Source organism: Lytechinus variegatus, chromosome 3 (assembly GCF_018143015.1).
Source record: "Lytechinus variegatus isolate NC3 chromosome 3, Lvar_3.0, whole genome shotgun sequence".
NCBI lineage: Eukaryota > Metazoa > Echinodermata > Echinoidea > Temnopleuroida > Toxopneustidae > Lytechinus > Lytechinus variegatus.
In genome coordinates, this window is record NC_054742.1 from 22848201 (window position 1) to 22920289 (window position 72089).

At 34.0% G+C, this 72089-nt stretch overlaps 3 protein-coding genes across 4 annotated transcripts; 2 read left to right on the forward strand and 1 right to left on the reverse strand.

Moving 5' to 3' along the window:
- The first annotated feature begins 4484 nt into the window (after positions 1–4484).
- On the forward strand, positions 4485–33211 carry LOC121410529 (transmembrane protein adipocyte-associated 1 homolog). The gene is made up of 10 exons (XM_041602682.1): positions 4485–4562; positions 12409–12629; positions 19527–19659; positions 21677–21766; positions 22940–23092; positions 24178–24291; positions 24965–25025; positions 25880–25982; positions 30757–30837; positions 31242–33211. Exons 1-10 carry the CDS (start codon positions 4560–4562, stop codon positions 31471–31473), a joined length of 1191 nt encoding a protein of 396 aa, XP_041458616.1. The 5' UTR covers positions 4485–4559; the 3' UTR covers positions 31474–33211.
- A 10289-nt stretch (positions 33212–43500) lies between these two features.
- On the forward strand, positions 43501–55439 carry LOC121410530. 2 transcript variants are annotated; one of them, XM_041602683.1, is made up of 6 exons: positions 43501–43643; positions 50396–50616; positions 53096–53124; positions 53807–53849; positions 54504–54624; positions 55004–55439. In XM_041602683.1, the coding sequence occupies exons 1-6, from the start codon at positions 43571–43573 to the stop codon at positions 55195–55197; spliced, it is 681 nt and encodes a 226-aa protein (XP_041458617.1). In that variant the 5' UTR covers positions 43501–43570; the 3' UTR covers positions 55198–55439. The 2 variants fall into 2 exon arrangements, with proteins under 2 accessions (XP_041458617.1, XP_041458618.1); XM_041602684.1 differs by lacking the exon at positions 43501–43643 and adding an exon at positions 44707–45095.
- A 3444-nt stretch (positions 55440–58883) lies between these two features.
- On the reverse strand, positions 58884–67999 carry LOC121410531. Its single transcript, XM_041602685.1, has 6 exons — positions 67795–67999; positions 64457–64662; positions 63726–63757; positions 63095–63134; positions 61864–61987; positions 58884–60949 (listed from the first exon to the last, which is right to left on the reverse strand). Exons 1-6 carry the CDS (start codon positions 67862–67864, stop codon positions 60750–60752), a joined length of 672 nt encoding a protein of 223 aa, XP_041458619.1. The 5' UTR covers positions 67865–67999; the 3' UTR covers positions 58884–60749.
- Positions 68000–72089: the final 4090 nt, after the last annotated feature.

Consider the following 72089-nt stretch of genomic DNA (forward strand, 5'->3'; position numbering starts at 1 on the left):
CTGTTTAATTTCTTGAAGAAGGTTTTAGGAATATCAATACATAAGACTGAAAATAAATACAAAAGTTGTGGTAGTATAAGTGACTTAATAACTGTTATTTTGCCCAATAAAGAAATACCTCTTTGTCGCCAACAATTAATGGTTTGTTCCATCTTTTTCAATCTTGGAGGAAAATTGAGTTCGTAAAGGGACTTAATTTGTAAAGAAAATGTAACCCCAAGAGCTTTGAATGTTCTAGAATTCCATTTTAATCCTTCCTCCTGGAAGGGGGTTAAACCACTATTCTTTAAACTGCCAACATGAATGGCTTCAGATTTTGCTACATTTATTCTGCATCCTGAGAAGGTAGAAAAATAATGTAAAGCTTCAAATAAATTGAGAAAAGAATCAATATCTCCATTCAAAAAGCATATAGTATCATCTGCAAACAAACTGACCTTTTTCTCCAGGTTCCCTATCTTAATACCATGTATATCATGATTATCTCTTAATGCTATTGCTAGAGTTTCTATGGCTAAGACAAACAGATAAGGAGAAATAGGGCAACCTTGAAAAATGCCTCTTGACATTGAAATGGGACGAGACAAAAATCCATTGTTAGTCACATAGCTAACTCTGTTATTATAAAATGTTTTCACCCAATTAGTGAAATTCCCTCCAAGATTAAAATACTCCAGCACCTTAAATAAAAATTCATGTTCTACACGATCAAAAGCTTTTTCAAAATCCAACAGCACTATCGAACCTGGAATATCTACAAAATCTGCATACTCAATAATATCAATAATAGTGCGAATATTAGCACTTATATTACGTCCTGCTAAAAAACCCTGTTGATCCGGATGGATAAGAGAATTCAGCACTTTTTTCAAGCGATTACTCATAATTTTAGCTATCAATTTATAGTCAACATTTAACAGAGATATAGGGCGATAGTTCTTAACATATAAAGGATCTTTACCCTCTTTGGGCAAAAGGGTTATTACTCCATCTCTTTGGGATTGAGAAAGCAAACCATTGGCAAAAGAGAATTCATATGATTTCATCAACATATCTACAATATCATTAAAGAACACAGTATAAAATTCTACAGGTAGGCCATCCAGGCCAGGGGTCTTGTTAACTGCCATAGACTTCAATGTTAACCATATTTCGGCCTTGGTTACTGGAGAATTTAAGCGGGACACATCATTCTGGGACAGTTGTGGAATATCAAGGCCAGAAAGAAATCGGGAAGCTGTTTCAGAATCATCTTTAGAGTAATTAGATGAATAGAGAGACTCAAAAAATAAATGTAATTCCTTAAGAATTTTATCAGTAGCCACCTTAATTTCTCCATTATCCAATTTAAGCTGCCGAATTGTTTTCTTTTCATTATTCCTTTTTTCCAAATTGCAAAAATATTTTGAGCTCTTTTCACCATGCTCTGCCCACTTTATTCTTGACCTCACAATTAAGCCTGCTGTTTCCTTATCAAGGATTTCATTCAAATCCTTTTCTAGACTGGCTAACTCTGCAAATAAATCCTGGTTTTTGTCATTTACATAGTTCTTATTTTGGCATTGTGGAAGTTTCTGTTTAAGTTCTGAGATCTGTGTTAACAAATTGTCTTTAGTTCTATTCCTTTCTTTCTGTTTTCTACTAGAGTATTCAATACAAAAACCACTTATATAACATTTAAATGCATCCCAGATAATATTGGGGTTCTGCTCTGACGACCTATGAATTTCTTTAAATTCTTTGATCCTTTCCTTAATGAAACTACAAAACTCAGCATCATGTCTCAAATAATTGCAATTACATTTCCAATATCCCCTTCCTCGAGGAGGGTGACCCAACAAAAGTGTCATAAAAACAATTGAATGGTCAGAGCATATACCCCCTCGTATATCAGATTCTTTAACCATACTAATCAAGTCACTTGATACAAAAATATAATCAATCCTTGAAAATACAGTAGGACTTTGTTGATGTCTAGTAAAGCCATATTCCCTTTCATGCTCCCTCCTCCAAACATCTACTAGATTAAAGTCTTCTGCATATAAATCAAACATTTCTTTAGCATGAACATTGCTATGATGCTTTTTTGAACCTTTATAATCCATTGGACCCAAAGCTATATTCAAATCCCCAGCAAATATAATATTAGAGCTACCTAGTTCACATAAGTTTTCAAATACTTCAATAAAAAAGTCTGGGCTATCTTCATTTGGGCCATATGCATTCACCAAAATAAATACTGATTTATCCATTTCAATTTGTAATATGATATATCTTCCATCCTCATCTGAAATACAAGATAAGATCTTCAAATTTAGGGAAGGCTTAAACAATATTGCTACTCCTCTACTTTGGGTAGAAAAACTACAAAAACAAGCTTGGCCCCCCCACTGGGTTTTCCAAAAAATTTCATCCCTGGGTTGGGAGTGGGTTTCCTGTAAGAATAAAATATCATACTTTTTCTCATGAAAAAAAGAAAATAACTTTTTCCTCTTGAAATTGTTTTGTAAACCCCTGCAGTTGAAGGTAATGATATCTAAAGCCATTTTACGTGGACTACCAAACACATTTTTTCTCTTACCACTGCACTCTTATCAGAAAACCCATAGTATTCACCTAAAATGCAATTTATCACCAATTCTGGTTGTTGTACATACATATATTCTTTAAGATACATGAGAGACAACATAAAGACATAACAAAAACATGACAGACAGACAACACATACATGAACATTTAACAATGAACACGTAACACCTAACAAAGATCTTGTATGAATGAACAACAAACAAAAACAATATAGTAGTAATCCACTACAAAAATACCCCTCCGACATTCTCATAGCTTTGTAATACCTCACAAATACTGACAAATATAACTTTCTCTTCACAGAGGTAAGCTACCAACTCCCTTAACTTCCCCTACTCTCCTCAAAAGTAAGGAGTGTTTACAAAATGCGTGTACTGAAAAACAAAAACGGTTAACCATAGTAATGTCACGACGACTATAATGTCATAATGTCTATGATGTCAAAATGTCTATGGAGTAAATAGCTTCAGGGAATTTCCCTCCACATACTTTATCTTGGCGGGATATACGAAGAAAGCCTTCTTTCCTTCTTCTCGCAACTTCTTCAGGTGGGGGAGCAATGCCTTCCTCTCAGCTTGGACTCGGTGGCTTAAGTCATTTCCAACAAAAAGACGTCTGCCTTCATAAGTGAAATCCTTCTTGAATACCCCTACGCAGGTCTTGAATACTTTCTCTTTCTCCTGATAGGAAGAGAAGCACACATGGATTGGTCTGTCCTTGACCTTTCCATCTGCACCTGACTGCTGTGGACGGGGTCCTGTTGGTGTACGGTGAGCCCTTTCAATGCCGACTCCAGCAAGACTTGGATCTACCTTGCTCAAAAAGCCAAGCAGGAACTTCTTGCACCCTCCATCACCCTCCTTGCCTTCTGGAATGTTGAAAAATACTACGTTATTACGCCTAGATCTGTTCTCTAGATCGTCAACTTTCTCCCAACATCTCGCCAGCTCCTTCTCTAGTGCTTTCACCTTCTCATCACAATCCGCTACATGAAATTCTAACTCTTCTCTCACCTCTGACATCTGCACCCGCAGCGAATCGAAGCGTTTCTCGAGCCTTAGTTCATAGGCTTGAAACCAGGCAGGCGCCCGGCTCTCCTCAGCACCGACGATTTCGGCGTGTAAGGTCGCCGCATTACCGCTGCAAACTTCGGCACTCATGGCATTCGAAACATGCATTGAATTCTCCTTAAACAACTTATTTTTGGAGTTACCTTGTGCCTTGGTTGGAGTGTCCTGACGTTTTTGTTTCTTTGACATTGTAGAGGCTTGAAAACCGAAGAGAAATGTAGATCAAATGACTTAATTTGTGAGGTACAAACTTAGCGTGGTGCTTACTACGTAGCCGCCATGACCGAGTTCACCCAATCCATGTAGGTTTTTAATGTGAATAGAAATATTCAGGAAAACTAACAAGTGTCTTGATATTAGCCCATTTTCATGTCGATTTTTCAAAAAATTTAGCTCGCGCTTGGCGCTATTGCATTATTGATTTAGTTCTGTAGAAATTAAGATAAAATAATTAAGCACGTGTATACTTCAATACCGGTCTTTAGCTCCCCAGCCCCGCCCCCCCCCCCCCCTTCAGCTACAGATATTGGACTTTGAGGGTCATGGACCCACAACAACAAAAAATGTGGAAAAAATAGAAAAGGAAAATAGATAAGGGTGAAATATGTTCTTAAATATGATGTCAAAATCGGCATACATACACATATATATATATATATAGATATACATAATTTATCTATGTATTATATATTCATTTTTTGTGTGTATAGAAGAGAACTATATCTTATGGGAGACTGGAGAACATTCGGAAAATTCCAAGAACTTTCAGAGTATTCCAGGAAGTGCATTTTGAAAAGTGGAAGCACCGATATCGATCATCCGTTCGAATCGCTAATCGTAACCTCACGATGTACGTGTACTACCAGACTGTTCCCAAGTGAGGCCGAGTGAGCTGAGTTCATGGTACATTTTTCTTTTTATTTGTTTTAGGCGTTTGTTTTTGATCCATTATGGCAATTATTTTGAATTTTCATTTATTTCCATAATGTGCTCTGAAATAGTATTGCGTTATTTCCACATTTAGATAACGAAAAACACCATCGGTAAGGAAGAAGCGTGTCATGTGCATAGACAGGCATGTGTGATTTCTCATGCCCGAAAATGAACGGGCGACATCACGTTTCTCTGTCTGAGTAATCGTAATTGCACATGAGTTGAATTACCCGCTAGGCCTACACCACAATGGTGAATATAATGAGGTGATCATAATTTAGGCATATCCTAGAACTATTTTAAAACTTATCACCAACCAAGTTGATATTCAATAGAAAATTTCTCACACTGTCACAGTTTATGCAAAATATAAAATCATGAGACATGAATAGATCTAGTACAGCCGCGGCTGGCAGCCATCTGTTTCGAGGAGAAAATGAATTATGAATATGAAAGGATCCGATAGGACTCCTGGATCTACTGGTATAGGCCTAGGCCTACCCAGTTGTTGTCAAAGTCAAAGTTATCAATATTTTGATATTCGAAAGACCCGTGGAGATCGCCATTTTTCTCATACTCTCTATATCTCTGTGGGGGGGTTGTGACATCAGCGACGAACAACTCAGTGTCCGACCTAGTCTTGAGGACGCAATGATGATGATTTTTATAAATATGTTATAACTTATATATTTCTTCATCATTGACGTCTTGACACTCTCTCCATAGTGCCTTCAGCGAACGACCAAAACAAAGATGGATTCCCCAAAAAAATCCATCCTTTTAAACCGAATTAAAGAGCATTCATTTAATTTTATTAATTCTTACACCTTCCTACGCCTAATGCGTAGGAAGGTTTTAAATATTACTATTTAAAAATGTAAAAAAATGAAGATTTCTTACCTAACTGATGCCGCGTAGACCCCTCGTTCCACATGTAAACAACGGAAATACAATAGCGTCGACCCTTGAACCGCTTATGTATGACGTACTTCCGGAAAGCAATGCCGTCTTAACGAACAATTTAGAGATAAAAAATCTTATTTAACAAATATTAAAATTTATTTTGTGATCATAAATAATTCATATCGATATGAATTATTTATGATCACAAAATAAATTTTAATATTTGTTAAATAAGATTTTTTATCTCTAAATTGTTCGTTAAGACGGCATTGCTTTCCGGAAGTACGTCATACATAAGCGGTTCAAGGGTCGACGCTATTGTATTTCCGTTGTTTACATGTGGAACGAGGGGTCTACGCGGCATCAGTTAGGTAAGAAATCTTCATTTTTTTACATTTTTAAATAGTAATATTTAAAACCTTCCTACGCATTAGGCGTAGGAAGGTGTAAGAATTAATAAAATTAAATGAATGCTCTTTAATTCGGTTTAAAAGGATGGATTTTTTGGGGGAATCCATCTTTGTTTTGGTCGTTCGCTGAAGGCACTATGGAGAGAGTGTCAAGACGTCAATGATGAAGAAATATATAACATATTTAAAAAATCATCATCATTGCGTCCTCAAGACTATGTCCGACCCTAGTCTTGAGGACTCCATGATGATGTTTTATTAATATAGATATCTACCTCTTCATCATGGAGTCTTGAACCCCCGGTTTTATATGTATGGTAGGGGTTCCTAAAGCTGCGCGGGTCCTAAAGCTACGCACCACTCATCGCGCATGCAGTTTTTATGGCAAATGCGATATGCGCACTCTGTGTGTGGAACTGTGACTGCAGAGTGACAAACGATTTCTATTCAATTTTTTTCTACAGAGGCTGCAGTAAATCTCTAAATGCAGAGAAAACCAACAACTGTAAGGAATTTTGGAGTTATATTCGCTTCAATTTCATTTTATCCTATAATGATTCTACATCGGGCGGCGAAATCAAGAGGTGTTCGGAAAACACGGCGGGATTTTCGTATTAGTGAGTTTTGTGATATTTTCTACTTGGTTAATGATTTTTAGAATGTTTGCCACAAATTAGTGAAATATAATTTGTTGAAATATTAAAATTGGGACAGTTTTTATTGTTTGAAAACAAAGTGCGTAGCTTTAGGTCCCCCCATCATATAAGAGACTGACCAAAACAAAGATGGATTTCCCTAGGAAATCCATCTTTTGATATAAAAATCACATAAATTGTGTTGATTTTATCAATTTCTACACCTTCCTACGCCTAATGCGTAGAAAGGTTTTTAAAAATGGTCAATAGAAATGTAAAAAAATGAAGGTTTCTTACCAGACTGATGTCGTGTAGATCCCTCGATCCACATGTACACAACGCAAATACAATAGGGTCGACCGTTGAACCGCTTTAAATGTATGACTTATATCCGGTTAGCGATGCCATATTGAAGAACAATTTATAGATAAAGATTATTATTCCACAAATACTAAAATTTAATTCGTGATTATAAATAATTAGTATAATACTGCTAATTATTTGTAATCACGTAAGAAAGGGGCACAAAATGCAGCTTTTACTGAATTCCCGATTGGCAGAAGAGGCCAGAAATCTCTAAAAAATGGGTGGCTGCACTAAAGGTGGAGAAATCAAGCCGTCTTCCAAATTCACGAGGAATGATGTTGTTCGTAGCGAGCATTTTACCGATTTCTTCAGCCGAGTATTGGGGCTCGAAGTCGTAGGCTCTCGGGCCTTCTAAGTTCTATTTCAATACAAACGTCCACGATAAGTTTTGATTTAAATACATAAAATCGACAGTAACAAATAATAAACAACGTTAGATATATTGAAATATAGCACGATTAAAAATTTCACGATATTCAAACTGGATATACAACCAAATTTCCAACATCAACACAAACACTTGGTTCCGGGGATGGCTGTACTGTCTGTACGTACAAATTTAGCTTTGTCAAATTTGCTAATTCGGATATCATTGAGATTGAAAAACCATGGTCTTTTCTGGCTGCTTCCCGGCTTGATCTGCATCAGTGTTGGTTAGGAACACGCACAGCCTCGATGTTGTTGAGATCATCAAGCCCAGGTTAATGCTCTATCCTGTGTCTTTCTAACATGTTCCCTAGCAGCTGCCCCCCACTTGGGATGGGCGGCGGTGGGTTGAGCGCTTTGGTCCCGGGAACCCTCCCTCTCCAGCTGCTGGAACTGTCAGGACATCTTGTTGTTTCAGTATGATTGGTCATGTCTGGTAAGGCTAGGTATCACCAGTGATATTAAATGCCACCAGCGTGCCAAGTCAATGCCTCTACTTTACCAGGCAGTCACCAAGACTGGTAACTGTAAGGTAGGATCTGCATCGTGGAATATGGCGAAACGAATGCAGCCTCCATTCAAGGCATGACTGGTCACAGGGAGTATATACCTAGCCTTCATGACAATTTTGGTTGGGTTGGGCCTCTTCCTGGTTTTCTCCTATCGGAGGGATACATGGTCTTGTGATCAGCTCCCAACTTCCGAAGGTCTTGTTGTTTCTTGACAGCCACAAAGTATATGTAGCCCGTAGTGCCACTCTTGACACAGCATCCAGCGCAACCTTGATTTCCTTTTTTGTCAGGCCAAGGAACTTGTGGCAGGTTCTCAGTGATTGGCTGGTAAAACCTCTAGATCCCACTTCAACTTTTTTTCCTTCTCTGATGAGATCCTCATATTTGCACTTCTTTCTGAGGTTTGCTTGAGCTATGTTTCACCTCTGCTGGGACTGTCAGTTCTACAACTATTCCTACCTTCATTGAAGGTGAATAAATTATTATATCTGGCCTACTTGACATGGTGGAGGGAAGGCCATTGGTATTTTGTCTTCATCCCATACCACCTTCCAGTCACTGCAGTTGTAGATTTGTTCTTGTTTCTTTGTCCCCATCCAGGTTACATTACATGTATTGTATTGAGTTTCTTTATTTGATTACATCGTTTGCCTGTGTTCTTGCTCGAAGGATGGCGGGAGTCTCTTGGTGCAGTATCTCCCGTAGGACTGTATCATGTCTCCAGTTGTACCTTCCTGTTCGCAGTGAGTACTGACAGCAGTTGAATATGTGTATCATGGTGCAGTTGTTGTATCCACACAATGCACATACTCCAAGTGCCTGTTTGTTCCAGATTTTGAGGTTGGCTGGCGAGGGAAGAGTGTCTTGTATTGAATTCAAGTAAAACTTGAGCATTTCTGGTGACCATGAGTAAAGGAGTTTCTTCCACTTGATGTCTAATTGCATGGCTATTTCCCATCCTAGCCATTTTCCTTGCTGGGCCATGCTATACAAGGAAACCAACATCTGCTCCTCTGCTACTTCTTTCACCAGCCCAGAGATGGCATTTCTGTGTTCTCGCCTGTTCATTTTATCAGCACGCTTCACCACTTTTGCAAATCCGATGCCTTGTATGCCAGGCTGCCCTCTGCAAAGTTCATTGATGAACAGGTGTCTTTCTCTTTCCTCTAACTCCTTTACTCCATTCCATTGTTTCTTCTTTCCCTGTCTGGACAACATGTGGCCATAAACAAACTGTGTCTCCTTATCCACTGCATATGTGTAAAGATTTTCATCAAAACTCATCGATATGTCTTTTAAACCATAAGACAATTTTACTAGCTTTTTAATAATATTTTCAAGTGTTTTATGTGTATATTTTATGTATTTCTTGTAAAAAAAGTATATTATGCAAACTTGGGGGTGGTTTCAGCCCAAGTATATCTGCACATGGAAGTTAGTACCAAGAGCAGTTGTTCGTTGCTGATGTCACAATTATGAACGAATCCCGCAACAATGGCGATCTCCATTCAGATACTTCGAACCTGAAGAAGCCTGAATTTGAAGAGGTGGTACTTCACTCTGGAAAATCGAATTTGGGTATAAGTGGATTCATTTTGATTATCATTTACTTGTCAATGATATTATGTGGTATTACATTTTGGGTTTCATTTTTCTTTTAAACATTTTGATTTTTTTTAAATTTCTGCTCGTACGCAGACGGCTCGCTAACGTGCAGCCAATTAGGGGGTTAACAATCCAAAATCCTCCCGACGGGGCTCATTGATTTTTGTCATTTTTTCTTAAAAATACATTAAAAGAACTGTACCAAAATAAAGATTATTCCGTTTTGGCCAGAAATGAACCAAAATGGGGAAAATAAACTTAAAAGGGGAAAAAAACAGTGACTTGATTGGGCTGTCACGCAACTTCACTTGAACCATGTTTTATCCAAACTTAATACATAAACATATGGCCATTGAGTCCCTGTACAGATCGAGCTAGAACTTTGGTCTCTGTATTTGTTTGGTGAGTGGAGCCAATGGAGTTCAGCAGAACAACCAACATAACAGAGACCGAAGTTTTTGGTCTAGAATAGATCTAGATCTAACTTAATTAGGTCCCTAGCTAGACCAAAAAAAGGCAAAGCCAAAAGCGCAAGCTTCAGACTCTTTACTGTATGGTCACTTTGGTGGTTGACGTTCTGCTGAACTGAGTTGCTGTTGGCTTCTCTCACCATTAACATAGACTAACTTTTTACTTCTGAATTGAGACCCGTACGTAAAGCCAGAGTATTAGCAGTAATGTTAGATTTCCTTAACATTCGTTGGAAACTTGATTCTCGGATCGTGTTTCCAACGAAGATGATGTCCATCACTCACTATTTCTTTTGTTTTTTTATTGTTTGAATTAAACATAATTTCATTTTTTACAGATTTAAGAATAAGGACCAACTTGACTGAACCATATGCAAGGCTCCTCATTAACTTTTTTTGGTGGTGGCCCGTTCGGGCCACCAAAACCTTCAAAAATATTTTTTGGTGGCCCATTAGTGAAGTTTGGTGGCCCGAAAAAAATATAAAGAAAAACATTAATTAAAAATGAATAAAACAAACTGAAATATTCTGCAGTCACTACCACGTACCACTATTCTTTGTACATCTTGTATGTAAATCATGCTTGCTGTTATTTTACTTTGCTTATTTTGTGGTAATATATAAATTGTTCTATCATTCTAAATATGAAGTGATTGAAAGATAATAAAAGAATTGAATTGTTCCCAGGTTGTGTGGACTTTTAATCTCTGTATAGACACACACTCATAATGGTAAAGTAAATAAATAATGCTTATAGCAAACTCAGATAGATTTACAAAACAATGATTTCTCCTTTCTTCCTTTTTGATCATAAAACCTAGATTATGCAGGCCCCAAATCCAGTTGATTTTCTCTTTTCCAGCATATTATAGCAGGAGAAAATCACAGAAAAATATGCTGCAGAATTAGAACAATGTGTAAAAGGGGGAAATAAACAAAAAAAAATTTTAGAATAGTATATTGAAAAAAGAAAACAAAAATTGTAAAAATGAATAAGTGAAATAAAATAAAAGAAAAAAATGAAGAAAGAAAAAACAAAGAACAGGAAAAAAAAAAATTTTGAGAGAAAAAAAAGAAAAATGAATAAGACAAAATTATAAAAAATGGGGAAAATTTTCATTATTATTATTATTCAGTAGTTCAAGATGTTCTTTAATCAGGCATATTCAATGGAAAGGGGTATAAATGGTTTAATCACTGTAAAAAAAAATGAAAGAAAAAATAAGAAAACAGCAAAAGTTATCTGGGAAAAACAGTGAGAAAATTCCTTTCCTATATTTGACAAAATTCACATTTCATATCAATGAAATGCCTTCCCAAAGTATTTACTTCCTCAAGAGTGGCTTAAGAAGTCATTATAAACAAGAAAGAAAGAAGCTGTCTATTTATTTTGGCTAGAAGAGACACAGCTTCGAAATAAACCAAATATCAACATACATACAAATGCACATGTGGGGCTGTGATGTACTCACCTATGTGTTTTATGTGTAATTAATGCATTTGGAAATCGGTCTTTTTGAGTCAAAAGAGAGGTCATAATTCCTCCTTTTAATGCTTGCAAATAATCAGGTTTCAGTAATATGGACTGTAGAAGGGCATTTCATGGGTGTAAAATGTGACATTGACGTAGATTTTCAAAGTTCTTGGGAAGATTTCTTAGCAGTAACATTTAGTATCGTAGCTCCCTGAGTCTGAATAGTCTGCAAGCGCACAGCTAGCTAGCTGCAGTGGTTTCATGCATGCGCTGCAAAGCTCAGCCAGACAACCGGCGCGGCCGGCTGAATAATAGTTACTGTATGCTAGCTATAGGCCTACATACTGTCATGACTATTCACTCTTTGTGTGTAGATTAACAAAAAAGGCGCATGACGAATTGGCTTGTAATGTGAACTGTAGAAAGTTGATAAATGCATGCAAAAGCAGAAGAAAAATTGCGCTACTTTGAAAATTATTGGTTGCCCGATTCGGGCCACCAAAACTTTACATTTTTCCAATAATGGTTGCCCGAGATGAATTTTTGGTGGCCCTGGGCCACCTGGCCACTGCTAATGTCGAGCCTTGCATATGCGTAGTATTAAACAATGCTAATACCACATGTTCAGGGAGGAATCATTGTTGCTTCACTTGACAATAAGGAGAAAATTAGAATATTTCATATAATAATAATACACATGTGAGTGGAAAATGTCATCACTTTCCTCATTTGCATACCAGCCAGTACGTGCATATAATAACTGTTTTGTTAAATTGAGCAAAATCCTAAAATGTCATAACTTTCTTATTTCACATCCAATTTTGATTGAATTTTCAATATTATGCTTGATGGATTTTTCTCTGTTTATTCAAATAAACGTTTTGTTTGGCTGGATTTGTCCCTTAAATATCTTGTAATATTGTAATAATGCCAGTACTAGGAAGATATCTGTTTTGTCTAAATTGCTTATCATGTTATAGTTATACTGATGTTTCTCTTTAAATTCTGCCTCCAGACAACCCTTTCTGTAATGGCAGTGCATATACTAATACCAGACCCCTCTGCATCACACAATTGGACAGATGTATTGAGTAGCACCCCATCTGCCAATGCAAGTAACATGTCAACAAGCTCAGATGTTTCTCAAACATTTACCATCCCTACTCTGGAACCAAACAGTACCGAACCTCTACCACCATGCCTTTGGATACTCTATGCAGAGATTGGTAAATCAAAGTAAGTTTTTCTTTCACCTGCGAAGCAGAGTGAGACTATAGGCGCCGCTTTTCCGACGGCGGCGACGGCGGTGGCGACGGCGGCGGCGGCGTCAACATCAAATCTTAACCTGAGGTTAAGTTTTTGAAATGACGTCATAACTTAGAAAGTATATGGACCTAGTTAATAAAACTTGGCCATAAGGTTAATCAAGTATTACTGAACATCCTATTAGAGTTTCATGTCACATGACCAAGGTCAAAGGTCATTTAGGGTCAATGAATGTTGGAGGGATCAACACCGAAATCTTAACCTGAGGTTAAGTTTTTGAAATGTCATCATAACTTAGAAAATATATGGACCTAGTTCATGAAACTTGGAAATAAGGTTAATCAAGTATCACTGAACATCCTGCATGAGTTTCACGTCACATGTCCAAGGTCAAAGGTCATTTAGGGTCAATGAACTTTGGCCGAATTGCAGATATCTGTTGAATTCCCATCATAACTTTGAAAGTTTATGGATCTGATTCATGAAACTTGGACATAATAGTAATCAAGCATCACTGAACATTTTGTGCAAGTTTCAGGTCTCATGATTAAGGTCAAAGGTCATTTAGGGTCAATGAACTTTGGCCGAATTGGGGGTATCTGTTGAATTACCATCATAACTTTGAAAGTTTATTGGTCTAGTTCATTAAACTTGGATATTATAGTAATCAAGTATCTCTGAACATCCTGTGCGCATTTCAGGTCACATGACCAAGGTCAAAGGTCAATGAACTTTGGCCGAACTGGGTGTATCTGTTGAATTACCATCATAACTTTGAAAGTTTATGGATCTGATTCATGAAACTTGTACATAAGAGTAATCAAGTATCACTGAACATCCTGTTCGAGTTTCAGGTCACATGATCAAGGTCAAAGGTCATGTAAGGTCAATGAACTTTGGCCATGTTGGGGTTTTTTGTTGAATAACCATCATATCTCTGTAAGTTTATTGGTCTAGTTCATAAAAAGTGGACATAAGAGTAACCATGTATCACTGAACATCTTGTGCGAGTTAGAGTAGTATTCAAAGTCAGCACTGCTGCTATATTGAACCGCGTGGTGCAGGTGAGACAGCCAGAGGCATTCCACTTGTTCTTTTTACTTCTTCAGTTCATGACGTTGATATGGATAATATATGGTAGTCCATTGCAATTGAAAATGTCATTTTTAATGTACATGTATATGTACATGTTAGACATCACTAACTTTCCATATTGATCATTGCAAAGAAAATAAAAGAAACAAAATTGTTAAGATGCATTTTGCACATGACATGATTCCCATCATTACATCGCTTCCAGGGAACTGCATTTGGTATTACTGCAACATGTTTCAAGTAACAAGTATGTGTGTACATCAATGTCTGTTGGGGTGGGAGCATTGATATACAGCTGTAGTAAATGCTGTTCTTCTCATCAGGTTGTATTTTAGAAATACCTAATTTATAACCAGCACTGGGGCCTGTTTCTCAACACCGTCGTAAGTCTAACTTCTTGACTAAATCGGAGATAGTGAGCTACTTGTCTGCTGACCGTTTCACGAAGCCCTTTTTACCAAGATCGGGTACAACAACCTCACTAAATATTTATGACAACTCTGAACCTGTCATAACTTCTTTCTTAATGACGTAGTGGCATCACGTAGGTAGACTATGACATGCAAAAGTGCCTAGAAATGTTGAAATTGTAATCTTATTCAATCATAGAGGTTGAAATTACATCACAAAACAAGTGGGATAATGCATTCAATGATAATTGGAATACAAAGAAACTGTAAAAACTGTTGGTAAAACGCCACAAAATCATATTTGTTGTTTTCAGACCCCTATTAACAGTTGGATTAATTCTATCTCTAATTTATGCATATAAATTTGTCAAATATCGTATGTTTTGGTATCAATGATTAAAAATATTTTGTTAAATTATATTTTGATGACGTTTGGACTCGTAGAAGACCGTATAATTATAATCATTCTACAAAGAAAACCGTTATGGTTTACTTTCATAAACTAATAAAATTGGATATCCCGGGGGTACCCATCTCAACGTCCACAAGTGATTTTTTTAGTCATGAAATGAATTATTCATAATTTAATTTTCTCTGCAATTGAATGCTCCAGTCTTTATGGTCTAAGTATGTATGATGCATAAGTCACCTGTGCTATTATTTTGAAAATATTTATTTTCTAATTCATCACAATGTTTGCAATTTTGTCATAATTTTTCTTTATGAAAATTATGCAATTTCGTAACTAAGGCTACGTCTCGTCTGCTCTTTTTACAGATAGTATCAATATCAAGGTATTCTAGTTAGGAAGCCTTTTGAGAAAAGGTTTAGTAAGATTGGAACTAACTACGTGGTTGGTGGTTAAAGATATGACTAACTTGTCCAAGTGTTGAGAAACGGGCCACAGGTTACTATATTCCTGTCTACTCCCTATTCTTCACAATAATCGTACACACCCCCAATTCAAGGTGATTGGAAAGTGAGAAGATACCCTTTTTTTTCTCTTCATTTTGTTTTCTGATCAATTTAACTTCTAAATTGGTCAAGTTGTTTTTTAACATTGTTTTTAATTATATGTAGAAGTACAATGTATGCAATTTCAACGTATTGCAAGTCAGAATGTTCAAAGCGCTACCTGTACTAGTACATGTATATCGGATATTGATCCCCGGATCAAAACATGTGTTTAAAAAGATGTTCATAGATTCGCGTCCGCTGAAGTTGCCGCGCAATCCGTGAAAATTAATGTATCGCGAACATTTCTGAATTTACAGTATTGCATTACAAATGTACGTACATGTATGTAAAAGCTACAGTTCATTAGACTGTGAGTAAAGTAAACAAATACACAGACACACTATACATGTACATGCTGACATTGTGTTAATTACCAGTGTTACCAAGCTGTATTTGTCCATCTGTTGTTCTCATGTATGTATTTGTACATAGAATCAGTTTGCCTTTTAGGGTGTTTTTTCAGATGCATATGTAATTGATGATGTCATGCTGATACAATCTAGAGGGTTCCTCCCTCATATACTTTTTATGCATTATTCATAGTGAATAGCAAAAGGTTTATTAAAGGACAAGTCTACCCAAACAAAATTTTTGTCTGAAAAATGTTGAATAAAAAGAGAAAAATCAAACAAGCATAACACTGACAATTTCATTAATATCAAATGTAAAATAGGAAAGTAATGATATTTTTAAGTTTCTTTAATTTCACAAAACAGTTATAAGCACATCCTGGTTGGTATGCAAATGAGAGGACTGATGATGACACCAACTCTATATTCTTTTGTATTTTATTATAGAAAATATTCTAATGTTTTCCTCATTGTCCCATGGAACCAAATTGTTTTCCTTCCTGAACATGTGGTAAGACCACTGTTATAATTATTGTCAAATCGGTAAACATTGAAATATTGTATAATTCAAACAATTAAAAAAATCATTGACTCTCTCATTTGCATGTCACTGAGTTGTGCATGTAACTGTTTTGTGAAAAATAAGCAAAAGTTTAATATGTCACAACTCTCTCTATTCCATTCTGATGAAATTTTCAGCATTATGCAGGACCCATTATGTTTGATAGATTTTCGTCTATTGATTCAAATAAACATTTTCTGGGGTGGACTTGACCTTTAATTTTTGAAAATGGACTGTGGACCCTTTATGACATGTACATGTAGGCTGCCATGTAATGTACATCATGGGGGGGGGGGATTTACATACCTGTACCTGCCTGAGTGGCTAGAATTTATTATGGAGTACATGTAATATAATATGCAAGGTTCAATGATTAAATGGAAACATATGACCAATGTTAGTTTACCAGGAAGTATCATTCTATCTGTACATATTGAGAAAAGTAGGCTCTCAAGCAGCTATTAAAGAAGTAATCAAATTGAAGATTGAAAGGTTTTATTTCGACAAAAACACAATTTTTAACTGTTATTCCTGTTAAAAAGTTATAACATTTTAAAGTTTCGTTTTACAAAACAGTTATACGCACATCCTGGTCAATATGCAAATGAGCACCCATTACTATTACTTTTGTATTTTATTCTAGGAAATATGAAAAATTCTAATTTTCTCCTCATTGTGATGTGAAACAAAATTTGATTCCTCCCTGAACATGTGGAATTACCATTAATTTTAACAGATTATGGTGAAGTCAAAGTTGGCTTTTATTGTGAAATCTGTAAAAAATTGAAATACATGTATTGTATAATTCAGACAATGAAAAAATACAAAAGAAAAGGGGAGTGAGGGACACCATTGACTCTCTTATTTGCATATTCGTTGAGTTGTGCATACATGTACATGTATAACTGTTTTGTGAAAAATAAGTGAAACTTCAAAATGTCATAACTTTCTTATTTTACATCCGATTTTGATGAAATTGTCAGCGTTATGCTTGTTTTATTTTTCTCTATTGATTCAAATCAACAATTTTCTGGGGTGGACTTGAACTTAAGTTAAATTTTACATTGATATAAAATTCTAGATGTAAATGTAGATGATTTCCATTAATCGAGGATTGACCAGTTTGATCTTTTAGCAGGAACTTTGTTGGTATAAATGTTAATCATTTTTGCACCATCGGTTCATAAAACAAGTGCCAGAAAAGTAATTTGTTACTAACTATGTTGTTGACAAATTGACCTTGCAAGAGATGACTTTCCACAACCACAGGTAAACTGAAAACAACATATTTTGTTTGTTTGTTTACGAAAGCAAAAAGTAATATTTAAAACTACTCATGTTCAAGTACCAAATGTTTATGATACCAGTACAGGTGAATTGTCCCTTATTTTCATTGAAATTCAGCAGTACATGTATCTAGATGTATTCCGGGGGGGGGGGGGGGCACTCAGTATATAATGCATTGCATAGTGGGTATGTGCCGCGGAGGGGACCCCCATTTTCACACTCAAATTTCTGTTCCAAGGCATAGCATTTTTGTCTTATTGAGAAGAACAAAGAAAGCCACTCCAAGGCATAGCATTTTCTTATCAAGAAAAAGAAGAAAGAAATCCGCTCCAAAGCTTCGCATATTTTTCGTTACACCGTTCTGATCGCATTGATCTGCTACAACGAGCTGCAATTTTGGTGAAAAGCGGTCGCAGAGCGCTGTCCTACCATCGCCTCAGCTCACCACGAGCACACCCGGCGGAGGCCGCGCTAGCTGCATCATGCACACATGACCGTTTCATAGGGATGCATACGCACACGCTGGCAATCCGTTCCAAGGACACCTTTTTTAACAAACATTTGTAGTTCCGAAGCCCGTTCCGAGGACCCTCCTTTTTACAATAAGCCCGCTCCAAGGCCCCCGTTTTTTGTCTCGCCCGCAGCACACCCCCACCATTTCTTTGGTCGAGTGCCCCCCCCCCTCCCCGGAATGTATTCAGATGAGATATTGGAAGTCCCCAATTGTGTGATTACATATTTTTTTCTCAAATGATATATGTAGTAAACAGATTTAGTGAATAAATCTAGATTCTATTTTCATTGTAGCAACAAGATTTTTATTAGCATAGATATCTCCTTGTAAGAGTTTATAACAATTGAACTCTGCATTAGTCAGAGATGAGCAGTTCCACAGTTACGGAGTGACATTCAGAAACAATTTTTTAGCATTTACACAAAGATATCACACATACTGAAGTAGTTATTTGCAAAGAAATGGTACCTGACAGTAGTTGATGAAACCCACTTTTCAAAATAATAACATTTGTTATTTTAATCCACTAAATTAATGAGATATGAATATTCATAAACATGGTTACGGAGTGACGAAAAATGGACATGCATGTTTCAGGAGGAAACATATTGCTCAAACTCTGAACTTTAAGTGGCTGTCACAATGTTGAGTTATTAATTGGATTCTATGTTGTTCTAGCTTTTACATGCTGCATTGCATTAAAAAATTGGTGTATTTTTTCATTAATTACAACTTAAAACATAAACCCGTACCAGGTTACGGGGTGATGGTCATGGAGTGACATCTGAAATATTCACAGACAGACAACGTAAAATGAACTTATATTTCAAAATTTTCTTTTAATGTAAAATGATGACCTTCAGATTATCAAAAAGAAAATTTTAGAAAACAAGCAATAGTTTTCTGTTAAATTGAAATTAAGTATAAAACAATATAAGTAGTCCCATGTATAGAATTTTTTGTATGGTTTGGATGCGTAAGATAAAAAAATTGTGGCTAATTACTGTATGTTCCCCTTTTGTATTTATGAAATCCCATATGAGTTTTGATAGAAAAAAATTTGATCCAGATTTGAAATAGAGCCAATATGAATTTTTGGAAAATGTCCACTTTTGCTTGAAATTGCCCAGATTCATTCATTGCTTATACATTTGAACAATAATTAGTTTAAATTTCAAAAGCCTTTAGTTCTGAACAATGAAATTCATCCCTGATATGAATCGTGTGTATTTATCAGAGTATCAAAGCATCTGGCCGACGGACACAAAATGTATTCGTAACGGATAAAGCAAAATTTTTGGGTGGCTCCATCCGTTTTCATCCGCTCCAGACAATAGACAAAATGGGCGAACAATGAAATCATTGGACGGATGCTCAATGGATATATGTAAAGTGTATGAAACATGTGTGCAAAGAGTACACAACGGATACATAACATTTTCCAATGGATAACAAGATTCTTTTCTGTTTTACATCCTTTCTGCACCCATAAGTGCAGTGGGACCAGGCCTTCACAATTCTAAAAGTCAATTCTTCTCTATCTAGTTTATGAACTGTAAAAGTAATATGTGCTAATTTTGTTCATGTACATGACTTGTAGCTTCAATATCTACTTTATTTTTTCTTTTGCAGTATTAGAGTATGGGATTTGATGCTTCTCGTTCCCAATGCCATCTTCCTACTCTTCCTGCTTCTCAGGTCAAAGGTTGCAGTTGCTAAATTGCGCCAAACCAATAGACCAATCTTTTTCACATTCTACATTATGGTGAGTTTCTTGTATGTTCTTGCAATAGCCAGATGATTGATGTACAAGAGCTTCATGATTTTTCCATGTTATGGGACAGAAAACCACTCCCCCTCCATTTTTGTTGCTTTAATTATGAAAATTTCAGTTTTGGTTTCTTCATGTAGTAGTTGATGTTTTTAATTTGATTAAGTCAATTGACTATTAAAACAATTTGAATGTAGTTGGTTTATTGTCCATGAAACTGAAATGCATCCTAGACTCTCCAAAATGATATAATGTTCAAACAAGTGATCTCCACACATGTACATGTACACAGTTCTTAAATAAGTTTATGTTTGTGTCATAGCAAACATGTGACCATACTGTTACACGACTTACACCAATCTAAAAAAAATTGTAAGGAATCGGCAGGAATCAAGCAGAATCGATTGGAATACAAAAAAATATTAAATTCTGGAAAAAATGAGTGGGGTATTTCCAATTCATCACACAAAAATACTAGAAGGGAAATGAACCACAATGGAGTCAGTTTGAAAATTTTGGCTTTGTCCTTGGATATTCAAGGGACTATTCACTGCATTCTATTTTTTTCCAACATCACAGCAGCATTTGAAACATGAATGCATTGGAACAGCTGGGGTTGGGGGGACTTGTCCAGGTGATGGTCAAATGACAGTCATTTCATTCTGGCTTTTTTTTATTGAGAATTAGTGTGTTGGCGGGCGGCTTTAGATATTGTTTATGAAATTGATTGTATTGAAATAAACCACAAATGACTTATCTAGAAGTCAAATATACTTTAAAAGATAAATACCAGTTGTGGTAGCAATCTCAAAATGAGTTCGAAAGGAATCTAATAAAATGACCACCCAAGTGTCTTTGTCTCACCTGCATACATGTAGCAGAGTGAGACTATAAGTGCCGCTTTTCTGACGGCGGCGGCGTCAACATCAAATCTTAACCTAAGGTTAAGTTTTTGAAATGACATGATAACCTAAAAAGTATATGGACCTAGTTCATGAAACTTGGAAATAAGGTTAATCAAGTATTACTGAACATCCTAATATAGTTTCATGTCACATGACCAAGGTCAAAGGTCATATAGGGTCAATGAACTTAGACCATGTTGGGGAATCAACATCAAAATCTTAACCTGAGGTTAAGTATTTGAAATGTCATCATAACTTAAAAAGTATATGGACCTAGTTCATGAAACCTGGACATAAGGTTAATCAAGTATCACCAAACATCCTGCATGAGTTTCATGTCACATGACCAAGGTCAAAGGTCATTTAGGGTCAACGAACTTTGGCAGATTTGGGGGTATCTGTTGAATTACCATCATAACTTTAAAAGTTTTTGGATCTGATTCATGAAACTTAAACATAATAGTAATCAAGTATCACTGAACATCCTGTGCAAGTTTCAGGTCACATGATCAAGGTCAAAGGTCATTTAGGGTCAATGAACTTTGGCCAAATTGGGGGTATTTATTGAATTATCATCATAACTTTGAAAGTATGTTGGTCTAGTTCATAAAACTTGGACATAAGAGTGGGAAAAAAATCTGTAGTTGCTGAGAAATTAGCAAAAATAAGCACAGAATTCCATGAAATGTTGGTTATTTTCCCAAGCAGTATTAATAAACCGTCCAACATATGCCTTTTTGTGTTAGTTTTCATCAGAATTTTCGGTTTTTGGCTAAGATTTCATGATTTTACAAAGGTGAGTTGATTTCAATGTACCAGATCTTTGATAATACATGTATGATGGTATTTAACATTGATTTTAAAAGCTTTGAACTCATGAAATAATTATTTGCTGCAATTACTTTCTTTTACATTTACCTTTCTTACAATTACTTTCTATACCAAGCCCAAAATTTAAATTGAATAATCATACATCAATCAAAGCTTTATTCTTCTAAACACAGCAATGCAAGTTTTATGCAGTTTTTACCACTTGCCTGCTGGGTATATTATTTAAGAATAGCTCCAATTAATTTGATTTTTTTTTCTTGCACTTTTATTTTCAGGCCTTTGTAGCAACCATTGTTAGTGTTATCAGAGCTATCGTATCAATGATTGTAGATGCCACAACCTTACCAGGGGATTTAACAGATACAGTAAGATTTAACAACTTTTCTTTGATACATTATCCAGGATAATGTATTCAGAAATGGATTGGAGGACTCTGGAGTCAATGTTTGAAGCTTGTTCATACAAATTGAAAATGACCTTTAAAAAGAAGAACCAGGGAGCAAAGCATTTGAAAATATTTATTTTGCTGTTAGTAAATATTCAAAAGAAGTTATTTCTCTAAAAGGTGTAATTTCCTTGTTAGTCAAACTCTTGTTGGAGCTACCATTTGCTTAACCAGTGATTTCAGAGTAGACTGTGCAAATAATAAGTTGATATCCACTGAGTTTGTTTATGTGCATCAAGAACTTCCGTTTTATTGATGATTCCCATTACATAATATTCAGTCATTAACAAAACACTTATACTTTTTCATCAGCATGGCTAACTTGCATTAAGGGAATAGAAAGCAAAGAGAGAATGAATAACAACCCATAACTCAAGTGTTATGTTTTTTTCATCTCTAACTTTCCTTATAAACCCTTATAGTCCTGCTGTTCCTTAATTATGTTCAGTCGGGGGGGGGGGGGGGGCATTAATATCTCAGCAGTGAATATTCTCTATAGCATTCTTAACAATTGTACTTAAAAAAATTGGCATGAACAAATCTGTAATTGATAGCGCTACAATTGTGATCTGAGTCCCAATATGCATGTATTTCTGTAAGACGTACATCCATTTTTTAATTAGGTTTTTTTTCCTTTGTACGAGTTTGAATTTTAACAAATGTTTGTTTTATTATGTACAACCCCTTTTTTTCTCTGATTATTTAAATCAAATCCACCCTTGCCATTTTGAGAGATACATGTATGGTTGGTCCCTCTACCAATTTTTGTCTCGCCTGAACGAAGTTAGACAGAGACTTATTTTTAGTCTTCTTATCTGCTTTTTCATTCATTTATTCATTCTGTATTATTTCACTCACTCATTCATCCATCCTTCAATTCATTTATCTGTGTTTCTTTCAGTAGGATGGCTATAGCAAACTATTATTTTGTTTTTACTGGATATCCTTTATTGACAATCAATATATTTAGAAGTGTCTAGGTTATCAAATTAACTTATAGTAATATTTTGCATTTCAATTGTTAATAAATTTGGTGATAGTAACTCAAATTGCACCAAGTGTTCATATATTTTTTGTTTCTATGATCAATTAGATTCTGTGGTTAGCTGTGAGGTTTGCTCTTCTCTCCATTGAGCTGAGTGTGGTTATATTTGGGATAGGTTTCAGTCACCTTGATAGTCGATCCAGCATCACACTCATTCTTCTTATTACGTGTGTTATCTCCTTCTGCTACTCAGTGGTTCAAGTAAGTCAAACAGTATACTCATTCTTGATATTATATGTTATATCTGTCTGCTGCTCATTGTCTTTTACAATTTTTTAGTTCTTTCACCTTTTTTGCTTGCTAAAACCAATAGATCTCTTTGGAATGAGCTACCCTCTTACATTCATAATGCCAAGTCTGTCAGTCAGTTCAAGACCCTACTCAAAACCTACCTGTTTAATAGATGATTTACAGTTGTGGATTGGTCAATTGAAGGTGCACACCAGTTTTGACTTTTAGTATTTAGCTGTGTCATATTTTCTTTTCTCCCAAGTATGAACAAAAACAGAATACAGTGGATAAGAAACGCCCGTAGTAAGCGCCTTATAAATGTTATGTATATTTATTATTTTTATCATTGGATGAAAAAAAGAACAACACTCTTGCAGCTCAAGTTCCCATTGCGATACTTGCCCATATTTTTATTATGAAGTTTAGCAGTTCATCGGAGCTTATATAAATTATCAGCTTTAACAAAAATATTTTATCACAATTCAAATATACAAGGTTTCTCTCTATCCAGAACAGTGTGGTAAACACACTTAAAAGAGCAAGCTATACACCTGGTTTGACTTCTACATAGACTGCACATTCTCTGTGTGAGAAAATTGTCTTAGGGGGAACAATTTTTCTGTATCTTTACAGAGGTGCCATGGCCGAGTAGTCTAAGACGCCTGGCTGTACATAGCATTTAGTGTACAATACTCTTTTATCCTGCTTTCAAATAGATAGAAATGCTATGTGCATTATTGGTAACTTAGTGTGCACTTTTTTTTTTTTTTTTTTTTTTTTTTAATTATTTAGCAGCTATGAGAAGAACTAGACTTAGAATAATTGCAGTATATTTACTTGATAATGGGAATTGTTTGGGAACTTGGAAAATGGCAACTACATTAAATAGCTTCTAATGATGCTGTCAATAGTGTGCCTTGCCAATTCATGTTCTTTAAATAATCCCTTTTTAAATTGCTGAAGTTATAGCTTTTAAAGCTGATCCTTTATTTTGAGAATATGGCTAATCATAAATTCTAGTAATCTATTAGTTTTTGTTGATGTGTATTGAACAGGGCTGTTTAGAGGTTATATATCCTGATGAACACTATGAGGATCCTAAGGAACATGATATATTCACTCATGGTGGTATGATCTTTTGGTGTGTAACCTCTTCAATATTTTGTCTGGTAAGTATCTGATATCAGCATTTAATTTGTTATATTTTCAGGTTTATACTCTATGACAGAGTGTCAGTAGTTATCCTTAACAACTTATATCTTAACTCTACCATATGGCCGGGGCTCGCAGGCCATTATTTTATTTTTTTCAGGGAAAATATTTTCCCTGAATCAATACTTATTTGTACAGAAAATCACATGTTTATGAGCAATATCAGGTCTGACATGCATTTACGAAATGTTGCGGAATTTCGACACCGCGTAACCGGCCATCACAAATTAGGTCTCAAAAGAGTTTAAAGGACAAAAACCATGAAACATTGCAGCAAGAGCTTATCGCATTCCAAATAAATTGCATGAAAAGTTGAGGGGGACTGTGAGGACTCCCTCCCCCAGCCAAGATAGGGTTAGTATATTAATTGACCTGCTGGTGGGTCTATTGGGGCAATTCCACCCTATGATTTCCCTAAAATTTGTTGATCCATTTTCAATAGAAATTTATTTATTTATAGGTGAAAACTTCAATGTATTTTTATAGTCCAAAATACAAAATTGCCCTGCTTGATATAGAAAAATCTAACTTAAAGTCAGTTAATCATCAGTATTTCACTAAATCAGTAAGGAGTCAGGAATAGGCTGTCTGATAATCATGTTTTTTGTCTGTCTTGTATCTTTCATCCAGGCATATATAACTGTCTTCTTATTGCCTTATACACCTGTGAAAAATAGAATACAACTACCCGGTGAGTTTTTTTTTAACTTTCTCTCATAGACTAATTTCAGATTGACTTTTCATTCTAAAACAATCAAATGAACATAGTAAAACAAGATCATATTTGTGAGAATTTTACAGTGTCAGATATTGTGTGAATAGATGATCTGCATCCATACAGGAAATATATCTGATTGATATTCATAGTATATTTCCCTAAGCATTAAACAATAAAAGGTGAAGGAAATTTTAAACTAAAACTAAAAAATAAATTATTTAGGTAGTACATGTATGTACAGCAGTTATGAGCTCTTACATAGCTGTAGAACCCATAGTCACTTTGCTTTTATGCCAAAAATATTCTTTACATATGAGGAAGGTTGGCTCAAACATATTGTCCCAAATTAAGAAAGGTGTTTTTCTTTAACTGGTTTATACAGATTTCCTGTAAAAATTTTTTCTATTTACTACGCATATCAATAAAAGTTCAATGCTGATGCATGCTTTTGTCACAGTGCGCTAAATTGACGCCTGTTGCCATGGTTAAGTATGCCATTTTATTTTTGTGACAAAAGCGCGCATCAGCATTGGACATTTTTTTATATACGCGGTAAATAAGCGTAATTTATACAGGAAATCTGCCTAAACCATGGGTTCAACCGATGGTTAAAAAACAACATGTTTGTGAATTTCGGCCTGTGTTTAAACTTATGTATACATATTCTTCATTCTATATATTATATATTAAGCAATGAGAATTGTTGAGATCTCTCCTTCATTATTCATCTTCAAAACTTTATATTTTGGTAACTTTCAGGTTCATTAAATTGTTAAATGCCAAGGACAATAGTTGATTAAACATTTTTCCTCCATTTTTCATTACAGCAAAGAGGTCTTTTTACTGTTATATAGCTTCATTAGCATTACTCAATTTCAGTCAGGCCATAGGAAGTGGTCTTGTTTATGATGATGTCCAGCCAGCAATATGGTAAGGTTTTACAATTACCGTAAGTAACGGTGTATTAACCGCACCCCCAACTTTGGACTAAAAAAAAAAAAAAAAATTCCTCTCACATTTACATGCATATTTGAGGTACGAAGAAACAAAATCTAAGTTTTTAAGATTTCAAAGTATCCAAGAGATTACCGGTATGCGGAAATCTGTTCTTGATCAATTCATCTACAAATGTTAGAAAGAACGGTCCCGACAATATTGGCAACTTACACACTCACTCACCTCACAGTCACAGTGTACACACACACAGCACTGCCATTACATTGCAAACTACGATATAGTACATGTACCAGTCATGCCAGTACATCTTATCAAATTATGATCTGTGAGACTGTGTCTTTCCCAGCGTTGGAGGAAGAATCATTCACATTACTTGCATCACAACCTCACAATCACTTCTCAGAAATTTGATGTCTTAGCATGAATTTTGGATATGGGATTACAGGAAGGTTCGAGAAACAAAGAAATTGACATTTTTTCCTGTTGTTTTTTTACGGCTTCGTGCCGCTCTCTCTCGTGCGTGGTTTACATGGTATCTTATGAAAAGCAAACAGGAAGGAAAAAAGAACAAGCTGGCGCGAAATGGGACTTTGAATAGCGCCAGCTTAAGTCGCACTATAACCACATTACAACGCAATCTCTAAGCTCACTCAACTCTCGCTCAGCGGTGACAAAATATTACTGAGTATGCTTGCGCATGGCGTCTCTTTTAAACTAGCCAGGGAACTTCACTACTTTGAATCGAGAATAAAGTCAAAATTAGTGTCATGAAGGTGGGTGCGTTTGTTATGGACAACATTTAATTAATAATGTAATAATCGCTTTCAATTACCCGCGGCTCATACCCCTCTAAACGACATTGCCTGGGCGGCTACGCACGGCCACCCGAAGTGTTGTGAACTGGCAGACATCGAACATGTACGGGAGGGGTTACGGCGGGCTGGCTCAGACCCCGTCACCGTGTATAAACCGCACCCCCGACTTTTGCTTGTATCCCGCCAAGAAAAAGGTGCGGTTAATACACCGTTACTTACGATACTCTTGGGAATGCTGGTATTTGAAACATTGTATCCCATTGAAGAGGGGCTAGAATCCAGATAACCCAGGAGTCTACCGTGCATTTAGATATAGACACTGGACTGGGGTAGATTGGGGTCTCAATAACTTACTAAAAAATGTGAAAACAGAAATTATGCACCTACCACAATTATATGGATAAAGGTCTATTGTGTGACAGCATCCTGACATCGAGGCACAGACTGGAACCTCAAAAAAAGAAAAAAGTTCTGTCGCGATATCTCTCCTTCTTTCAAAATTTATAACAAAATGGTCAATTGAGACTGGTGTAGAAGGAGAGGTATCATGACAGAACTTTTCATTTTTTTGAGGTTCCAGTCTGTGCCTCGATGTCAGGATGCTGTCACACAATAGACCTTCAACCATATAATCGTGGTAAGTGCATTATTTCTGTTTTCACATTTTTTTTTAGAAAGTTATTGAGACCCCAATCTACCCAAGTCCTGTGTCTATGTCTAAATGCAAGGTGGACTCCAGGGCCAGAGCTCCCTGGGTTAGAATCCAGATAAAGACTGGGCTATTAGACCCCATCATGACGCAAAATCGATGTTGTAGAAAACAAACCCCAATTACGAATCATGGAAAATCTCATTATCGATCACCCTGGGCAAGTTATTTAAAGGACAAGTCCACCTCAACAAATAGTTAATTTGAATAAAAAGAGAAAAATCCAACAAAAATAATGCTGAAAATTTCATGAAAATCGGATGTAAAATAAGAAAGTTATGACATTTTAAAGTTTCGCTTAATTTAAAAAAACAGATATATGCACATCCTGGTCGGTATGCAAATGAGGAGACTGATCTATTTCTTTTTAATTTTTCTATATGAAATATTGTAATTTTCTCATTGTCAAGTGAATCAATGATTAATTCCTACCAGAACATGTGGAATCAGCATTGTTAAAGAATATATGGTTCAGTCAGCTTGGTTCTTATTGTCAAATCTGTAAAAAATGAAATATTGTATCATTCAAACAATAAAACAAACAAAAGAAATAGTGAGTGATGGGCATCATCGACTGACTCATTTGCATGACACTGAGTTGTACAGATCACCGTTTTGTTAAAAATAAGCGATACTTTAGAATGTCATAACTTTCTTATTTTACATCCGATTTTGATGAAATTTTCAGTGTTATTCTTGTTGGATTTTTCTCTTTTTATTCAAATCAACGTTTTGTTGGGGTGGTCTTGTCCTATAAGTATCTAAACGTTTGTTTCTTGACCTCGATGTGTGCGGAAAAACTAAACCACAATTACATACGCAGCACGCCTATTCAAGCAAACTTGCTCGCCATCGCATGCAGTTATTTTTATTTCTCTTTAATAGTTTCCTTATTTCTGAGCCGATTTTCTTCGTTCAAAACTGAAAATAGAATAACATTGGATTTCAAAATACCATATGCCTCTGAAAACTTGATTAAATATCAAATTAAATAATTTAATTCCAAAAGGCCTACTACAGGCAGAGCTGCTCTTATGTAATATCAGCTGTTGTTTACGGTCTACCATCGGCTTGCCTGATAAGAAGGATTATCGCCGATACAGGGTTGATAGCGCCTTGCATACGCAGCGTGACCATTTAATCAAACTCTGCGGCCCTTGTTCAGTGCAAGCAATAATTTTTCCCTTTTTGTCAGGGCCGATTTTCTTCATTCGAAATTGAAGACAAATTAACATTGAATTTCAAAATACAATAAGTCTTTTAAAACTTGATTAAATATCAAATACAATAATTTAATTCTGAAAGGCTTCTACAAGCAGAGCTGCTCTTACGTAATATCACAGTTGTTGTACGGTCTAACCCTTGGGCTTGTGCCTTTGGATGAGAAACGTTACATAAGAGGGATTATCGGGCGATTCAGGGTTGATAGCGCTTGGGAATGAAATATCTTGGTTCCTCTGACAAGGATTTTGTTATTGGGGTGTAGGACCATAGCAAAAGTACCATTAGCTGCGGCGGTGAATTCTGCAACGAGTGTTTGACGTAATGATTTATCATCTGTTAATATTCATATTAAAGTAATGATATATTGCATCCCATCTGCTATGCTAATTTCTGTGTTGTTGTTAACCAAAGCTTTCTTCCAACTTTCCTTACACTTATTAATTTAGGGGAGGTATAAGGAATGAGGTGGAAAACTGACAGGATCAAGTTTTGCAGTACTAGACTGCTTGTCTTGCCTAAAATGTAATCTAAAATGAGTCAAGAAGTCTGTATCAAATTAGGTTTTAGAGTTTCTGATATTGTTTCACAAGTTGGGTATGTGTAAAATGAGGATTAAATGTAATTGTCAACCTAGGAACATATGTTTAGTTTCCATGAAATCACGTGTCTTCAGTGTTTTTTTTTACTCTTACCATCTTCATAGACAGGTTGACTGTACGAGTGTAAAAGGTGAATTATTGAGGTTAAATCATGAATCTTCATTTAATATATAGATAGTGATGACTTCGATACAGGAATAGTGTTAAAGTGTGTCAGGAAAGATTGGATTTGAGGACTTTTAAAAGTGGGATGCCTATTTCATTTTGTTCTTTGATGGTTATTTTTAGCTCATCCGTCCCGAAGGGCAAGATGAGCTTATGCCGTGGCGTGGCGTCCATCCACAATTTCAAAATGCTACTACTTTGCCATTTCAAGTCCGATTTCAATTCTGTTTGCTTTATATGATAGCACTAGATGGGGGATTCAAAACTTCTACACAGAATTTTGAAATTCATTAAATATGCTAATTTATGCGCATTTTTAAAAATTCACAAAAAATGCTTCTTTATTTGTTGACCGATTTTGAATTTTTTGCTTCCATCTGTTAGAGCTTCATGAGGTTCACCAAACTTCTACACAGAATTTCGAAATTTTGACCAGAACAGTTTTTATGCTAATTTATGCAGATTTTGAAAAATTCACATAAAATGCTTCTTCTTTATTTGTTGACCTAATTTGATTTTTTTTCTTCCATCTGGTAGAGCTTCATGAGGTTCACCAATCGTCTTTACAGAATTTTGAAAGTTTGATTAGAACAATTTTTATGCTAATTTGTGGGAAATTAATTTATTCATAGTTTTAAAAATTCACATAAAATGCTTTTTCTTTTTTTAATTGTGGACCGATTTTTACTTTTTTTCTTCCATTTTGTAGAACTTTATGAGTTTCACCAAACTTCTACACAGAATTACAAAGATATGATTTTCTTCTTCAATTGTTGATCAATTTCAATTTTTGTTTGCTTTATATAATAGCTCGAGGCGGTGATACAAAATTTCAACATAGAATTTTGAAACTCATTAAATATGCTAATTTATTCATATATTTTCAAAACTCACAAAAATTACTTATTTATTTGTTGATTGACTTTGGTTATTTTTGTTCCATCTGAGAGCTACATTAGGTTAAGAAACTTGACTAGATAATTATTAATACTTAATTCAATTGAAATTTATTCATAGATCAGAAAAAAAAATGCTTCTATGTCATGTCTTCATCACAATTCTATATCCTTGAATTATGTCACCAATATAATTCACTACAGTGTCAACTGGGCTGAAATAAAGATTTTGTTAAATTTTGTTGCGAGATGCCGGATGAGCTCCACATCATTGATGTGCTAGTTCAATTTGTTAAAAACAAAATTAATGGAATTCTTATCCCTTTTCTTTCTTTACAGCCTTGTGGACATTACATCTTTCCTGTACTTTACATGTTTTGCACCATTAATTTACATCACATTCCTTCATAATTTCTTTCTGTGAGTAAAATTGTTGAGTAAATTTGCCATTAAAATTATGGAATTAATCAATGGATGTAAAAGCTTTGTTTATCTATTTTGTTATTTTTGATATTGTTGATTGATATTGATAAGAGGAGACAAAGTCAAATACTGTTTGATACTATATTTACTATTGCAGTGTAAAATTTTGAATTCCTTGAAATAGAAAACTATAAAAGGAGCTGAATCATCTATTAGATGGTAGTATAGCAGTTGATGTTTTGTTTATTATGTTTCCAGTATCCCTTGATTACAATGCTTGCATCAATTTCTGTAATTTTTACACTTTCAGTCAATTGAAATTGCTAGTATAGAAAAAATAATGATTAAACAATTTATGATAATTGATCTCCTTGTCTCTCTCTCTCTGTCCTGCACTCCAGAGCATCAAAGCAACTACTCCTGCTTTCATATGCATCTCAACCCGATGAGAATGATGATGAAGCACACCACTTACCCTACTCAGTCAGTCGGGATGATACATTTAACCAGTCCCTTTATGATAGTACTGAGTTCGGTCAGGGCAGCCCTCCTGCAATATCTGGTCAACTTTCTTTTAGTATCAATGCTCAGATTGAACCTGTACCACATGATCTTGGTGACACAAAAGGATAGTCTTTATTGCTACTGAGATACAAAGGACCTGATTCACTAATGTGTACCAAGTTAAACCATGGTGTAAATCAGCTGCCTTACTATGGAAAGCCAAATGTTACTTTAATCCTAACTAGTTTGTTTGATTTATCAATACATTTGATACTCTGAATAATTAATAGCTATCTGAAAGATAAGGATAATTATAAAAAAAAACAGGAGATTGTTTAATAAAGAGTATGACAACATGCACATGATGTTTAACAAAAAAATCTCATTGATAAATACACAGTAGCAGGTATCCTCTGAAGTTGATCTGACCAGTGTGATGAGGCTTAAATGGTGCACGCAATGGAATTTTAAATCTGATTTAAAGTCGGATAACCCCTCGGCAAGAAGTCTACAACCTTAGTCTTTTAGAATCAACTGATCTGTAGAACGAAGTGTATTATAATGGTAGGATTCTATGGGCTAATTATTTAACTTAGACTTCTCATTCGTTTTGAATTTGTAGGAAAGTTTCTGAATTTTTCCTCTACAGAGATCTTGTTTAAATATTAAAGATAGATCAACATCAATTCCATTTTCTCTTAATATTTTGACCGTGTACTACTTTGAGAAATGAGTGGTTTTTTATATTTTTAAGTAAAATCAACCTATTTTTCATTCAGTAAGTTTGGGAGGTCTGCATAACAGTAAGAGTTGTCATATTTGGCTTCCAATCAGTTGAATTTATATTTATACCATGGTTTCACTTCATTCATCTTTGTGAATATTGACCAAACCAGTTTGCCCATTGAACCAAATCACCTTATTTTTCTATAAATCTAAATGGTATATAGAGATATAAATATATTTTATGTGTTTACTGAGAACTTAGATGGTACTTATAGATGTTATATTTGCATAATATACATTATATTTGTTCAAATTCTTATTTGTACTTTGTTTTTGTTGTACTTAATGTTCACAATTATTGTTGGATAGAGTGAACTCATTGTTATTTGTACTACATCTTGATTTTGTTGTATTATGTTCACAATTGCCATTTTATAGAGTGATCTTTTAGTTTTGTTTATGACATCTCGAATTTGTCACACAAGTTGAGTATTGAAAGAGTTTAATTGTTGATGAAACTACAAGACCTTCAACTTGATATTTTATGAAATCAAGTTTGATATTTTTTTTGCTTGAGACTGATATTCTAAACTCATATTTCGAGAATGTACACGTTCATAAAAGTTATAATTAAAAGTACATTATGGGTTTTGTTGGATTTCCATATCAGAATTATGTAAAAAAAAATTTAAAAAGGGATGAAAACAAAATCCCAGTCTTGTAAAAAATTGATGAAAGAAATATACATGTAACTTAATGGAAGGCATTAAGAGACTGTAGTTTATAAGCAGATATATCTTTTGACAGTTTGTATCCACTTGGTGTCTTGGTCTACTATCAGATGGTCATAACACAAGGCTAAAAACACATGGTCTGATATCAAATCTGTCTAATTACCATTTGGTCTCACCATTACTTAGGCTAAATGGCATTTAGTCTAATGCCCAGATGGTCTAGTTTCCACTTTGTCTATTTTTTTTTCACAATTTGTCAAATGAAAATATTATTTTAAACAGTGTAGCTAATCATTTAAACTATGGTAGGTGTCAGTCCAAGTGGATATTAGATGATATATGTATTGCCTATTTAAAAATTAGACAAAACAGTAAGTGGGCATAGTGTCAATTATACCAAATGGCTAGTAGATAATCTGGCAGTTTACCATTTTAACCATGATTGAATTGATTTTGTGTTTCTCATATCATATCATGTATTCCACAAGTAGGCTTTCTATTTGATTTTCTCATTTTCCTTCTCTACCCTACTACGTCCAGGTAATGACAATCCACAACATGATATGGTGGTATTTGATGTCTGCCTCATTATTAGTTAACATTTGTATATTTTTATTTTAAATAACAAACATTAATGAGTACTTCTTTACTTTTCATTTATTATTTGATGAACATAAGTGCAAATGGCAAGTAAAAGATGGAAAACCTTCATCTTATTTTTTACATTAAATTTACAAGGATATGAATGTGTAGGTTTGGAGCAAAAGATGACACAGTCACATGGAATGCACGTTTAATGTAAGCTTGTCATCTTCATAAACTTGACATTTAGTTCATGTGTGCTTAACTAATTGTTATTTTATACCAAACTTTGAAATCTATTTAATTTTTTTTTAAAGAAAAATATTAATTGAGAAAATGTTGAGTTTCTTGAAACTATTCAGTATTGAATAATGGAAATTAGCTTATTAATATTTCACATATTTTTTTAAACTATGAAATAGAGTTTTTATGCTTTGTTACTTGAGAGTTGCAAATTGTGTAATAATTTCCCTTTTTGTTAACTGTTTTGTTATTTTTGCTTACATGTCACATACTATTTACCTTCATACTACATGTTATGAAATCACACACAGTGCATCAATATGGTTTATTTGTGTATCCTTCAAATGTGACATTGGATACTCACCCCATATTCTATACTTAAGAAATTTGGCTAAAGCCATAATTCTCAGTTTCGTATACGTTATTCACTTGTATTCATTAGATAAATATTTATTATTTTTTTTAGTATTTGTGAAATAATTATTTTACAATTCGAGGATTACTCCAACAACTCCAACTCCCAACAATTATAATGCCAGCATAATCATAATTCAAAGGGTTTATTGTGGACCTAAAGATCAAATGTTGGTTCATAAAAAGTCCCATAACTTTTTGATCTGAAAGATATATAGTCCAGTAGATATTTTTCATACCTGGAAAAGTTGTTAAGTACAAGGTATTTTTGTTGATTTGCGTTCTAGATGGGTATTGAAGTAAATTCAGCTTGGTTGCCACCTTGGCAACCTTGAGCAATTTTTTTAATTAGCCTAATTAGCATAATCATCTAATTAGCATATTACGATATGTAATATGCTACTTCTCTTAAACCAGAAAGATTAAAAACACAAATAATGTCATTTTACTAAGAGGTCCTGTGACGAGGAATCGATTTATAACAATAATCTAAATGTTTAAGTTATGCAATTATCATAATCAGCCTAATTAGCATAATGAGCTAATTAGCATAAGTGTAATATATACGTATTTGTGGATGTCTATCCAAAAAATGCCCAATATGTAGATAATGCATCCCTTTTAGGGTTTTCTATAGCGTGGAATTCATTTATGACATTATTTTTTCAATTTTAACCAATTTAATTACTTTAATTAACATAATTAGCATAATGCACTAATTAACACATATACATGTATATGTGTAATACATATAAAAATATATATATCTTTGTCATTTCATATCGAGAATGTCCGAAAACATGATTAATACAGCTACCCTATGCTTGTTTTCTATGGCGAGGAATTCATTTATGACATTATTTTTCCCTTCTTACCAATGTAATTGTCTTAATTAGCATAATCAGCATAATGCGCTAATTACCATTATACATGTGCAATATATACTTTCCTTTGTCATTTTATATCGAAAATGTCAAACACATAAATAAAACAGCTATCCCATGGTTTTCTATCACGATGAATTAATTTCTGACATCATTTTTTCCTCTTTTTGCCAATGTAATTGTCGTAATTAGTATAATTAGCATAATGCGCTAATTAACATATATGTGCAATACATATATTCCTTTGTCATTTTATAACGAAAATGCCCGAATACATGAATAATACAGCTATCCAATGGTTTCCTATGACGAGGAATTAATTTCTGACATTATTTTTCCCCCTTTTAACCAATGTAATTGTCGTAATTAGTATAATTAGCATAATGCGCTAATTAACATGTGTGCAATATATATATTCCTTTGTCATTTTATACTGAGTGAGAATTCCCGAAAACATACAGCTATCCTATAGTTTTTCGATGATGAGGAATTCTTTTGTGGCATCATCTTTTTCCTTTAAACAATGTTATTGTTATAATTAGCTTGATTAGCATAATGCGCTAATTAATATATATTTGCAATAAATAGATTTCTGTGTCAAAGTATTGTCTAAATCAGCCTGAAAACATAATTTATATAATACAGCTCTTCTAATGTTTTCTATGTTAATGAATTCATTTATGACAGTAATTTTCCATTTTAACAAATGTCAATGCCTTAATTAGAATTACTGGCCCAATGCACTAATTAACATCTATGTGCAATTACCGATCTATGACCGGTGTGTTGGCTCAGTTGGTTGAGCGTCCGTCTCACAATCGGGAGGTCGGGGGTTCAAACCCCGGCCGCGTCAGACCAAAAGACGTTAAATGATGGGAGTTGCTGCTACCCTGTTTGACGTTCAACGATTAGGGATAGAGCCTCAACGATCTGGCCCTGCTCAGCGGCTGCCGGGCCCACGATCAATTGGGCAAAGCAAATTTTCGGACTATTTCATTTCATGTCTATTTAAAACAATAAATTATGGATTTTCATTTTTTTCATTTTTTTCTATGTTAGTTAGAGTGTGCCTGAAAACATGAAAAATACAGCTATCCTATGGTTAGTGGAATTAAAATACAGGTGCAATACATATATTTCGTTGTCACTGTAGTTATTGTCTCGCCTGCATAGCAGAGGGAAACTATAGGCGCCGCTTTTCCGACGACGGCGGCAACGGCAGCGTCGTCAACATTGATATCATATAAACCAAGCAATGTCAATGTCATCATAACTTAGAAAGTATATGAACCTAGTTCATGAAACTGGGACATAAAATTATACAAGTATTACTAAACATCTTGCCTTATTTTCAGGTCGCATGACTAAGGTCAATGGTCATTTACGGCCATGAACTAAGATCTTGTTGGGGGAATACATATCAAAATCTTAACCAAGGATAAGTTTTGAAATGTCGTCATAACCTAGAAAGTGTATGGACCTAGTTCACGAAACTTAAACATAAGGGTAATCAAGTAATACTGAATATTCTGTTTAAGTTTTAGGTCACATGACCTAGGTCAAAGGTCACTTAGCGTCAATGAACTTTGGCCATGTTGGGGGTATTTGTGGAATTGTCATAACTTTAAAAGTTTATGGATCCTGATGTAGTTAATGAAATTTGGACATAAATGCAACCATGGATAGGCCTATCCCTGTATATCCAGTGCGCATGTCAGGTCAAATGACCAATATCAAAGGTAATATAAGGTCAATGAACTTTGGCCATGTTAGGGGTATTTTTTAACTTGGCATCATATCTTAGAAAGTTTATGGATCTAGTTCATGAAACATAAACATATGGGTAATCAAGGATGAAGGATTGTTTTGCACACATGTTAGGTCACTTGATCATGGTCTAAGGCCATTTTGGATCAATGGACATCTTATGAATTGTTCTTACGTGAATATTTTATGCAATAGCTGTTTTCAAAGTCAAAACTGCTGCTGTATAAAATTGCGTAATGCAGGCGAGACTGCCAGAGGCGTTCCACTTTGATTAGCTCATTATGCCAATTAAGCTAATTACACCATTAACATTGTTTAAAGTGAAATACGATATCATATTAATTCCTTGTCATAGAAACCTATGAAATAGCTGTATTATTCATGTTTTCAGACATTTTTTATATAAAATGACAAAGGAATATATACATGTATATATATAAATATATATATATATATATATATTATATTGTTAATTATGTTAATAAGCGCAGTATACTGATTGCACTAATTACACAATAACATTTGTTAAACGGGGAAAATAATGTCACAAAAGAATTCTCCATCATAGAAAACCATTGGATAGCTGTAATTGTTTGTTTTCAGGCTTTCTCAATATAAAATATATATATAAATTGCACATATATGTTAATTAGCGCATTATGCTAATTACGAAAATTACATTGGTAAAAAGGTAAATATAATGTCATAAGTGAATTCCTAGTCATAGGAAATCATAGGATAGCTGTACTATTCATGTTTTCAGGCATTCTTGATATAAAATGACAAAGGAATATATATTAATTTGTAAAATATTGCTCATAAATTAATTAGCGCATTATGCTAATTACGCTAATTAAAAGAGTAAGATTTGTTGAATGGAAAAAATAATTTCACAAAAGAATTCCTCATAGAATAATATCATAGGATAGCTCTATTATTTATGTTTTCTGGCTGTTGTAGTACTTTGACAAATAAATCTATATATATAAATATATATATGTTAATTAGTGCATTAGATTGATTATGCTAATTATGCTAATTAGAGCGAGTGCATTGGTTAAAATGGAAAAATAATGTCATAATTGAATTCCTCGCCATAGAAAACCATAGGATAGCCGTATTATCAATTTTTCGGGCATTCTCGATATGAAATGACAAAGAAACATGTACTTTATATATATTACACACATATATGTTAATTAGTGCATTATGCTAATTATGCTAATTACGGCGATTACATTGGTTAAAATGGAAAAATAATGTTATAAATGAATTCCTCGCCATAGAAAACCATAGAATAGCTGTATTATTAATTTTTCGGACATTCTCGATATGAAATGGCAAAGAAACATGTATTTTATATATACTGCACAAAAAATGTATTATGCTAATTATGCTAATTACGGCGATTACATTGGTTAAAATGGAAAAAATAATGTCATAAATGAATTCCTCACTATAGAAACCATAAAAGGGTTGCATTATTTACGTTTCGGGAATTTTCTGGATAGACATCCACGAATACATATATGCAGTGTATTACACTTATGCTAATTAGCTCATTATGCTAATTAGCCTGATTACGATAATTGCATAACTTAGATATTTAAAATATTGTTATGCATGGATTCAACGTCACAGGACCTCTTAGAAAAATGATATTATTTATGTTTTTAGTCTTTCTGGTTTAAAAGAAGTAGTATATTACATATTGTACATATTCTAATTAGATGATTATGCTAATTAGGCTAATTAAAAAAAATTGCTCAAGGTTGCCAAGGTGGCAACCAAGCTGAATTTACTTCAATACCCATCTAGAACACGAATCAACAAAAAAACCTTGTACTTAACAACTTTTCCAGGTCTTGTACATGGCCTATGAGACCGTCTACTGGACTAATAGGTTGGCTTCACAGGTTGTCCGATATTTGTATGGTTCAACCTAATTAGTGTTCCTGTCACTTTGATCTAAATGCCATTTGATCTAATTATCATGTAGAATAAGCACTTGCTCATCAATTAGTCTGTTTATTGACATTTTTGGTGTTACCAATTTATCCAAGAAGATGAACAAAGTGGTGTTTTTTTTTATGAAAGGTTATGACAAAAGGTTGACCGAAGAGCACTTCGGTCAAACACAATGTTTGATTACAGTTTCAATTCACTATTATAAACAAATGTGACCATTCTGCATTATTTCACCTGGATATTTCTTTCTCACAGTTGTACTGTAAAAATATTTACTTCTGTAATAGCTAGATTATATTTACTTTCATGTATTGCACAAAGTATGTTATTTTGATGAGTCACATAATGTGGTCTCAAAACTGACCAAGTTGATTAGCCCTTTTTGCAAAATGTGTAAATTATGATGAGCTAATTTATTCAATAATGAGGTAGTGGTGGTAGAAAATCATATCATTTTTGGATTACATGTCTTAGTGATGTGAGAGCAAGTTCTTCTGATTATTAATAATGAAGGACCCAGGTTTAATACCTAGTGGCTGTATAAGTGCTCTTTGGATAGGCATTGATTTCTGTACCATGTTCCTCACAGAGGACTCTGAGCTGTAGGTTCCCTGTGTGCTTACTGTCAGTAATTTAAGCATACAATGGCCCACTTTTGGAGTCCGTTGAACCCATTAACCATGGTTAAAATACATGTGTCATTGTCAGATCTTGCATTTAAACACGCCAGAACTCAAACTATTGGTTGGATAATTTTACGAACATGTGAAGACTTCTCTTCTGTGAGGAGCTAGATGGATTAAATTTGCAATATTGTACAACGCCTACTGAGCTTGTTGTATGCAAGCAAACGGGAGGCTGAATGTCACACATTCGTACCGTTGCACACAAGACGTACCATCCAAAATGTAGCATTGCACAGCTTTAGGATGCTGTCCAAGATCATGTGCGCTTGTGGGCCCGGCTTGTGGGATTTTGCTTTCTGCTTTCAATATTTTTGCTCCCTTTTCATAGATTACTGGAGGGAAAAACTCTATTTTTTTCATATTTTCGCTAGATTCCGAGGCGTTGTACAACACAAATAACGAATATTCTTATTTGTGCAATGGTGCAAGATTTCGCATTCGGTAATAGAAAGAAACTCTCTATTCAACTCGGCTAATGCCTCGTTGAATAGAGCATCTTTCTTTCACCTCATGTGAAATCTCGCACCATTGCACTCATGCCTATTCGCTATTTGTATAATATGAACTAACATTTTATAGGTTCTGTGGCTGAAAATATCATGAGTGCTATGTTGTAGCCAGTAGTACTGTGATGAACCTGTACATGGTAAATTTTTTTTATACGCCTGTCCTATGGGACATATTATGGTATCATGCTCGTGTTCGTCCATCCATTAACGTTTCCTTATAAACGCAATAACTTCAGTTTAAGTGTAATCATCTTACCCTTCTGCAGTCCTTGTAAATGTGATAACTTCAGTTTAACTTAACATAGGCTCATATGATTTGGTGCATATGATACCAGCATGGATCCCAGGAAGGCTACTGATTTTGAGGTCAAATGGTCAAGGTCACAATGACATGTTTTCATCTTAGCCTTCTGCAGTCCTTGAAAACACAATAAGTTCAGTTTAACTTAAAGGGGAATCCAACCCAAATAAAAACTTTTTTTTTATTAGGAAAAGAAAAATCAGACAAGTTGATTGGTGGAAGTTTGAACAATATTGGACAAACAACAAGAAAATTATGAATTTTCAAATGTTGTAAATATTGGTAATCACTATACCCATGGAGACTTCAAATTGGCCGCATATGGGATGTGATAGTGATGTAAGGCAAGGACTACTCTTCCATGTACTCCTATACACATTATGGCTAAAATGTCATTTTTCCCAAAAGTTTTATCTCAAATTATATTTGTCTATCACGAGGACATAAAACAATATACCCCCCCCCCGTTATATTTAGATTACTGCCCCAGGGGAATGGGTACTTAGGAGAAAACCACATATCCCTGATAATAAAGCCTATGGGAAAGTTGTCCTTGCCCCTTGTCATAATTTACTTATACCCCTTTCATAAACCCAATTATGCAGCTAAAAGCAGCATAATTTGGTCGTAAAATTGGAGGACAAGAGTATAATCCGCATTATTTTGATGCTGCTATTATCCGCATAATAGCAGCATCGGGACAAGATTTTGAGTTTATGAACGCATTTCCAAATAATGCGGATAATTGCCATGGTGCAGTCACAAGGTCACCCTTTTCCAACACAACCGCATCGGAGGGGGCGTGTCCAGTTGTCATGACGATTATCCGCCTTTTTCAGGACGAGCGCTCGTAAAAATAATGCGGCTTATTTTCGGAGTTTGTGAACGCAATTTTTATTGAATTATCCGCATTACTCTTAGGCGGCTAATTGGAGGATAGGTTTATGAAAAGGGTATTACTCAGTTGCCAATTTGAAATCCACATAGTGTTAGTGATCTCAATTCTAAAGCAGCTTCCTTATTGCTTGTCCGATTTCTTTCAAACTTTCACCATTCTGTTTAATTTATTTTTCTCCTTTCCAACACAACTTTTATGACCAAGGCTGGATTCCCCTTTATTTGGTTTGTATGATACTAGCATGGATCCTATAGGAAGCCTATTGATTTTGAGGTCAAAAGGTCAAGGTCACAGTGACGTGTTTTCATCTTACTCTTCTGCAGTTTTTGTAAACACAATAACTTCAGTTCAACTTAACAAAGGCTCATATAATTTGGTGTGTATGATACTGCATGGATCCCAGGAAGCCTTTCGATTTTGAGGTCAAAAGGTCAAGATCAGAGTGACATGTTTTCATCTTAACCTTCTGAAGTCCTTGTTAACGTGACAATTTTAGTTTGACTTAACCTAGGCTCATATAATTTGATGTATATGATACTAGCATGATCCCAGGAATTCTATAGATTTTGAGGTCAGAAGGTCAAAGGTGAAGTCCCCACCTTCCACTTTTCTTTCTTGACCAAAAACTCCATTTTCCACTTTACAGGTCAAGTGGGCGTATTATGTGCTCGCCTGAGCGACACTCTTGTTTTGTATTTCTGTAAACATTGAATGGTCATGAAAACTAAAACTCTACCACCTTTTTTGTGTCATTTCTTTTTCATAAAATCCATATTAAAAATAATTATTTGATATATACAATACTAATTGGATATAACAAACCAGAAAGAAGATAAAAAGAATTTATGAAATGAAAGCCAATGTGGATGTACATATGCAGTAGACTATTACTTTTATAACAAAAATGGATGATATCTTTCTCTTTCCATTGAATAATGAAATAATATTTGTGTTTATATTTGTGCGATCTGTTTACCTCATTACAAACAAGTGTTCGTTGTAAAAAAAAAGAAATGACAGTTGAATACATGATCAAAAAATCTTGCCAAGGAATCAAATTTTTGTGACAAACTGTTATGAATCACTTCTTTGATTATTCTAGATATGTTATGATAAGTGGAAATAAATATAAATAACAATTTTATTGTACACTTGTTGTCAATTGTCTTTTCTTGTTTTCTTAAAGGTCAAGTCCACCCCAGCAAAATGCTGACTTGTTCAATGGAGAAAATTCAAACAAAGCTGAAAATTTCATCAAAATGGGATGTAAAATAAGAAAGTTATGACATTTTAAAGTTTTATTTATGTTTAACAAAACAGTTAGATGCTCAACTCAGTGATATGCAAATGAGAGAGTCGATGGTGTCCCTCACTATTTCTTTTGTTTTATTGTTTGAATTATACAATATTTCAATTTTTACAGATTTGGCAATAATGACCAGCTTGACTGAACCACAAGATGATAAAACAATGATAGTTCCATATGTACAGGGAGGAATAAAACTTTGCTTCATATGACAATGTGAAGAAAATTAAAATATTTCATATTGCATGTAATGAAATACAAAAAAAATACTGAGAGAGTAATATCAGTTCCCTCATTTGTATACCCGGCCAACCAGGATACTGGTGCATAGTCTGAATTTAAGGGAAACTCTAAAATATCATTATTTTACATCCGATTTTGATGAAATTTTCAGTGTTATGCTTGTTGGATTTTTCTCATTTTAATTCAAGTGAACTTTTTGTGTTGGGGTGGACTTGTCGTTTAACTACCTTATTCAACCTACCAAATGATTTGTATGCTTGATTACGCAGGGGTTCATATCATTTCAGATAGGTTTTAGTTGGAAGATTTCTGTTATATTTTATTTCATTTTATTTGCTTATTTTATTTATTCATGTATTGATTAATTGATTGATTTCTATTGATTTAGTTAAAACATTACTCATTAATTCAACTATTGAAACATATTAATTTGTTTATTTATTCATTCATTCATCCATCCGTTCTTTCTTTTAGGGGAAAATGAGAGGGGTGGAAATTAGTTATTTTTTTCTCTAAATGATGTAGTCTAGTCATTCAAGTGTCAGTGAGACTGTGGGACTGAGTCACTGATACAGTGATAGTCAACAGTCATAGCTATGGAATCATTTACTTGTTGCAAAAGCATTTTGATAGATTGATTAAGCATAATTTTTTTTAATAAAAAGCAAAATGGTGAAAAGGAAAGTTAATAACAACTGAAACAATTTATTTGGAATGTGGTATACCAGACACTGTTTTCAGTAATATTTTCAAGACAAGTAAACTTGATCATACTACGAGAAACAATTAACAAGCTAGATTGCCCCATGCTTATCATTTATTGGTAAATGATTAACTGTGGTATGATGTCATTTTATGTCAATAACTGCCATAAACAAGCACAGTAGTAGTTACATTGGTATTTTATTGGGGTGCAATTAAAACACCCTTGGTTATCAAAATACGCATAAATATATTGTACAAATATGAATCATATTTATTTTCCATGGACATTGCTTGGAATTCTCCTTATGTGTACACATTTTGGACAAGCAGATGGTGAGTTCTTGGGGTGTTTTTCACCTTTGACACTACTTCTTCACATTTATACCTTCATGTTTGAATAAAATACAGCACTGAGCTATTGTACTAGCAAACATTTGCTTTTATAGGTACAGAGTTACTGCCTGTCCCATGATACTTGTTGCGAAGCTGGGTCATGCAAGAATGCTCAAAATTAGCAGCATTGTTTTGGGCAAAAACTTTTGTCATTGAAGGTGTCACTCCAGTAGGTAGCATAGTGTCTTTCAGGGAGAGAGAGGGGGGGGGGGGCAACTAACTGAACTAAATGGATAAGCATTACATTCACACATAATAGTATTTCATTTGGATACGTGAGAGCATGTAATAGGTCCATGGTGAGAGAAAGGGAAAGTATCTATGTACTTTGGGTGAATTTTGCGTATTTTTTCGGTCTTTTATATACTGGCCTACTCCTGACTTTATAATAATGATCATGCTTATAATATGCAGGGCAGCTATAGTGCTTAATATCCTGGAGTGACCTCTGGGGGAAATATACAAACCATCTGACCATCTTATACATGACTTGGCCTTGAACTAAAAATGGAGTGATTAAAAGACATGAAACAAGGCTAAAATCCCCTTGTGAGCTCCTCCACACAATAGTAACCTCTTCAGGACAGCTTGTACTCTTTTAGGGAGAGTACTTCTTCAAGGTTCAAGAGAGAGAAGATGGAGAAAGTGGGGGAGAACAGAGGGAGACAATATCAATTAAGCTAGTCCAGTTTGAGGGGTGCAAGAAGTAATGTAGTATCTATTGACAAGGAGAGGTGAGCTAGGGAGAAATGGAAACTAATATAGGGAGAAATATCAGGATGACAATGGCAGGAGAGTAATCTTGATGGATGACGGCAGGGTCCGCTCCTCGATAGGCCACTGTATAGGAATGTCTTGATGCAGACCACAAAATTTGGTTTCTTTGAATAGTTGATCTATGGTTGATCCTTTTGCTATGCATCAGCATGAAACGTATCAGGAACCTGCCCATATAATAACAAACTCTTCGCTCTTCATAATTTCTGTCTCTAGTTTGTATTGGGCGGGGTTTCACTGAATTGCACATTTCTATTCAGAACGTGATAGGGTAGAATTAAGACCAGTCACTTGGCTGCGCTGAACCATTGTATATGACTGAGTCACCAATTCTGTTTTATTAATGTATGTGCATTGTGACTGATGAACAGCGAGAGAGTTTTACGCTGATCAACTAACGCACCTTTGCCTTTGGGATAATTACGCCTTTGCCCGGTATATTGTAACTGCGGATTAGCAGATGTTTGGTTTCGGTGCACTGAACAAGGGCAAGTCATTGTCGCTCGAAATTCTTTCAACTAAAAGTCAAAGTCAGAGTGAAGTTATATAAGATGAAGGGACTGTATTCTAAAGTGTTTGTAGTGTTATACACTCTCCTTGTGCTGTATTCAAAAGGTGAGTAGGCGTACTGTATATTGATCTACCTCGAACCACTATCTCTTTCGTAATCGTTGGAATGGTAGAAGTGGTACTGGTGTGAGCGGATGCGGGAGAGAGTGATATCCTGGTCTGTCGGCCTCGAATCCCATACACTCATGGTGTTTGTGTTGCCATTTAACTGAAACTGCAGCCAGCTAGTAGTAGCTAGTACTTAAAACTTGAATATATTATGGATGCAAGTAAGATATTTTCCCTAAAAAATGAAATATTATTGTTTGTATACAAAAATCATGCGGGCCGGTGCTCCCTGGGTTAAGATTCTTCAATACATTAATTCTTATTCTCTTTCTTTTGGAGTTAAGATTATTGTACACATATCCCTGGCCTAGGGGAACCCCTGTCTTCACGGGAGAGACGGGACAATGATTGGATGGTGTCAAATAATTAGGGACAGGATTCGGGTAACCTTAGGATACTGAAGAAGAAAAAACATGGGTAAAAAAGTATACTTCAAAAATGGGAGGGCCCAGATTAAGCAAAAAAATTAGATATTGCTCTATCTCATTATCAAAATATATTTGAAAAAAATATTCCTAATTTTTATTTAAGAAGAAAGCAATAATAGTAAAATTTTTTATGGATTTGCAAAATTAACCAACCACCTATTAGACCAATAGCTTCAGTCTAATGTGATTGTTCCGCTGAACTGCATTGGCTCTGCATCCATGGGGATGATAGCAAAATATCAGAAATTGTTAAATAAATCCCAAGAAACGACGGTTATTCCTGTTTAACCACCTAGTACCTCTTGAGGTTCAAGCAGAAAAGGACCTTGGGCTTGAAGACTCAAAGCTTTCAATGACCATGTTTGATTAACAAGCCACATTAAAGTGTAATAGAGTCAGAGGAATGGTTATCCTCTAACGGTAGGTGTCAGATTTTAGGAGTTGTCCATTCAGTTAATTGGCTGTTCCCATCCAAAAGTCCATTTTGTTACACTAGTAAGTTGCATGCTTTGAACTGTTGTTGAATCTGAACTAATAGATCTAGATCTACATTCACTGATGCAGAACATTGTTTTTTTTTAAACAAAAGTTTTGGTAAATTCCCTGGTCAATATTCAAAGGATTTAGTTATACTTGTACTTTTGTCTTAACTCTGTTCATTTTTGTAGATGATATGAATATAAAAGTGTTTGAGTTGATTTATTTTACATGAAAATTCATGTTGGCTGGGATCCTGACCAAAATAAAAGTAGGAACATTATATTTCTAATTTCTACATACCCATTTCTAAAGCAGAGAATGGGGAAAGGATTTAATGTTTGGAGCTTTCTATGCAAGCATTCACCGAATTTGTAACTTAAAGTGATCATATCTTAGGGGGGGTTTTAAAGAAAAATATGGGCTCTCTCTCTCTCTATATATATATATATCCTCAAATTATACATTACATTGACGAGTGGATACCATGCACGACCAAAAAAACACGTAAAAAGGATGTCCTTTTCACGATAGGGCACGTTACGTACGTAACGTGATAAGGGTGTCAAAAACACAAAAAATAATGAAAAAAGGGTATCTATTTCGCTAGGAAAATTACGTGTTTAGGGTCGAATTTGCGGGGATGATAAAACAAAATTAAAATGTTTTATAAAGGATGTCCTTTTTGCCCCAACACTTCGTGTTTTGAGTCCGATTTGCGCGAGGTGTAGAAGGTGGGGTTGTATTAAAGCAAAATAATTTTAAAGCCGACGACCGAAGGACCCGTAACAATAAAACATTCCTGTACTTGTTAAGAGGTTCATTTCGGGGAATATTTGCCACGAGTATCGTTTTGTTTCCAATACTTGTTAAGGGTAGGGTTTCACACGCCAATACTTGTTAAGGGGTGCATTTTCAGAATATGGAAATTACGTGTTTAGGGTGCTTTTCGAGACCCCACGGTCGCGCATGGTATCCACTTGTGAATGGAAGTGGCCCCCCCCCCCCGGGATAATGGCACAGATCTATGCAGTTAAGTCAAACCTTATTTCATGATCACAAGTGATGGAATTCAGTACTAATTATATTTGGTTAAGTCATTTGAAATTTGTTTGTCATGCATTGCATTTAACGATTACACAACTGACTACTCTTTAAGTATTTTCAAAAAAGAGTCCTATCAATGAATTTTGTTTTGAAAAGAAACTATATGAAGATATTTCAATTCTGAGGTTATTTTGACAAAATTATCCAGAGTCAGTGACCTGAACAAACTGAACCAGGAAATTAACAAACTCAATGAAAGTATAGAATTGATGGTACTCTGCACTTTCTGATTAATATAATACAAATGATTTGTGTATACATGTGCATTCATGTGAAACCCAATCTAAATCAAACACTTCTTTTCGGCTTGTCTCGTGAATAGAGTGATTATGACAGATATGCTTTTCACACTGCATTTACTTAACCCCATACTATCTGCAATCCCAGACTATCCTTAATCCCATACAATCTTTTTTTTTCACACTGTCTTTCTTAACCCCATACTATTTGATTAGCCAGGGTTAACGCCTTTATCCGGGACTATCGTACACAAAAATATTGATGATTTTTGCCACATGTACAGAGCATGATTAACGCAATAAGCCAGCTAACCCTGCTTTTTTGCAGGGCCAGATAGTAACGTACTATTTCCTATGCTAGCCCACTTTGCTTATTGAACGCGTAGTGTGAAAACAAAGTCGGCTAAGCTAAACCCCGGGAAATTGGTGGGACTACGTACCCTTAGCCCCACCAGTTTCCTGGGTTTAAGGAAAATATGTGAAGTGTGAAAAGCATATATATAAGTGCAATAAAAATAAATGTCAGAATTAGGTTTCAAATGTATTGACAGTAAGGCTCATTGTTGTGATAGTAAAAATGTACTTCAGAGGATCATTCTTTAAAATTATAAAAAAGGTAGAACTAAACTGACATTATTTTCTCTCTTTGTAGACAGTTAAAATTTGAATATATATATATAGCAAAATACAATGTGAATAAAACAACCGTAGATGTATATATATATATATATATATATAAAGCCTGAAATGCCTTTCTTAAAAGGTCAAGTCCACCTTAACAAAAAATTTGTTTTGAATAAAAAGAGAAAAATTCAACAAGCACAACACTGAAAATTTCATCAAAATTGGATGTAAAATAAGAAAGTTATGGCATTTTAAAGTTTCGCTTATTTTCAACAAAATAATTATATGAACGAGCCAGTTACATCCAAATGAGAGAGTTGATGACATCACTCACTCACTATTTCTTTTGTATTTTATTATATGAAATATGAAATATTTTATTTTCTCGTCATTGTCATGTAAAATGAAGTTTCATTCCTCCCTAAACACAAGGAATTCCATTATTTTAACATTTTGTGCTTCAGGCAAGGAGGTCCTAATCGTCAAATTCGTAAAAATTGAAATATTGTATAATTCAAACAATAAAAAAGAAAAGAAATAGTGAGTGAGTGACATCAACTCTCTCATTTGGATTTAACTGGCTCGTTCATATAACTATTTTGTTGAAAATAAGCGAAACTTTGAAATGTCATAACTTTCTTATTTTACATCCAAATTGATGAAATTTTCAGCATTGAGCTTGTCTGATAATTTTTCTCTATTGATTCAAGTCAACATTTTTTTGAGGTGGACTTGACCTTTAAGTTCTCTTATGTCATTTCATATTTTCATGTATTTGTGTATTGGCATATTATTATGTGATAATTGTGTATGTTATACTTTGTAAATATCTTTTTATCGAAATGAAATAAATGGATTCAATCAATCAAATCAGTCTAGTGCTAATGAATGCTTGGAAAGGATTAAATCAGTTCAGAATGATATGAGCTTTTTAGTTCTTATCTTACATTCTGGATCTTAATGTATACGATGCAGGGCCCTTCTTTTCATAAACGCATTGGGTACCGGGGTACTTGACCTGAATTTTGCGGGGACCGGCAGGTGCAATACACCGGGTAAACACCCTACTCTGAGGAATAGTGTACTGGTTTTAACGCGCATAGGTTGTGACTCTCCTATACATGGGACCAACATTTGCATCCTTTCCGATGGACGGAGTGTTTTCCAACTGAATTCACACCTGACTGAATACAGTGGTTAGGCATGCTAACACAACGCTATAGCATCAGGCTTTTTTTTTGTTAGACGTGTTTTGACATGAGCGAGATTTGAACCCCTCACGTAGAGATCTATGATCTTATCCGAAACATTTGGCTGTAACTGACTGAGCTATGCTGCCTCCCTAACATTCGTTTGACTCTCAGCATATATTAAGATTTCTGTCATATACATTTTATTTCATTTGATTTTTTCATGTGTTTGATGAATATAGGACAATTATCTGCCTAAACCACACAGGCTTTGTTTAATCTGATAGTGTCATACATCCTATTATGCAGACAGGAAATGAGTTGCTACTAATGTGCCATTGCGTTTGACCTATAACCAGACTCTTTGTATCGTTCAGTGGTGCATGTAGGTACATCCATGGAAGCCTTTTACTTGAGGGGCAAGAGTGGGAAATGCATGTGGTAATACTGGTTAATAGTTAATTAATACCACCTCAATAATTTTGAGGAAAATCAGAAATATTTTCAAAGTGCAGGGAAATACTTCTAAATACTTCTTGAATATTTTCAGGTAAGCCAGGTGTCTCTCAAGCATAGGTCTACAGTATTCTAGGCTTTCTCACATTCCCAGTATTTCCCATGTGGTTGGGAAATATTTAAATTTCCTGGGAAATTGCCAAACTGACAAGGGAAAGCATAGTCTGTTAACTCTCTCATCTTTATCACCCACCCCAAACAAAAACTTTCTGTGTTTGCTCAAGCATGAACAAAACTAATTTTTTTATGGCATTTGAAAGATAAGACCTCAGAGCACCTATTATTGACACCAAAATATATATGTCATAGTTTGAAACAAATATTTTATAGACTTTTCAAATCTTTTCGTTTTTTTTTTATACGCACTGTATAGATGGACATCATTGTCATTATTATTTTGAAAAAATATTCAGCTGTCAATCAGAGAAGAATTATTATTATCTCCATTGTTGCTAATCAGGGAGAGTATTCCTAAAACCTCTACTTTAAACTCAATTATCTTGAAACTGTAATTAGCATGTCAGAGTGCATGTGCTAATTAATTACCCTCTTGCAGGAAGCCAACAAATTGATATTAAGTATCATATCAAGTTTTCTTTTCCTTTCCATAATGGTATTTTAACTTGTAACTTGATTTTTTTTTTAATTTAAAACAGATTGTGATGGTCAATGTGATGCTCAAGACTACATAACATGGGATCCTGTGAGAAATGAATCTGCCTATGACAGGGATCCATCTAGTCTCAATCAACCTGATGGTAGACCACTAGGTTTTCAGATGGATACCATTGATTACATCAATGATGCTGGTGCTAATGCTAGACGACCGTGTGTAACAATCACTGGATGTACCAACTCTCAGTATTTAGAAATCATGGTAAGGATTCTAAATTCAAGAGTTACTTCTACCAAATTTATTGTCATTGATTTATTGATAATTGGGGTAGCTTAATAATTTGCCATGGTGGTTTTGCTTCCATTGTTTTTTTTTTATTTAGCTTAAATTCAGCAAAAGTTACAAAATACAGTACAAGCATTTTTAAAGACCATTTTGACACTGCTAAGAGATCTTGGACAGTGGGTTGAATACATGAAAAAAAACATTTGCCTCATGAGTAATAATATTGCTTTAAATGCAGAAGGTAGAGACCAAGCAAGTGCTATAATCCATATGCAGAAAATTTATATGTTTTGTGCATAAAATGCAAGGCTTTTCCTATTGCTTGCCATTTGCCCTCATTTGTATGCATGGAATGAAAATATTGCTTGAAAGATACATAGTTTGCTCAAGGAATTAATTGCTGCACAAAAACATATAGGCTCAAAGATACCCATCGTTTGCTGTAATGGATAATTTGCTTGCACTGCTGATGTTTTCTTAAGCTGCAATTTAGGATCCTTGGTGTTTGTTCATTGAGAGGTTTACATCTTATAAAAGTGAATTCTTTCTCAAGACTAAGTAAACATAAGTACACGTATGTTGGTGGGGAACCTATAAAGGAGACGATCTGTTTTTTTTTTTTTTAATATGTTGAATACTCAGTTTCTTTGAATAAAAAAAATGAGTTTCTTTTAAAAAATTCACATCTCAAAATGATGACCACATCATGTCATACTGTCCTTGAGAGCAGAGGAAGGATTTTTATTCAGACAGCGTGACTATTTAGATCACATTGGCATAGCTACTTTTGTTGAAAAATGGAAAAATTGCTAGCTGAAGGTAATAATATACTACATATTCATTTTACTAAAAATACTAGTTAGGGGTTTTGAGGTGGATAGTCACATAAACGTTATGTTTTTTATTATTATATGTTAGGTGGTAAAGTATTGCTTCAGCCTTTGATAATATATTTCATAGATACAGCAGGATCTGTACTTTGAAACCGTTAAACAAGTTCATGCCAATGATTTTATACATGAAGTTTGAATTCAAACAACAACTGAGTTAGGTATCTTGAAAAGGAATATACATATTGTTGTCACCTAAAGACCATTTACTCATTGCAAACACAGTCAGTACCTACTCTAAATATTTGCTCGCAAGTTGAACATGCACATGGCCTCCCACAGAGTGCTGTAGCTTGCACAAATGACTTTCTTGAAATAGCAGCAGTGAATATTCATAGGGCATGAATGGGTGAATTCTATACTTATTTGGTCCATCTATAGATGCAAAGTTACAAACTATGAACTGTGGGTTTAAAATTACTGTCTCACGATGAATGAGCAATTCCCTAAAATAATTAACATGTTTTGCATTTTAAGATTACTTCAACTTAGGCAATTGCATTGTATTTGACTCATGTGGAAGGTTGACTTCTGAAAACTTGACTGTTATAATATTTTTTTTATTTCTTATTACTGATAGAAGGGGGAAAACATGACCTTATTGCATCATTAATGGCATTGTAAATAACAATTGAAGTTACTATTGGATGGCAAAGCTACTATAAAATTAACTTTGATGCAATGTTGGTATAAAGCATGGAATTACCTAGGGCTATCTATTTAAGGGAAGACATGTTCAGACAAACCCCTGCAATTAAAAACTCAGAATATGTGGACTAAGTCGATCAAATATTAGTTAGCTAAAATGTTGCAATGGTCAGAGATTTTGTCTGTCACCTTGTTAACAAGAAACTGTGGACCAGTCTTATTTATTAAAATTTAGGGCAAAATAAGTTACATGTAGCCCATAATCACAAAGATAGTTTGCAAATTTGTCTGTACACTATGAAAAGTATGAGCTTTCTGGAAATAAGAAAAAGTTTATGAATAAGAAAAGAGTATAAGTGATAGGCCTACATTAATCTGCACAGATATTTCAAAACCTGGTTTATTGAATAGGAAATAAATAATGGAAGTCTATTATTGACAATGTTTTACCTTTCTCATCTGCCTTTCTACATATTTCAGTATTGAATCCTATATACATGAATGGTGACCTATAACTAGACATCAATTTGTAGACTTCTCCCTTTTCTTCCTCTTTTTTTTTGTTCTCTTTTTTTTCACTTCTTGAAAAGTTCTCAATGAATATTAAAGAGACTATACTGCCATCTAACTAAAACATCTTAGAAAGTACTGCTTATGTTTATTTGACATTTAATATTCAGTCTCAAGTAAATTCATACTGTAGCAGATGAATCTAGATCTTGATGGATGACTTTATTTTATTTTTTTATTCATCCTGCATCTCAACAGTATGTGATAAAGATTTTCAAATGGATCCATTTCTATGATTAGACTATGTTATGTGACAGAACCTGTTATGTTCAGGATGTTATGTCATTATATTTGATTTGGTAACTGATGTTGATTGTCCTCTTCATTTTCTGTTTTTCCCAATGCAGGTTGAACCAGAGCAACAGTCCAGCATTTGGTAGGTATTACATACATGTCATTGTGTCACTGGTAAATCATTATAAGTCAATAACCCTAGATTTTGAATTATCCTTGAGATCTAGTGAATTATATTTTAAAGTTTGTGCATGTATACATTATTTTATTTCTTTAGATTGAAAAATTTTGTTTTGAGGGATCTGTAATTAAGTAAATGATTATGGCATATCATAAACTAATTGCATACCCCTTGTAACAAACAGGGACTATGCCATGCTGTATTTCAATGGGGAGGGGCAAGATAAAATCTTAAGGTATTTCTCAATTGAATAACAGGTTTCTTCCCAGACCTATCTTTTTGATACTCATCTGTATTTCATATATAAAAAAAAATGATGTGTGAGTGACATCATAGGTTCCCTCATTTCCATGCTGACCAGGATTTATACATAAATGGTTTGTGAAATAAAGGAAACTTTAAATGCAATATTTTTTCATTTTATATAGCATACAATTTGGATGAAGTATTCCATGTTAGGCTTGTTTTATTTTTTAAAAACATTTTATAAACCTCAATTGTTAGTTGGAGTGGAGAAGCTTTTTTTTATACCAGTGCACTTACAGTAGAACACTGTTACATTAGGCCTAATCATATATTATTGCGCATTTAAGTCTATGAATTTTCATATTGTTTCTTTTAATAAACTTGATCTCTCTTTTAGCACTCAGTCAGATGTTGCCAATAGTGAAGCAATATGTGGGGATGTAAGTATATGTCATTTACTTATTTATGTCTTTAGTATAGAAATTTGCTGTGCATGTGAAAAGTTGACTAAAAATCAAAATACACATATTACTTTAAAATGGTTGTCTAAAATTGAACATATTTTTTTATTATTTTGTTTATTGTGTATGAGTTTTCTTTTACACCTAATCAGTGTTTTCTGTGTGTATTGAATTAGCTGGATTGATATATGTCATAGATAAGAACAGATCTGCCGTATATCATGGACTTAATTATTGTGCAGAATAGTTATTGGGATGATACTCTTGCATTGCAGCAGTTATTTTCCAATATTTTTTGTCATATGGTGATAAGAAATTTCATGCAATTCATAAGTCTAAGCAAAATAACTTGTCAAGAGATGTGTGTACAAACTTGTGTCATATTTGTGAAGTCAGTGTAACATTAGATAACAGGGGTTGTGACACAAAGAATAAATCATTGTAATATCAAGATAAGGTCGGTACAACTTATGGTCCTATTTTATATTGAAGCCCACATAATGTTCATTTATTCACATATTTTGTCACCATATTTGAATAATATGAAGAATGTTTCTGAGCTTTATATCAGAATATTAGAGTCTTATTAACATTGCATATTCTTTTTAATTTCTTTTCTTTTTTTGCATAAAGGGTCAAATTACCAGTTGTGTTCCATGTCCTAGCGAAGAGGTGACGTATCAGTTTTTTTGTCGGGAGAGCTGTGACCAATTTGCTGTCAGCTTCTGGTTTAGATTTGTGATTAGTGATCCAGGTAAGACCTGAAGTCTATTCAGATTCCTCAAGCTTTTCAGAATGAGGAAGCCGTATAAGATTGATCAGCATGCATTAAGAGTGAGCAATCTTCATCCTATAATACTTTATATGCATCTAAAAGTACATGTAAACATGGCCTGCAATTGTGGTCAGTGGAGTTGGTGCTTTGGTTAATTAACTTTATCAGCTTATATGAGAATGGTATATTGATATTAGATAATGCATCATTTCAATTTTTATTTATAATTGTATTTTGTATTTCTTTTGCAGATTAAAATATTGACAAATGTATCAAGCTTTTTCATTTGTTGATGACTTTGTGACATATATGTTGTAAAGTTTATCAAGTTTTCCCCTTTTTTTCTTGAAAATTTCAGATACACCAGATCCAGAAGTATGGTGTCGCGATCGAAATACTGATGAGTTTCCGACCAGTCTGTACAATAATAATCCTATACCTGTGACTAGAGGTCGAACAACTCCAAAATCCGGAAGGGGCACATCACTTAGGGCAACCTTGACCCTGATTCTATGTGCCCTAGTAACAGTAACCATCATTGCCAAGCAATAAGGATCTCAGTGCTAGTTGTATCAAATTATTTGACTATATGTGAAGAAATCTTTGTTTAATTATTTATCTATCATTTTATTGAACAAAGGTCAGTTATATTCTGCAGTACATTTATATGTATTTTTTTCTTCTTTTGTCGTCTTCTATTGTTTCAGATACTGTTGAGGAGAATATCATTTCATGCTGGTCATGTTAAACCTCATTTCACTATCTATAGAAATGAAATCACTACCCCCCCCCCCATCATTCTGATATTCTCTTTGTGTCAAAGTGAATGCTAATATCAATTTTTACTCTCCTATTTCAGAAACATAAATTTCTTTGCTAAAAGTAATTATGAACACACATATCATCTTTTAGTAGAAAAAATGGTGTTCCCTCTAGAAATTAAGCAATATAATGATGTGTGGTTTATAAACTTTTGTTGAACAGAATATGTGTGATTTAATGATATGCAGTGTTACATGACTGTTATTAAATGTTTTTGTGTCATGGTTTATCATTTTTCCTATAAAAGAACAAGAATATATAATATGATAAAAAAAATTACTTGCAATTATCCATTTTTATATTTGTCTTTCTACTCTCAGATTGCTATCTCACTAGTATGGCAACAGAAATTTATTTATATGATTGTTTAATTTGTGTTCGTATTTTTCCAGCAAATTCCATTTTTAAGTTATGCAATATATAGGTGTTTCATTGTTGACTTTCATTATGTATTGATTGTTTTTAGAACCACTTGACTCATTTGTTATTTTATATCATACACTTCATGATCAAGGAAGAATACTTTCATTTGATTGTTTATTTTTTGTGTTTTTACTTTTATTATATGAATTCATGGAATTAAGTATGTGATTTTTCATATTCTGGTTATGGGATTTTTTTCTAGATTTTTGTAAATAGTGTTCGGTGATGTATTGAGATTCTTTTTTTTGCGAAAAGGTAGTATGGATTGAATTATGATTATTATTTTTTCTGGGGGTGGGGTATCTTCAGGTAGTAGCAAGTATAAATTATGTTAATACAACTGGGGGAGGGGGCACTTCCATTGACGAGTGGATACCATGCATGCTGTGGGTCTCGAGAAGCACCCTAAACACGTATTTTCCATATTCTGAAAATGCACCCCTTAAAGGGGAAGTTCACCCAGAAGAAAACTTTGTTGTAAAAATAGCAGAAAAAATAGTAAAAAATATTGGTGAAGGTTTGAGGAAAATCCGTTAAAGAGTAAGAGAGCTATTAGAGTTCAAAGTTTTGGATTTGTGACGTCATAAACGAGCAGCTGCCCCATGTGTTATGTAATATAAAATTCATGAATTTAAAATTTTGTATGGTTCCTGATGACTTAATTTTGTTTTCTATTCATGATCAGGTGTGAAATGATTGATCTATTGATATACAAAAGGTACAGTGAAAACCATTTTCAATTTTCTGAGAAAATGACATTTCATTGATTTTTTACCATTCGCTATGTAGGAATGCTGCTCGCATATGACGTCACAAATCAAATAATTGAAATTCTAATAACTTTTCAATTATTTGATGAATTTTTTTCAAACCTTCGGCAATATTTTTTATTTTTTCTGCTATTTTTACAATAAACTTTTTGTCAGGGTGAACTTCCCCTTTAACAAGTATTGGCGTCTGAAATGCTACCCTTAACAAGTATTGGAAATAAAACGAGACTCTTAGCAAGCATTCCCTGAAATGAACCCCTAAACAAGTGAGCGATATTTCATTGTTATGTCATGGGTCCGTTGGTCATCGGTTTTACCTTTACACACCATTTGGTTTAGCACGGCCCCACCTTCCACACCTCGTGCAAATCAAAGCACGTAGTGTTTGGCAAAAAGGACATCCTTTATAAAACATTTCAATTTTGTCTATCATCCCCGCAAATTTGACCCTAAACACGTAGCTTTCCTAGCGAAATAGATACCTTTTTTCATTATTTTTGTGTTTTTGACACCCTTATATATCACGTTAACGTCCTACTCCATATCTTGAAAAAGACATCCTTTTTACATGTTTTTTTGGTTGCCCATGGTATCCACTCATCATTGTAAGTATCCCCCCCCCAGTAATACAATCAAAACGAATTATTCTAGTGCTTCTATTAAGCCTATGAAATAGATATAGAAGAAAAAAACCTTATCTAGTTGAGAAGAAGAGTTTCAGTTAATTATTATTGGTTGAAAGGGATAAAAGGTTTTACTATATTGTCGTTCAACATTGATTAAATTCCTTTTAATTTTTTCACACAGGAGAATGACCATCAAATGCACTGCTGAGTCTTAAAAAAAATTGATCTAAATAATCAGTAGCATGAGGACCAAAAAATTTTGAGTGGGGCCAGATATCGAATATATAGGGTGAAATTTCTAAAGAGATGCGAGCAAGCAAAATTTTGACCTTCTCAATACAAAAGTCTAATTTGCTATATATTTTTTAATACCTCTCAGAAAATGATATTATATTTCACCCTTTTCCTTCTATCTCTCCCCATCTGTATTTCAATGCACTGTATATTATATGATATATCACCCATCAATCAGGAAAAATAAAGTCACTTAAAATCATAGATTTAACCTCAACCTCATGTGGCATTCTAATATTGGAGGACAATCATTTGGGACATGAAAGATGTAGAGGATAATAACTTTAAAAGATTACTTGCAAGTTGCCTGTAGGCCGACAGTATAGTTATTTTGAAAACCATTATTTGAATACAGTATAACATGGAACCCTTGCTCACAGTGTTGGTGTAGATGTATTTTACATTCTTTGGTTTAAAGAGTCTGATCCTCATCTTATTGATCATAATCATATAGGCAGATATGTATCATTTACACTGATATTTAAAACTAGTTTTGCATAGATATTGTGTTCAAATGTATTAGCAAAACCATATTTTCCTTATATTCCTCATTCAAATTTGTGTATTTTTCAAAGGAACTTGAATGTCTACAAATTTCAGGGGTCCATCTTCAATATTTTTTGTTATATTCTGCTCTCAGGTTTTCTTCTATTGTGTAGTGCCCACAATCATGACCTACACCATGATTGAAATCTTTCATTAGTCAGACAATTATCCTGTGATCATGTCAGACCTAGTGGTCAGCAATGGCAACCATGGTGGGGATGATGATTGTAGACACACACAAAAAAAATGAGTACCATTTTAGTACCAAATTATACTTTTGAGGCTTTAATATGTGGAATAACTTTAAATCTTTTGATAAATCATGATATTGGCAAAATAGTGTAAAGAAAATTTTGTACAAACGATTGTTTCTATTAACATTTATATTGAAAATATACAATATATTCTCTTATTATCTGTCATTTGACTGATTTTTTTTATTCATTTTGCATTCATGTGGGGGGTGTGCTAGAAGAGGTATTGTTTCAGAATCAGTGTGGAAGGAATAGTATTGGGTCTAGAGGTTATTATAAGGAGTGAAATTTCAAGTTCAAAATCACCAAAACAATAAGGTAAATATAATGCCTATGGGGTGATGCCCTTACGAGATTTCCAATAGGAATAATACATGTGGATACGGGGTATAGGGAGAGGGGGGGGGGGTAGAGTTTCCACTGCCCATTGTTACAGTCCTTGGAAATCAGTGAACTTTAGAACAAAATATATATATATCAAACTCAAGTAATCTTTTGATATAGATGTTTCAAACTTGAATATTTTATTGTATTCAAGAATTATAATTTGTAGAAAAAAAGTGTTTACAATGCAAGAAATGGTCATGTGCTGACAATGACATGCTTAAAGTTAGAAATCTCAAAATGCTTAGATAAACCTTATATAATTAAATCCCTTATCATTTTGATGATCAACATAAACTTATATTTTCTTTTGCTTTACATCAGCTGAGACGACTTAATTTTGAGCATATAGGCCTAAACTTGATATTGACACGTCCAGCATGCCATAATTATCTCTGACAAAAATTATTAAAGCTGAAGTCCACCACCAATAAAAAGTTTATTTTAATTAACAGAGTAACATTAAACAAGCAAACTCTGACAATTTCTTAAAGATCGGATGTAAAATAATAACGAAGTTTCGTTTATTTTTAGAAAACTGTATCATGATGATGAACGATGTGCAAAATGAGGGAGCCGCTTTCTATATACTCTCGAAATATTAAACATTCACTTTATACAGACGGGGAATGGCTAATTAGCCGCCCCTCGTAATTTATTGCAAAAAAAGAAATGATACCAAACAGATTGCACAGCGACGTTTGATGATTTTTTTTTATTCTCGCGACGTCTGGATTCGGTTCCGAATTTTTGTTTAGTGCCTTCCAGGTCAAATATTGATTTTATGTACAAATCAGTTTCAAATTCGAATGTAACATTCTTGAAAACATTTTTATTTCTTTAACTGATAAAAATGATTTTCAAGCTATTTATGGCTCAAAATACAGTGTTGCCGACGATTTCCATCTAAAAAGGGAAAAAGGAGAAGCTGAATTATTGGGTTCCCCCGGCTTATGACGAGGGTGTAAATAGATGAATAGACCTAACTGTTATGTAGAAAATAAGCGATATTTTTAGGTTAAAATGGCTTTCTTGGTTAGCATCGGATTTCGACAAAATATCCAATGTTACGCTAATGTGTAGGACCGTATATGGTGTTTCTCTTCTCTAATGGTTCAAATCAACTTGTTTTGGGATGGACTTCACCTTGTTAATTGGCTTGGGATTTAGCTAAAAACTGATGAGATACGAGAATCATAAAATAGAATATCATTCATATTTTTCGAAGCAGTTATTTTTAATTCTGCACTGTACAGATTGTTAGAATCAAGTTATGATTAAAGTAATACATCAGTGGATGATCAATATAAAAGTTATTTGCTAATTAAAAAAAATTATTTCCACCCCGAATATTTGATGTGCGTATTTAGGGCTACTACGTTTAATCGTTGCCCCAATTAGTATCCATGAAGTGAGATATCCAAACATGTAAATTACAAAGTGATTGATTTGAAATCATGAAACAGAAAAGCTACTTTTAAACTGCTTCTTTCATATATCAAACCTTTTATGCTGTATTGTATTGCAAAATGGGCAAATAGGGGTAAAAGTGTTCGAAAATTAAATTCCTTATATAGATTAATGACGTGCAGAATAAGTGTCTTGATAATGTTACAAACTTATGTATAAAAAAGAGAGGTAAATCACAAATGTTTTAGTTTGAAAAAATAACGTTGAGTTTGTAGTTTTGTCAATGAATAGATGATCACAAAAAATAATATCAAGTCATTTTGACTGTCAATAGCCTAAAATTAGTATAATGATCTAATCATCTTAAATTTATCAATATATCAACGGTTCTTTTCTTAAAAGCCTTGAAATTGAATTGTACTGAAAAAAATGTTTTCGATCACTTTGCGTGAAAATGAGATATCGATGAATAATCGAGAAAATAAAATCATGACAGAAATAGATAACATAATTATGATCCTTGATATTGACACAGTAGATTTTACATGAAAAACAAAAAATTGATCACCCTGGCATCAAAGGATGACAAAAAGAAGGCTGAACAAAGAGATGATGAGTACAATGGTGGTTGAAGCAATGGTAACCATAGCACCTCCAAAACCAGGATCAGGGTCTTGAGGGTTTAGATCAGTGTCTGGAGGAAGAATGTTGTTCAGACTGGTTGGGTATTCACCTGTATCACGAGCGGCACACCACAGTTCAGGGTCCAGGATGGCTAAAATATTTTTCGTAAAAGAATAAAATCAAATGAATCAACTAATATGATTTATCGGAAACTGATTAGTATAGTATAATGAAAAATGTCTCTATCATTTGAAATAACAGCCCGCTTTTCACACTGTAAAAACTGTGGTGTTTAAACTGACACCAACTGGTGTTAATAGAGGACCACACCCTGAGGTGTTAAAATAACACCAAAGAGTGTAAATGTAACAACCATTATGTGTTGTAATAACACCTATAGGTGTAAAACTAACACCACCAATTTAACACCGGTGTAAAATAACTGGTGTGGTCCTCTATGTACACCGGTTAACACCACAGTTTTTGCTGTGCATCGTTCTATCTGCTGCTGTAAACTTGTATAAAGCTGAAAATAATTATATTCCAGCATTTTATATTTAGCATTTTAAAAATTGAAATTGCCTGATTGAAATTCTGACAAAATAAAGGCCTGATCAGTTTTAAATCGCCGAAAATCGCAGATGTCCAAAAATTTGGTTAGCAACTCCTAACATTTAGGTTGATAACCTTTTTGGGGGGCGCTTGTCCAATTTTTTACCTGTGTCCATCCCAAAATTTCAGGTGGACACCCCCTAAATTTTTTGGCTTCCGCCGCCAATGTGCTCCTGTGACATTTGTTCCAGACTAGAGGGCAAAGGGTTATAGTTAGGTTGTCATAGAGTTTTTGGTTCAGAATGATATGAAAATTAGGATTAGGGTTTACTTAGTTTTTGAGATTAGGTTTTATGTTTAGCTCAACGTGTAGATTTTCCATTGGAGCATGCAATCGTCGCCGGAGCAAATGTCATGAGACCGCTAAAGACATAAGCTTATTTTTCATTTAAAAAAAAATAGCTGTGATTGAATCAGTATAATTACTATCATATCTTCTAAAATTGTATTTACCTGGATCTTCACTCACTACAAATCTGTACCAGAAGGTTACTGAACTTTCGTCACAACTATCGGCATCGCAGTAAAATTCAAAAGAGACGGTATCGGCTATCGCTTGCCGACAATCATAGATCAACTTGAAAGAAAAAATATAAAAGAATAACACATAGTGAGACAATTAAAGATGTTTCATTCGTTTAAACCTCAAGTTAAAAATTCAGTTTTTATAAATCATTTTGACAGAGCAGGCGATGGAGCTTCTTTTAAAGTAAGGAGGGCGAGTCTCAACAAATCTGGAGAGTATATAGGAGTAGCCTACTTAATACTTACCAAAGATAACAAGAACAAGAAAAAATGACTTTCAGACTTACCCCCACATTCTAATCGTTCTATCACCGATAATTATTTTTACTATACATTTATCGATCAGAATATTTTCTCACACATTTTTCAAAGTCATTTTGCATCGGGTTATTGTGTCAACTACATAATTGTTAAATTAATAATTCACAAAGGTGTGGAGGGACTGTAATTTGTTATAGGGATAGTATAAATAGAGAATAACCACAACTTAGACAAAACAGTGTCTCTTTGGATTTTAAACGAGGTTTATTTCACTTTTCCTTCTTTCTGTTTTCAATGAACTTGATGTCTGACTTCCCTTCACTGTGTATATTGTATCTTCCACACACTTAAAAAAATATTTGGTAAAAGTGCTCCATGAGGGTAATTATGCATGTATCCAACCAACATTGGGCATTTTTATTTATCCAATGTGATGAAAATGTTGCCCATTCTAAAGTAATTGCTGCTTATTTTATTTACCTTACTGGGCAATATGCTTCCCGCATTTGGGTAAAATACTACCCCGAGTTTGTTGGACAAATAATTACCCTCGTGGTGGTATCATTCACAGCAGGCATGGCAGGAAGATTTCCCGTTATCTATTTTTTTTTTTACTCGTCTGTTCATATAAATTGTCAATGAACTGTAAAAATGACGAAAAAATGTTCAATTCTAATTTCCCTATAAATAGACAGATTTCATAGCACCAACTGCGAACTACTTTGATCCTACGTTCTCAATGTTTTGTTCTTCATGTAATTGTCGTTACTATTTAACACAAAAGGGGAAAATAAGCGGAGAAATGGTCGAGGAGTTACAGTGTTTTCCAACCACTTTCAATTGGTGTACTTATTTTTCATAAAATCAAATGCTGAATTAACGTAGATTGCTTACTTACCGAAGAGCATATTGGGTTTTGATTTGACTGATCCTTCACACTGAAATACAGAGAATCGATAAAAAGATGATGAAGGTACACTCTAAATTACAGGGATTTAAAATAAGTCCAGCTGGACTGTTAGGGACCAGTCGATTTCTGGATTTAGTTTTAGTCCTAAAAATGATTTAAATTTAAAACTTTCGAGATTTAAAAATGAATCTTATGGATTCAAACTAAATCCGGAATTCGATTGGTCCCTATAGCTACAGTCAATGTGGACTTATTTTAAATCCCTGTAATTTAGAGTGTACATTGGTGATAATTAGGGTTAATAGAGATTCTCTACAATAACCTATCCAATATGCTAAATAGATATATTCTTAAAGCTCTATGTTTATCATTTCATTTCTGCTACCTTAAAACAAGAACAAAAATAAAAAATAACTTTACTAAATCATTTTCTACTCTTGTGATTTTCCGACTGTTTTACATCTATTTCTTATTTTTATCATACTGTATAGGCTATATTGGGGATGGTGATTTCTGGCAAGAATGTGATTTAGGCTATGTGTAACACCTAACTAATTTAGTCAATATAATCATGGTGATAATTTTTTTTTTGTTAATCAATAAATGACACCCAACTTACCACATGATTGAACCGGGAGGATCTGATTCCGCCTACATGGGAAGAAGAGAGAACGAAAGAGAATTGCCATGAAATCACAGTTTTGAATTTCTGAAAATGTGCTGGATTTTCTGATAAAATACAAAATAATCTGTATTTCATCATTTCGAGGATCATGAAATATCGTATATACAGTGTTTCTGTCCCCATCTTATTAGTTTCTATTATTTAATTTCTTTATTTTCAGAATATGAGAAGAAGGGGAAACATAGATGAAAACAAGTATAAATATAGCCTACATTAAGGAAAGTAAATTTATTTTAAAATTGAATAGAATATAAAAAAAGAAGAGGGATGTATATTATAGGCCAAATACTATTGTCTCTTCCAAATTCTTTTCAGTGCATATAATGCTTCTTCTTCTTAATTCTTCCCCATATTCTCTTTCGTTCATTTTATTTCGAAGACCGCATCCCATAAAGACAGACAATAGCCCAATGCCAAAAAAAATAAAGTAATAAATATATAAATAAATGAATAGATAGATAGATAAATAGATAAATATAAATAAATAAATAAAACACCAAAAAAAGAGAGGATAAATGGAAAAGACCTTGTTCTTTCATAAAATCAAAAGTCATCACCTTTACTTTGCCCCCACCCCCTATACAGGGGCCGCATGACATGTCCGGCCGCATGCCCCTAGAATTATGACTCGCATTATTGAAAATACAAATTATTCCTAAACTCACCATAATCTCGATCCGCCTGTCTGAAGCTCCCGTGACGTGAATACATGGTGCAATTGGATTTTCATTGTCTGAATATTCAATGACCGCCTGTGAATAACCAAGTGGTCTACCTGAGGGGTCATTTACACTTGAAGCATTGCGATCATAACTTGACTCGGGTAGAACAGGGTTCCAAGGATGATTCTCTGTACATTGAGATTGGCAACCTTTAGGAAATCATCAACAAACAGATGTAAAATATTAATGAAATGTGAAGTTATTTCTTACGTATAACCATTTCTCACAACACTTCCCTCCCCATATCCGATCTACCCCTCCACGCGCTGTATTCATTCCTGATGAAATTATTATTTGGAAATGAATTATCCTCAATGATCTATTTAAATGGCAAGTCCATATAATGATGATTTGAATCAATGGAGAAAAATCAAACAAGCATAATACGGACTATTTCATCAAAATCGGATGTAAAATAAGAAATCTATGACATTTTGAAGTATTTTCATAAAACAATTAAAGTCATTAACATGCAAATGTAAGAATCGATGACGCCCCTCACTCACTATTTTTTAATTCAATAATTATTCAATATTTTGATCGTTATAGATTTGACAACAAAGATCAACTTGAATGAACAATCAAATGTTGAAACAATTGTGATTCCACATGTTTAAGATGAATAAAACTTTGTTTCACATGGCAATGAGGAGAAAATTAGAATAATTCATATTTCATGCAATGAAATACAAAATGAATAGTGAGTGGGTGATGTCATCAGTCCCCTCATTTGCATACCGACTCAGATGTGCATAATGACTGTTTTGTGATATTAAGCGAAACTCAAAAATATTATAACTTTCTTATTTTACATATGACTCGTTGAGTGTTATGCTTGTTGGATTTTCTATTTTATCAAAATCAACGTTTCGTTATTTGCCTTTAAACAACTGAAACCATTCTTCGATTGAGACTTAATTTCAAGTTCTTGTTTTATGGAGCTGGGAAATGGATTAATATAGTTTTCAAAGAATAAATAACTGTTTGTAAATATGTAATGACATTTTTGTAATTTGAGATTTCCTTTTGTCGGCCTCCAGTATACTCACAGGCCACCAATGCAACCAAACCAAAGTAATAAACTTTTTAATCTCTATATAAAATGGGGATTTCAAAAGGCATCATAATGAAAATAGATAAGATAATGAAGATAGGGACAAATTCTAAAATAAATAAGATTTCAAAATATATTTTCTATGGGAACATATGAGAAGCATATTTCTATACTACTGCCTATATATGATAAAAAGTCAATTTATTCAGAACAAGGATTGAATTCTCTTTTCTATAGTTTTTGTTGATGCCTTGCGAATAAAATCAATAAGTTTATCAATGGAAAGAGAGTATCGCCAAATACCTAACCAATGAATATCAAGGAAGACAAATCAAGGAGGTCGGTCTACTTTGCAAACAAAATTATTCAAGTGACTAAATTCGTTAAAACTCGCACCTGGTACGACTCAGTCACTTCCTTGTTACAACAAAATGGCTATCATCATGTCATTAAGTTCATTATGTTTCTTTGGGAACTAACTTTTAGATATGTTTATTTATCGGTTTTTCATCTGCAAACATGATTATATTAAAAATGTTATGCGAGCATAAAGAGAAAACAGTCCTGATTAGTCGGCCTACATGTACATTCCATTCCAGGATTTCAGTATAAATACTGACACAAAATATCATTCATTAAATAAAAAGTAGACAGGTCACTTTTACCTGTATTTGTTGTTATGGTATAATAACATTGAAAGCATCACTGTGCAAATATCCCCAAATTACAGACCAGAATGGAATTTATTGTTGCACGAACATGTATTTGATAATAGGAAAGAAAAAAAAAACGTCGAAGACTCAAGAGAAAGAAGGATTCAAACCAATAAAATACTTTTTATCAATTAATTCAAATTTGTTTCATGATATGAGAAAGCAAACAGGGGGATCGCGGATGCTTTGCTTTATGTCTATTCATTGTTTAACTGAAGATTTCGTTTGTCCTCAATCTTTTGATAAAACGGTTGAAATACCTCAGGAATGCTACAAGGAAGTACATCGTCTCAAGATGAATTGACGTATATAGAGAGAAAAACCTTCTTCCGCGAGGACTTCAGATTTAAGCATTATTGTCTTTTAACAAAGTCACCCATGTGAAAAACTATGAAAATGAGGGCATTGTTATTATGTGGTGACGACATTCATTCAGATTAAGATTACCTTAATCCCCATATTGGATTTTACTCTTGACTGACAACACGAAAGAATTACACGAGTTCCAAAATTTTGACTTCTTTAAAACCAATAATGCCTACAACCATCTTGACTTCCGCAAGTGGTTATTAATTTGCCGAATACTGACTCGGAGCCTGTTTAAAATTTTCTTTATAGTTAAATATATGATTTTTAAAGATCGTATCCTCACATTCCAATAATACCAAAATGTACTGACTGTGTTATCACTATTCATTGATTGGTTGAGACAATTGATTTATCCGATTTAGTGCCCCTCTATAGGCCGATGTTTGATTTTCGTAAATTACGACCGGTCCAACATCTTTCCCAATAATTTTATTAGTTTTATATATCGAAGAAGAATCGACCCAAGAAAAAGGCTATATATAGTGGAAATAAATGCAGTTTTTTATGCTCCATTTTGATCACAAATAAAATGGGGGATAGGCCCTAAAAATTAGAATCTCTCCAAATTGTGGTTCATTACACAGCTAAGGAAGAGCATCTTGAGTAAACTTTACAATTCTTTCATGACTTTCAGATCATGAGATGGTACTAATTCTTCAAAGATCTGTCCCAGGCATGAATTAATAAATTGTGTAAAATCCAAAACATACACAACCACATGCAATTTAATTTTGTTAGGGAAATGACATGTTATTTCCAAAGAAAGTTAGTATATGTATGCAATTTTAAAGTACTGTTTTATAAATACAGTATTATTGGTTTAAGAAATGTGAAGTAAATTTGCATGTTGCAAATAAACAATATAAGGAACACAATTTACAAATACATGTACAAAGAAATTATGAGATTATGACATTTGAGTATTGAATGTGAAAAATAAAATAAGATTAAATATCAGCAAACAAACATCTGATGCAAACACAATGATAATCACACACATGACGTAAAAAATAAACAAAACAATATTTTTGTCTGTTATCTAGCGTCTTGCTAATTCGGTCGCCCTTCGATCGACACCGATGTAAAAAATGAAAAATAAGAATAAGAGAAACTTAGGAAGATCATAATCATGATAACATACTCACCAATTGCACAGAATGATATAACTGAAACTGTCACTACAAAATGTAGGCAGGACGATTTTGAGATTTTCATTTTGATAGATTTTTGCGACGCTGGCTCCTCAAAAAAAATCAACCTCACTCATCAAACTTCTTTTCGGTATTAAACTCGGATGCTTAAACTCCAATTCCTCTCTTAGTTTTACTGGTGGAACCGAATGACGTTTATGTCCTAAAAAATCGTCCCTCTCATTATATATATATTGTATGGAATCATTAGAGGGTGGGAGATTACGTAACGATATTCTTGTTCTTTCATGAGATTTAATGATACGTCATTATTTCCGTGTTCTCTAAAACACAACAACAAAAACGCACAGGGTATGATGGGAAGAGTTTTCGTTTTCCTTAAAAGGTAATGTCGCTTTTCAAGTAAAAATGGTGCATGCACTGAAATCTTTTGAGCCAGGCTCATTTTTTTGTAACAACTTCAAAGACTTATTCAAATTCAAATACTTATCGCTTAATAAAAGACTAAAGTTCATTGGATAACAGAGCTATGATCCGCTCAATAACCTTGTACAAAAAGAATCAAGACAAGTTTGAAAATTTACATAAATTTCATTGGACGATGATGACTATGTTGAGGGATTGCGATTTCTTAGAATTTCTCATCTGTAGTTCTTTTTAAGGGAAGTCTAATTTTGAAATATATTTTTCCTCAGAATGATTGGAGTGATGGTTGCGCTTTTTCAAACAAAATAGAAAAGACTGTATGGAACTATACCCCACGCCATTTTATCTATATTCCTAATAGGCCTAATTCCATTTTGTATATTTCACTTAGAACATGCAACTTTATTATTTGAGATTCAGAATTCTAATACTGAAATATAATTCATATTGCAAGCCTTAATAGAACAAAGTATAACGCCATTTTACTTCAAAATAGAGTCCATCTGAGGTTGGATAAATTATGACGTCACTGGGATGGGGAATCGAATCGCTTCTCACATGTATAAACCAATTAGGCCCTATTATTATATTTTTGGGGGGTAAAGTATACTTCTTTTTTTTACATATGGGCATTTTCACGGTAACTAACGTTGCACGGCACAATTTTACACACATTCCATTGTGTGCATGATTATTTTTTTTCAAGATTTTTTTTATTTCTCAACTCATTCCATACATAGGTATCACATGCACAGATACATCATAATTGAAAACAATAGCATACATTTCAAACGATTCAAATATATGGTTCATTTTGTATACAAAATATTCAATTTTTTCGATGCACGTTCATCAAATTACGTTTAAAAGCAATAATTCTCTCGGTTGTTCCAATTTTTTCCAAACCAAGCATAAAATGAGCAAGAGTGAGTCTGATATTTCTGTATTTACATGAATAGATGAAATATTTTGCAAGCAACACAATAATATTGCTAAGATGAAAATTATTGAGGGTTGCATGATTATCTATAAATCAACAAATGAGAACTCCCATCATTTGTTGTTTTTGAGATAATCATACACACAATGAAAGGTGCGTAAAATTGTGACGTGTGACGTTAATTAGTTACCGTGAAAATGCCAATATGCATGTTCTTTATTTCAAAGTTCATAATAACAATGCTGCATTATAACGTTTATTCCCATTGACGATACATCACCCATAACTTGCCACACAAAATTGTCTCATCTGTGGTTGAGGTTTTGGTAAATGACCTTTCTTTGGTGTTGCGGCAGTTTGTTCTCAATCATTCAGAATTTGTGGCCGTAAATTTCGGTATAAAAAGGAGGTAAATACCGGGGGGGGGGGGGCACTCAGTATATAATGCATAGTGGATATGTGCCGCAGAGGGGACCCCCATTTTTACACTCAAATTTCAGTTCCAAGGCATTGCATTTTTGTCTTATTGAGAAAAAGAACAAAGAAAGCCGCTCCAAAGCATATAGCATTTTCTTCTTATCGAAAAAAAAAGAAGAAAGATATCTGCTCCAAAGTTTCGCATATTTTCCGTTACGCCCCCGGATGAATACCGCCACTTTCTCAAGTAAAGTCATGTAAATGTACAATAAAGTCAGTTAATTCAGTTCTCTATGTTTTTAAGAGAGGATCCAGGCTAAAAATATTTATATCTGGATGAATAGAGTAAAATTCACATAGCAAAATGCTGAAAATTTCATGAAAATCGGATGATTAATTGATTTTATTCGTCAAGAATATCACGAGAGATTACAATGAAATCGAAGAATACCTTGACAGGATAGCCCATGAAAGCCGAAAGGCTTATTTCCAATGGGGTTCTATAGTTAGTATAAAACATTAACATATTGTAACCAGCAATGTAACAAAACTGGAATATGGTAAAAAAATAATAAAATACATACATACATATCCATCATTCAAATAATATGCAAACATCTGAAGCAAACAACAATCCTCCTAATATGTGAAACAAGATTATATTTTAACATACCCTAATGTATACATTATCTACAATAGTAAAAACGAACTGTACAAAATGTGTGATTTTTAATGGTAATATTGCTCCCGAGTAGCTTCCAGTTTTAGGTGCTTCTTTAATGCACTCTTAAATTGAGAAAATATTTTAACTGCTTTTACTTTATTGGGAAGAGCATTCTAAGATTGGATGCCATTAAAATAAAATGTGCTCCCTATATGTCCTTCACGTTTTGGTACTACAAAATTGAAATTACTATTTCGAGTACCGTACCTATGGATATTTGATACACGGGTGAAATTATTTGCTATATAATGATCTAATGTATCCGAATAAAATATGTTATGCACATGGTGTAATACTAATTGTTGTGATCTGTGATCTACATGAAGTAATCCTGCCCTTTCAAGTTCATTACATCCGACATGTGCTCTTGGTCCTAAAACATTTATGTATCTCACAATTTTATTTTGGATTATTCTTAGTTTTTTCTTATCTGTAACACCCAGGCTACCGTACCAAGCCGCATTAGCATAGTCGAATAGTCATTGTATTAAAGCAAAGCATTAAATACGTCTAGACTTCATATTCAAATAGGTGTGATATCTATACAAAATTTACAAGCGTGAATTTGCCTTTTTGACGATTGAGTCTACCAAACCCGTCCATGATAAGTTACTTGTTAAATTAATTCCCAAATATTTCACTAAATCTTTTCTGTCAATTACCTGATTATTATATGAAACCTTGAAATCGTGCGTATATCTTAACTTTCGATTCGAACAAAATAAAATGCTTTCTGTTTTCCCAACATGTAAACTAAGCTTGTTGTCAGACATCCATTCAATGCAATTTGCAAAATCTGCACTGAGTTTTTTTTTATCAATTATCTTGGGATTTGTATCCGAATATAGCAAGACACTATCATCAGCATATAACATTAATTTAGATTCGTTAATACAAGTACACATATCATTGATGTAAGACATAAAAAGAATGGGGCCTAAAATGCTACCTTGAGGGACTCCGCATTTAATAGGCAGTGAATCAGAAAGAACCGTCTGCATGGTAACTACTTGATGACGGTTATTAATGTTATAAAATTAGATGTTACATATCTCATTCCTGATATTGATCAAAAGCCATTTTCTGTTTAAAATCTCAAAGTCAAATAAGTTTTCACTCAATATTTCATTTTTCTTCCTTTTCCTTTTCAAAATCAGAAAAACGAATTATCTGATAGTGCCTTGATTAAACATATTTCATTATCAACTGAATCATTGATTGCAAAGTTTGCAGTTTAGCATTGTCGAGACAGCTAATTCTATTCAAATTGTTGGGAAATTCATTGCTCCAAATCTCAGTTTTGGCAAATAAATATATTACTACCGGACAGTGCAAGGCTCGAACATCGATCACTCTGCCAATTTTGCTATTTTATTTTGCGAGCTCTCTGATGAAATATCTGACATAAAAAATGAGTGAAGTAATAAAGATTGAAGATTTTTAAAAAATGTATCTGTAATGAAGAAACATTGTCAATTTACATATTCCTTCCTTTTGTTTTATTAATCCTTTATTATTATGCCATCAGTCTTTGAATAAATCGACTTCGTTTGTCTGCATACACAGAAAAAACCGTTTTTTGAAATTTTATACAACCGTTATGCTGATTATATTCAGAACCTTACAGTAGTTGCTTAACAGCTTAGATAATAATAAAAACAACAATTTTTTTATTATGCGCCATCTTTCTCGTTCCGAGGCGCAGAGGGAAGGAGGGATTAGGGAAAACACAGCCCCCACCCAAAAATAAAAACAGGTTAAACAACCATGCTCAGTTTATTG

Bases quoted from the DNA above. Each gene is read 5' to 3' on its own strand.
- LOC121410529 (XM_041602682.1), top strand. The intron at 21,767-22,939 runs GTAAGATTTAAC...ATGATCAATTAG, and splicing joins CAGGGGATTTAACAGATACA to ATTCTGTGGTTAGCTGTGAG. The intron at 24,292-24,964 runs GTAAGTATCTGA...TCTTTCATCCAG, and splicing joins CCTCTTCAATATTTTGTCTG to GCATATATAACTGTCTTCTT.
- LOC121410530 (XM_041602683.1), top strand. From the start codon at position 43,571: ATGAATCATATTTATTTTCCATGGACATTGCTTGGAATTCTCCTTATG. The intron at 50,617-53,095 runs GTAAGGATTCTA...TTCCCAATGCAG, and splicing joins CTCAGTATTTAGAAATCATG to GTTGAACCAGAGCAACAGTC. The intron at 53,850-54,503 runs GTAAGTATATGT...TTTTGCATAAAG, and splicing joins GTGAAGCAATATGTGGGGAT to GGTCAAATTACCAGTTGTGT.
- LOC121410531 (XM_041602685.1), bottom strand. From the start codon at position 67,864: ATGAAAATCTCAAAATCGTCCTGCCTACATTTTGTAGTGACAGTTTCA. The intron at 63,758-64,456 runs GTGAGTTTAGGA...CTTCCCATGTAG, and splicing joins ACAGGCGGATCGAGATTATG to GCGGAATCAGATCCTCCCGG. The intron at 60,950-61,863 runs GTAAATACAATT...AAAATATTTTAG, and splicing joins TGTAGTGAGTGAAGATCCAG to CCATCCTGGACCCTGAACTG.